This window comes from Pan paniscus, chromosome X (assembly GCF_029289425.2).
Source record: "Pan paniscus chromosome X, NHGRI_mPanPan1-v2.0_pri, whole genome shotgun sequence".
NCBI lineage: Eukaryota > Metazoa > Chordata > Mammalia > Primates > Hominidae > Pan > Pan paniscus.
The window spans coordinates 139,858,096-139,930,184 of NC_073272.2; the positions used below are offsets into that span (position 1 = coordinate 139,858,096).

General features: G+C 40.6%; 1 non-coding gene across 1 annotated transcript; it reads left to right on the forward strand.

Annotated features, from left to right (window-relative positions):
- The first annotated feature begins 42,087 nt into the window (after nucleotides 1–42,087).
- LOC112438566 (U7 small nuclear RNA) lies at nucleotides 42,088–42,148 on the forward strand. Its single transcript, XR_003026972.1, has one exon. It is a non-coding gene; the product is annotated as a U7 small nuclear RNA (small nuclear RNA).
- The last annotated feature ends 29,941 nt before the right edge of the window (nucleotides 42,149–72,089 follow it).

Consider the following 72,089-nt stretch of genomic DNA (forward strand, 5'->3'; position numbering starts at 1 on the left):
ATTTCCCCCAACCCCAGGGCTCTCATTCATTTGTGGAAACATGTCTCAGACTCGGAGCACAGGTTTCAGTATTATTTCAATGAGGAAGCAGCAGAAACAACAGCATTTTCAGTATTAATACTTACTCATTCTACCCATTCATGTTCTCTGACTGTAACAGATTTAAATTAGAAATCAATAACCAAAAGATACTCTCTCTATATATATATGTATATACGTATATATGTATATGTACATACGTATGTATATATGCATATATGCATACGTATGTATATATGCATATATGCATACGTAAGTATATATGCATATATGCATACGTAAGTATATATGCATATATGCATACGTATGTATGCATACGTATGCATATATGCATATATGCTTACGTATGTATATATGCATATATGCACACGTATGTATATATGCATATATGCATACGTATGTATATGTCTCTATGCATACTATGTATATATGTCTATATGCATACGTATGTATATATGTCTATATGCATACGTATGTATACACACATGTATACACACATATATACATACATAAGTATCCACATATGTATACACACATATATACATACATATGTATACACACATATACATACATATGTACACACATATACACACATGTATACACGTATGTAAACACACATACACATGTATACACGTATGTATACACATATACACATACATATGTATACACGTATGTATACACACATACACACATACATATGTATACACGTATGTATACACACATACACACATACCTATGTATACACGTATGTACACACATATATACATACATATGTATACACGTGTGTGCACATATATACATATGTATACACGTGTGTATATACATATATACACGTGTATGTATATACACATATACATATATACACGTGTATGTATATATACACATATACATATATACAAGTGCATGTATATATACACATATACATATATACAAGTGCATGTATATATACATATATATGCAATGCATGTATATATACATATATATGCACATGCATGTATATATACGTATATGCACATGCATGTATATATACGTATATGCACATGTATGTATATATACACATGCACATGTATACACATATATACACATGTACGTATATATACATATATACATATATACACATGTACGTATATATACACATATGTACATATATACACGTACATATACACATATATACATATATACACATGTATGTATATATACACATGTATGTATATGTACACATGTATGTATATACACATATATACACATGTATGTATATACACATATATACACATGTATGTATATACACATATATACACATGTATGTATATACACATATATACACATGTATGTATATACACATATATACACATGTATGTATATACACATATACACACATGTATGTATATATACATATATACATATAATTTCCCACTGTTTGGGGATATATATACACGTATATATATACATGTGTATATATATATACACGTATATATATACATGTGTATATATATATACACGTATATATATACATGTGTATATATATATACACGTATATATATACATGTGTATATACACGTATATACATGTATACGTGTATATACACATATATACATATATAATATGTGTATAGACACATATATACACATATATACATATGTGTGTATATACACATATATACATATGTGTGTATATACACATATATACATATGTGTGTATATACACATATATACATATGTGTGTATATACACATATATACATATGTGTGTATATACACATATATACATATATACATATGTGTGTATATACACGTATATACATATGTGTGTATATACACGTATATACATATATACATGTGTGTATATACACATATATACATATATACATGTGTGTATATACACATATATACATGTATACATGTGTGTATATACACATATATACATGTATACATGTGTGTATATACACATATATACATGTATACATGTGTGTATATACACATATATACATGTATACATATGTGTATGTACACATATATACATGTATACATATGTGTATATACACATATACATGTATACATGTGTATATACACATGTATACATGTATACATATGTGTATATACACATGTATACATGTATACATATGTGTATATACACATATATACATATATGTGTATATACACATATATACATATATGTGTATATACACATATATACATATATGTGTATATACACATATATACATATATGTGTATATACACATATATACATATATGTGTATATACACATATATACATATATGTGTATATACACATATATACATATATGTGTATATACACATATATACATATATGTGTATATACACATATATACATATATGTGTATATACACATATATACATATATACATATGTGTGTATATACATATATACATACACGCATATGTGTGTGTATACACATACACGCATATGTGTGTGTATATACACATGTACGCATATGTGTGTGTATATACACAAGTACGCATATGTGTGTATATACACATGTACGCATATGTGTGTATATACACATGTACGCATATGTGTGTATATACACATGTTCGCATATGTGTGTATACACATGTACGCATATGTGTGTGTATACACATGTACGCATATGTGTGTATACACATATACGCATGTGTGTGTATACACATATACACATATACGCATATGTGTGTGTATACACATATATACACATGTGTATATACATACACATACACACATATACACATATGTGTATATACATACACATACACATACACATGTGTATATACACATACACACATACACATATACAGATGTGTATACACACATATACACATATACACGCACGTGTGTACGCGCACACACACGCACGTGTGCGCACACACACACGCACGTGTGCGCACACACACACGCACGTGTGCGCACACACACACGCACGTGTGTACACACACACACACGCACATATACACATACACATATTTACATGTGTGTGTATACACACACACATATTTACATATGTGTGTACACACCCACATACACACATATTTACATATGTGTGTACACACCCACATACACACATATTTACATGTGTGTACACACCCACATACACACATATTTACATGTGTGTACACACCCACATACACACATATTTACATATGTGTGTACACACCCACATACACACATATTTACATATGTGTGTACACACCCACATACACACATATTTACATGTGTGTGTACACACCCACATGCACACATATTTACATGTGTGTGTACACACCCACATGCACACATATTTACGTGTGTGTACACACCCACATGCACACATATTTACGTGTGTGTGCACACCCACATGCACACATATTTACGTGTGTGTACACACCCACATGCACACAGATTTACATGTGTGTGTACACACACACATGCACACAGATTTACATGTGTGTGTACACACACATATTTACGTGTGTGTACACACACATACACACATATGTACATATGGGTGTATACACACACATACACATATATACATATATGTATTTCCCAAACAGTGGGAAATTATATGTGTATATGTGTATATGTACATATACACGTATGTGTATATATGTGTATATATGTATACATATATATGTATACATATCCCCAAACAGTGGGAAATTAACACAGTCTAAATAACTAGGAATTCAAAGAAAGAAACCACAAAAGAGAAATTAGAAAATATTTTGAACTGAATGGCAATTAGAGTGTTTAAAAAGTTATGGAATGCAACTAAAGAAGGGCTTAGAGGGAAATTGATAGCTTTAAAGGTCTATGTTAAAAAAGAACAAAGCTCTAAAATGAATTATTTAATTTCTGTCCTTAAAAGCTCAAAAAAGAGAGAAAATTAATCCCAGAGTAAGTATAAATTAATAAAGTTAAGAGTGGAAATTAATAAAATAGAAGGCAGACAAATGAAGAACTAACAAGACCAAATATTTGGAAAGGAGGAAGTGAAATAGTCCTTGCCACCAGAAGTATTGTGTACACAGAACATCTAAAGGAATCTGAAACAAAAAACTAAAGGAATCCGAAACAAAAAACTGTTAGAAGTAATAAGCAAATTTACAAAGGGCACTGGATACAAGCTGCATTCATTTTCTGCTACTGCATAACAGTACCACAAACAGCACCTAAAATATAAAGCATGTTTATTATCTCACAATTTCAGTCAGAAGTCTGGGCACAGTGTATCTGGATCTTCCACTCAGGGTCTTACAGGGCTCCAATCAAGGAATTGAACAGGGCTGGGTTTCCATGTGGAGGTCTCAACTAGGCAAGGACCCACTACCCTGAACTCATGATTATTGGTAGCAATCAGTTAGTTTTGACTGAAGGATTTCAGCCAGTATTTTTGCTGGCTGTTGACCAGACCACCTTCAGTTCTTAGAGGCCAACCACAGTTCCTTGCCACATGGGGTTGTCCAGCATGGCTGCTTGCTTCCTCATAGCAGTAAGGTAGAGAGACTACAGCCAGATGAGTGCTACAATCTTATGTAACGTAATCACATAGAATCACATGCATCCTGTCACATTTGTCATATTCTGTTGACTATATGCAAGTCACAAGTCACATCCATATTCAAGGGGAGGTCACACAAGGGCATGAACATCAAGAAGTGAAAATCTTGGGGGGCATCTTAAGGATCAGTCCACCACACAATATCAACAGACAAAATCCATTGTATTTCTATATGCTAAAAATAGAAAATTACAAAGTGATATTTTCAAAATGCCAGTCATAATGGCATCAAAAATTATAAAATACTTAGAAATGAATTTAACAGAGAATGTGGAGACCTCTACAATGAAAACTATAAAACATTACTGAGATTTAAGAAGACCTAAATAAATTGAGAGATATATGCTATACTAATGAATTAGAAAACCTAATATTAAGATTGGTTTCCCTCAAATTTATCTATGAATACAACGCTATCCCACTCAATATCACAGCCAGATTGGTAGTTGTAGACAAGCTGATTTTAAAATATATGTGGAAATTTAAAGGATCTAGGACAGTCCCCCTAAAATTGAAAAAGAACTGTTTGCATTTCCACATATGTTTTAGAACAGCTAAAATGAACTTAAACTAGAAGAAAAAATTTAGAAGGTCCATAGTATCTGATTTCAAAAAATCATGTTGAAAATACTGGATATCTATATAGAAAAGTGTACTTTAATCTTTAACTCAAACCACACAAGAATTAATTTGAAATTGGTTAGGGACTTAAACTTAGAAGGTAACACCATATAACTTTTGGAAGAAACTTTGTGATATCTTGGGGTAAACAAAATCTCTTAGAACGCAAAAAGTATTAGCCATGACAAAATTGAAAAAGTAGAATATACCAAATTGAAAACATTTGCTTTTAAAAAGATAATGAATAAGCAAGCCACAGACAAGGAGACAATATTCACATAAAATAATTAATATAACAACATGCACATATATCTGCCAAAATACTTGTAATCAGAATATATAAAGAATCCCTAAAATCACCAATAAATAGATAAACAATCCTCTAAAATGGCCTAAGACATGAACAGACAATTTATAAAAGAAGATATAGGAATGGCCAATAAGCACATCAAAAGGTACTCAACATCATTAGCCATTAAGGAAACGCAAATCAAGCCACAATGAGATAATACTTTTTACCAGTGGTCCCCAACCATTTTGGCACCAGGGGCCAGTTTTGTGGAAGACAATTTTTCTACGGACCAGTGCAGGGATGGTTTTGGGATGATTCAAGGGCATTACATTTATTGTGCACTTTATTTCTATTATTATTACATTGTAATATATAATGAAATAATTATACAACTCACCGTAATGTAGAATCAGTGGGAGCCCTGAGCTTGTTTTCCCACAACTAGACAGTCCTATCAGGGGGTTATGAGAGACAGTGACAGATCATCAGGCATTAGTTTCTCATAAGGAGTGTGCAGCCTAGATCCCTCACATGTGCAGTTCACAATAGGGTTCATCCTCCTATGAGAATCTAATGCCACTGCTGATCTGACAGGAGGTGGAGCTCAGGAGGTAATGCAAGTGATGGGGAGTGGCTGTAAATTTAGATGAAGTTTCGCTCTTTTACCTGCTGCTCACCTGCTGTGAGATCTGGTTCCATGGCCCAGGGGTTGGAGACCCCTGCTTTATACCCACCAAAATGACAGTACATAATGTTGAAGAGGATGCGGAGCAACTGGGACTCTCATATATTGCTGGTGGGAAAGTAAAATGTTACAACCATTTTGGAAATCTGTTTGGCATTTTCTTATAAGGTTAAATATACACTGGCCTTATAACACAGATATCATATTCCTAGATATTTACCCAAAAGAAATGAAAACGTGCCCACAAAAAGATTTGTGTATGAATTTCTATAGTGGGTGTATGCATTATAGTTAAAAACACACCCTAAATGCCCATCAACAGTAAAATGGATTAACAAATTGTGGTATATTTATACAATGTAATACTAGAGAACAATAAAAATAAATGAACTACTGATACATCAAATTAGGTGGAAAAATTTCAAAAATATTATAATGAATAAAATCCGATACAAAAAAAGTACAAACAGCATGATTCCATTTATATCACCCTCAAAAAGGGTGAAATGATTCTATGGTGAGAAAAACCAGAACAATGGTTATGGTTGCCTTTGGGGAAAGACACGACATTCTTTGCTGGGAAAGGACACTGAAGGAACTTTCTGAAGTAAAAAATATTCTGGTTTCTTTTGGGGGGAGGAGTTGTTTTGTTGTTTTTTTGTTTTTTTATAAAACAGGGTCTGGCTCTGTCTCCTAGGCTGGAGTGTAGTGGCGTGATCTTGGCTCACTGCAACTTCTGCCACCTGGGCTCAAGCAATCCTCCAACCTCAGCCTCCTGAGTAGTTGGGACTACAGGCACATGCCAACACGCACTACTAATTTTTTTTTTTATTTTTTGTAGATACAGGGTTTTGTCATGTTGCCCAGGCTAGTCTCAAACTCCCGGGCTCAAGCGATTCACCAGCTACCAGTCTCGACCTCCCAAAGTGCTGGGATTACAGGCATGAACCACCTGGCAATGTTCTGTATCTTAACTGGGGTGGTGGTGACACGGATGTATACATTTGTTGAATCTCATCAAACTGCGTGCTACATATATATATATATTTTTTACACAGATATATATATATTTACACAAATATACATATATTTACACAAATGTATATATTGACACAAATTACATTTCATTAAAAATTATTTTTAATGGTATTGCCTAGCTTGATCACCCACCTTATTTGGTACATGTGGTAGCAGACAATGACTATTAGTTGCTTTAAAAAATAATCTGTCCATTTCTAAATCAATCAGTCAATCACACAGCACAGAGCTTCTTGTTCTGTGACCCTTAGAAGTTTTATCCAGAGCTCAGAGGCAGGCTAGAGACATGCCTATGGATGAGCCCCAGCTGCTGCTCCTGCAGCCATCTGCTCCTCAGCTGGCCCAGGCCTACCTTGGCCTGCCTGCCTGTCTAACTACTCAAAGCTTCTTCCCTGGTTCCTGCTGAGCTTCTTCTCCTAGAAGCAGCCCCTGCTCCTTCTCCTTGTTTCACAGAATCAGAGGGAAAATGCTGGTATGGTCGTGGTGGTGGGATGGGTTCACCTCTCTTTCACTTGGCTCAGAAAGAAAATGGAACTGGACCTGATCTTTTTCACTAGGAGACCAGGAGGCTCACTGTTATCATTGCCATTTGCTTGGCTTTCTCTTAGATTCTGGAACATACCAGACTTTTTATTTTTATTTTATTTTATTTTATTTTATTTTATTTTATTTTTACCTTGGAGCTTGTGTACTTGCTGTCTCCCTTGTTCAGAAAATTTCTATCCCCAGACCTCAGGTCTTCACATGGCTGGCTCCCTCTTTTCCTTCAGGTTTTCTTCAGGAAGGCTTGGTCTTTACAGCTTCCCCCATGATTCTGTTTCATGATACTACTTAATTCTTTTATGATGACCACCATTTGTAATTTTATTTTTATTTTAGTGGTTATTTGTTTAAAAATCTTTCTCTCCCACTAAACTATAAAGTTTCTTGAAGGTAGGGATTCTAATTTTTTGTTGTTTGGTTGGTTGATTGGTTGATTAGTTGGTTTTTTCTCTCCTGTGCCTCCCATGCCTAACATAGTACCTCACAAATATCTGTTGAATGAAGGAACTGCTATTCTGAAAGTAAGGTACATCTGTGTTCTGGACCACATTTTTTTCCCTCCTTTTTTGGGTCCTTATCTCTCTAATTACGTTTTTAATCCATGGTATTTTTGCTCTCTCCTTGGCCACAGTTTTCTTCCCTTTTACCCTCAAAAACAATCTTGACCATCTTATCTTAAAAAGCAGATGACCTTTTGTGTGAGTCGATTTTTTCTTTTCACCTAACTTTGCCCCTTCACTGCTAAACTCCACACATGCTGTATTTACTGGCTGCTTCCTCTTCCTATCCATCCACCTTAACCTTCAAGCCTGTCTACTACCTATTCTACTCTATGGGCCACTGTTCAGAAGCTTCAAGCCTTACCCAGTTTATGCCCTGTTCTTGTTCTTACCTTCCACCACATCTCTATCATTTGAAGAGGATTATTGCCCACTCCTTGAAATTCTCTTTTTTGACTTCTGTCTCTGCTTCTAGTTTTTTTCTCCCTCTCTAGTAATTCCTTTTTGGTCTCTTACATGGATTTAAGCTTTCTCTTCCTACACATAAATGTCCCCTGGAGGACCTCTTTAGGCTTTTTTTCTCTTTTCTTTTATCCTATGCTTATTTCTTATCTCTCTCTATTCAAATTATACTCAACCTTCAAGGTTCTGCTCAAAGTTTTCTTCCTCCATGAAGCACCCCCTAAGTAGATAGTCAGTCCTCTCTGTTATCTCTCCATTTGCTGAACACTTCTGACATTTAGCATGGTCAGTACTTCTAATCTAGCACCTGCTACAACAGACATGTTTTCTGAATTAGAAATCAAGACTCCTTATCTGACAAAGACTATTCTTTTATGTATGAATTTAATGATATAGAAAGCTTGACAATGATATAAAATTAAATTTTATTCAGTTAGAGATTTAGTAAATTGCAATTGCTCAAAATAATAAAGTTACATAAAAGCAGGAAAGTTCTGGATATACAAGTTGTCACTTCAATCAGAGTTATTATCTATGAGTGTTCTTTTTATTTAACATATTATGTCTATGTCCCTGACTATAAGGTAATATCTTGACTGTGGAACATAGAAGACTAAGAGGAAGTGTTCCATAAACTTTGATTGAATTGAGACACTTTTTACTGCTTGTTTCATAAACTGGCTATACAAAATAGTGACATATAGGTTATTGAAAAGATTTCTAGACCAAAAATAATTTCAAAGTATGAGATTCCTGTAGTCTAGAGCAACATACCATTCACAATTCTGTAAGAAGTGTAAAACAGTTAAGATCATAGGCTTGGTCTAAGACTTGGGTTTAAAGCTCAGCTGTGCCATTTATTACCTGTGTGACATTGCATTATTTAAACTCTCTGTAGGTTCATTTCCTCACCTATAAAATGGGATAATACTTTTATGTAAGCACTCAATAAATGTTACCTATTATGATTAAGCTGCATGTTGTACTTGAAAATTTGCCTTTGCAATTGTGTACTTTCTGGTTAGCATCTTCAAATCCTGGAACAAAAAGTGCATCTTTTTGAAGAGTGACAGTCATGTTACCTTATTTCATGTAATTAAAATTGTTAAATTTGTAAAGTCTTTCTAAAGCAATTCACCAAACTCTGGAAACCAACTGAGGGCAAACTTTTTTTTCACCCTATGGCTTCTAAATATTTGAGTTTTATTTTCCTTTACAAGAAACATCTCATGGCTGCTGAAGTCAAAGACTTAAAAAGTGACTTGGATATAAATGTTTGTTACAGCTGGGATACCCCTACAACTATAGTATTTCAAATCAAATGTCTGTGGGTGAAAGAGGTGACAGTGATTGCCAGACTGTCTTATAATAAAGTGGTCATTGTATTTGTATTAGTGACTTGATATTCCTTGGTAATGTCACAACCTTTATTGTTGATTCAGTCAACTATAGTCAAACAGGTGAAAGTTAGAAGATTTTTCTCTCTCTCTGTCTCTTTCTCCCCCCACCCCTGCCATTGAAATCAACCACCCAGTCTTCAGATTTTCACCTATCGATGTATTATATCATCATTTTCATGTGAGAATATCTATTTTCTTTCCAAAAGCAATACATTACAGACCTTCAGTAGCAGTTAATATCAATCAAATATTGGTTTCCACTATTTCTATGGTAAGGGCTTAAACTAGAAAGGTATGTGGCATTACAAGAGTTAGCTTCTGAAGGACTATACTGGGCAACTGAAACAATGATATATCGCTTTTTTTATATACTTTAAGTTTTAGGGTACATGTGCACAATGTGCAGGTTAGTTACATATGTATACATGTGCCATGCTGGTGCACTGCACCCACTAACTTGTCATCTAGCATTAGATATATCTCCCAATGCTATCCCTCCCCCCTCCCCCCACCCCGCAACAGGCCCCAGAGTGTGATGTTCCCCTTCCTGTGTCCATGTGTTCTCATTGTTCAATTCCCACCTATGAGTGAGAATATGCGGTGTTTGGTTTTTTGTTCTTGCGATAGTTTACTGAGAATGATGATTTCCAATTTCATCCATGTCCCTACAAAGGACATGAACTCATCATTTTTTATGGCTGCATAGTATTCCATGTTGTGTATGTGCCACATTTTCTTAATCCAGTCTATCATTGTTGGACATTTGGGTTGGTTCCAAGTCTTTGCTATTGTGAATAATGCCGCAATAAATATACGTGTGCATGTGTCTTTATAGCAGCATGATTTATAGTCCTTTGGGTATATACCCAGTAATGGGATGACTGGGTCAAATGGTATTTCTAGTTCTACATCCCTGAGGAATCGCCACACTGACTTCCACAATGGTTGAACTAGTTTACAGTCCCACCAACAGTCTAAAAGTGTTCCTATTTCTCCACATCCTCTCCAGCACCTGTTGTTTCCTGACTTTTTAATGATCACCATTCTAATTGGTGTGAGATGGTATCTCATTGTGGTTTTGATTTGCATTTCTCTGATGGCCAGTGATGGTGAGCATTTTTTCATGTGTTTTTTGGCTGCATAAATGTCTTCTTTTGAGAAGTGTCTGTTCATGTCCTTCACCCACTTTTTGATGGGGTTGTTTGTTTTTTTCTTGTAAATTTGTTTGAGTTCATTGTAGATTCTGGATATTAGCCCTTTGTCAGATGAGTAGGTTGCGAAAATTTTCTCCCATTTTGTAGGCTGCCTGTTCACTCTGATGGTAATTTCTTTTGCTGTGAAGAAGCTCTTTAGTTTAATTAGATCCCATTTGTCAATTTTGGCTTTTGTTGTCATTGCTTTTGGTGTTTTAGACATGAAGTCCTTGCCCATGCCTATGTCCTGAATGGTAAAGCCTGGGTTTTCTTCTAGGGTTTTTATGGTTTTAGGTCTAACGTTTAAGTCTTTAATCCATCTTGAATTGATTTTTGTATAAGGTGTAAGGAAGGGATCCAGTTTCAGCTTTCTACATATGGCTAGCCAGTTTTCCCAGCACCATTTATTAAATAGGGAATCCTTTCCCCATTGCTTGTTTTTCTCAGGTTTGTCAAAGATTAGATAGTTGTAGATATGCGACATTATTCCTGAGGTCTCTGTCTGTTCCATTGATCTATATCTCTGTTTTGGTACCAGTACCATGCTGTTTTGGTTACTGTAGCCTTGTAGTATAGTTTGAAGTCAGGTAGTGTGATGCCTCCAGCTTTGTTCTTTTGACTTAGGATTGACTTGGCGATGCGGGCTCTTTTTTGGTTCCATATGAACTTTAAAGTAGTTTTTTCCAATTCTGTGAAGAAAGTCATTGGGGTTCAGCTTCCCTCTAAGCCCCTAACATGTTTGTTCTAGTTTATTTCTGGTGACTTCAGTGCTTTTAAAAAGCAATATATAAGCTATATATAAGCTATATACTGATAACATTGATGTCTCCTTTGAAATAAGGTGCTACGGTATGAATGTGTCCCCCAAAATGTATGTGTTGGAAACACAATTCCTCTGCCCTCATGAATAGGTTAATGGATTAATGAGGGCTCTGCCTTCATGAATGGATTAGTGTTCTCCCACAGGAGTGGGTTTCTAACTATGAGAGTGGCTTTGTTATAAAAGCAAGTTTTCTCTGGCTCTTGTGCTCTTGCATTCTTACCATGTAATCCCCTCTGCCATGTTATGACACAGCAAGAAGGCCATCAGTGGATATTGGTACCATGCTCTTGGACTTCCCATTTCCAGAACCATGAGTTAATAAACCTCTATTTTTATAAATTACCAAGTCCATGATATTCTGTCTTAGCAACAGAAAATGAACTATGACATAAGAATATTATTTTCATTATTTAGTGGATTTTAAAGGTGGCAGCATGTGGGTCCAATGCTTTGTAGTGGCTTTGTTTCCACCAGAGTTCTCTGTGCATTGCAGAGAATATATAGGGAAACTCAGGATAACTTTCACCAACATTTCCAATCTCCCCAACCAACTCCAACCATATCAATTTTGAAAGGGTTCAGCTTCCCTCTAAGCCCCTAACATGTTTGTTCTAGTTTATTTCTGGTTTTCTCTGGGTTTTCCAAGATTTAAATATCTATGCTCTCTAATGACCAAGGTCTGCAGTCATCTTCTATTCTAGGCCTTCATGACTAGATTGTTCTTTGTTTTTGAGAATTTAAAATACAGCACTAGGATTCAAACCTTGTCAGTAGTCCACCTGTTTTAGGTCCTGTGATATATCTAGGTCCTGTTAATATATCATAAATCTTGCGGTACTCCACAAAATATTTTCATTTGGTGGTGTCTGCTATAGGTAAGAATCTGAATAATTAAATCCTGATCAAGTGGATTAAAGAGGAATTGGAACAATAATAAGAAAGGATAGAAAGTACTGGAACCTGATATTCTCCTAAAAATGACAGAAAATAGAGATTTTCACCTCTCTTGCCCTTTAAGCATCAGCCTTCATAGCAACATGCACCAATAATGGGATGCTAAAGATGAAAGCCATTGTCATGAAATGCCTGTAGTTGGCTAATGGCCACTGCTTGAGAGGGTCTGAATGGCTCAAGCTTCTGATTAACATGATAGGAAAACGTATCCTACTCATTATAGATTTCATCAAATAGTTATCCAGTTAGGAAGCTCAGAATGTCAGTCACGTATCACTGTTTTTCTCTGAATAGCCTTAATTATAACATCCAGTTTCACTCCTCACAAAGCAGATCACAAGAGCAAAGGCTGTCTTACACCAGGCTCAAGCCTGTCCAAATTGTCATGTTGGAAATTCCCTCTTTGGAGACTTTGGCAAATGGAAGGTTTCCAACCAGTTAGAAAGGAAAGAAGGAACTCCTGCACCATGAGATATCACAACCTTAGACAATGATGATAACTGTAGTCTGTAAAATGTGGTCACATGTGAGTTGTCCAGACCCAGAGTCAACATTTCTGTGCTGAGTGAAACCAGACTTTCTGTTGAAGGGCAGCCCCTGAGAAGGATTCCAGCTGCAGTTTTCCTTGTAGAGGTCTCCACCCTCTAGCATGAAGGCTATCAGGTGTTGGCTCTACAGTTGGACAATCACTTGTCTCAAAATTCTTCAACTTGGCAAGAGATATTAGTGACCTTCTGCTGACCCTACACCTACCCTTCAAACTTTAGCTTAGTGCTTCTGACTTGGCATAATGACTAGGAATGTTGAGAAAGAGACATTGAATCTACATGAAGGTAGTGTCCACAGAGAATAAACTCATTGTCACAAGGGAGCTTGGCCCAAGGAAAATCATTTGGTCTCTCAGGAGTGAGAACTAGAATATACCTGAATTTCTCCTCCTTACCAGATGTTGCAGGCGTCAGTTCATACTCACTAAGTTTATCTTCTACTTACGACTTAGGATAAATGCCAGTTTAATGCACATACATTTTCAACAGTATTATAAGTTTGTCTTGCTCTTCAATGGGACCCACAGAAACCTAAGTTCACCAAAACCATTTGAGGTGCTGAGTGGTGTCCTGATAAACACTTAATTGCTCTGACTCTGAAGTGTAGAAAATAGTCACTAATTTGGAAAAAGAAGTGTGAAGAAGAAAGAAGGTTGTCCTACCCAAATGTATAAAAGGTTTGAGTTATAAAGAAATTTAATGACACTGGAGAACATGTGAGCTTGGATAAAAGGTGAGAGAAACAGTGATATTGTTTACATGGGGATATTGTTTAGGTGATTAATAGTGTGGGCTCTGGCACCTGAAATCCTGGGTTGAAATCCTGGCTCTACCACTGACTAGCTGTGTGATCTTGGACTAGTAACTTGCAGTCTAATCATAAAAATTCAGGGATATAACTCTCCATACTTTACACTCAATTTTGCTGTGAACCTATGTAGTAGTAGGGTTCTCCAGAGACTCAGAACCAGTGGGAGATAGATAGATAGATAGATAGATAGATAGATAGATAGATAGATAGATAATAGATAGATAGATACATAGATACAAAGATAGATAGATACATAGATACATAGACAGATACATAGATAGACAGATAATAAGGAATTGGCTTATGGGATTATGGAGGTCAAGAAGTCCCAATATCTGCAGTCCAAAGCCTTGGGACTCAGAAGAGCCGATGGTGTAAATTCCTGTTCGAGTCCCAGCTTGAAGACGATCAGGCAGAGAGAGCAGATTCTCTCTTGCTCAGTCTTTTTGTTCTATTCAGGCCTTCAACAGTTTAGATGAAGCCCACCTACATGGGGGAGGGCAATCTGCTTTATTCAGTCTACCAATGTAAATGTTAATCTCTTCCAGAAACACCCTCACAGACACACCCAGAATATTGTTTAACCAAATATCAGGACAAACTTTGGCCCAGTCAAGATGACACATAAGATTAATCATCACAACGTAAAACTGCTTGAAAAAATTAAGTCTGTCTTTTTAAAAAGCAGGGATAACTGTAGTACTTGCCCCAAAGGATTGTTGTAGAGAGCACTCATGCCAGTTATTAGGTTGCTGCCTCTCAGTCCAAAACCCATCTGTCTATACTCAGTTTTGTGATGCTGAGACAGATACTATACAAACCATATTTCTTTTCTGCCAGTCGGCTCCTTGTTAGGAAGTGCCAAAGGGTACATTAGAGGAAGACTCTTGAGGCTGGAGGAGGAAGAAGGGACTTTCTCCTTGCTATGTGCTTCCCGTTGGTTTCATTTTCCTATAAATATCTTCCTTAACAACACTTCTTCACTCCAATAGTTGCAGTTTCTTCCAAAAGCAGCACATTCTGAATTGAGATTTTCATTTTTCTAGAACTTACACACTCACCTTATCATGCCCCTTTCATAGAAACAGCACCAGCCAACTGATATAGTTTGGCTTTGTGTCCACACCCAAATCTCATCTTGAATTGTAACCCAATAATCCCCATGTGTTGAGGGAGGAACCCAGTGAGAGGTGATTGGATCATGAGAATGGATTCCCCCATGCTGTTCTCATGATAGTGAGTTAGTTCTCATGAGATCTGATGGCTTTATTAGGGGCTCTTCCTCCTTCGTTCCTTCTCTCTCCTGCTGCCTTGTGAAGAATGTGACTGCTTCCCTTTCCACCATGACTGTAAGTTTCCTGAGGTCTCCCCAGCCGTGTAGAACTATGAGTCAATTAAACCTCATTCCTTTATATAACACCCTGTCTTGGTTAGTATCTTTATAGCAGTGTGAAAATGGACTAATATACCAACGCTGCCCCTCCCTAAAGGTCTGAGGTTCATGGAGCCACTCCTCCAAGCTTAGAGTCAGCAGTACCAGCTGAGCAGTGCCCTCTTCAGAGGTCTGAGCTTCAGCTCTGATGAAAGTCTCTTTCAAGGTTTTAAGCTTTAACACTTCTGACCTCTTCCCTTTGTTTTCCCAGGGATGGTAGCTACATCCTGCAGTTGTTAATTCTGTGATGCTTTAAAGTTCTCTTTTTACCTTTTCAGTTGTTGCTGTAACGACTTTATGCCTAGGTAACAATTCTTTGTACTAAATTTTCTGTTCAAATAACTGGTGTGGTTTATGTCTCTGACTGGACCTTGTCTGATATATTATATAGCTAATATTTATTGAGTACCTGCTATGTGCTAGACCTTATTATAAGCATTTTGTGTATTTTGCCTAACTTAATCTCAATCTTAACCACTATGCTAAGGTACATGAAGTGAATATCATGATGGCTGGCCCACAGTAAATGCGCCTTTAGGGTAAGACACTATTTTAGTTTGGCTCCTCCAAAAACAGAATTGAAACAAAGATTACTAGATTGTAGGTTATTTGGGGGCTAGCCTAAGTGGTAAAGTGGGAAAAGTGAGGCAGGAAGAGATAAAAACCAATAGCATGTACATTAATGAGCAGGTTACTGCTATGGACAAATGGGGCTCAATCCTACTGAGAAACCTTCTTTGAGAAGACTGGTAGAACATACTTCAGAACTATCCCACTGGAACACAGGGAGGCTAGGTCGTTTATCTACTCTCTACCACCACTGGGAGCATTAACCCTTACATTTTTAGGTTAGCCAAGTAGATATTAGGTAGGGCATTAATAGCATCTGTTAAAGGTATTATCCTTGTGGGTGTGGACTACAGACTGGCCAGATGGAAGCCATGAAAAATGTTTTCCTAATACAGATCACAAAACTGACACCGAGGTGAGGGAGAACCTATAAATAGCGCCTGGAACATAATAGGCATTCAGTAAATATTTGTTCAAGTGAACTATAGAAGACAGGAATCATCTAGGAATACTATTGGCTAACAACAAAATACCAGATAAATATTCTCTTGAGTAAAATGTAATCTTCCTTGGGAAGAAGGACTTAATTCTAACCAAGGAAACATTAAATGGCAATTAGAATATGCAGGAACTTTGAAGGAATGCCACCATGTTACCCTGGAACTCAATATAGGAAAGAGTGAGTCATGCTGCCAGGGTAATCTCTGTTACTTGCCAAGTACTGTCCCTGCTCAAGGTAATACAACTAGTAAGTGATGAGTACAGAGATTTTTAAAGCCCGAGGTTTTTGAAACTCACTAAAATCAACAACAACAACAACAAAAACATTATTTGAGAAGGTGAGAGGTTGGTTTTCTAAACAGGAATATGAGATTTTTTTAAATGGGAGAGACTTAAAATATTTATATGCTGTGCATGGAAAGGTTGAAGATACAAGAATGAAAAAATAATATCATGGAACAGAGAAGAGATGCTGGGTACAAGGGAAGAAATAAGACTTCAGGAGTAATAGGATACACTTCTTTCATGAGACAAGAAGGAATGGTGTAGTTGAACAGAAATACAATGTATGGTGTATTTATTTCTCAGGAAGAAAGAGGATAGGCAGTTGAGGAAATTCTTCCTGATTGCTCCAAATGTCTTTGTAAGGTAAAAAGTGAGTTAATATGAGAATGACAGTAGAGGTAATGAGGTAGTAATCTCAAAGAAAGTGATGACAGGTTGAATTATCTTTTGTGTGAACTGGGAACGATCTTAGGGATGCATAGAAGGATTGTTTGACAATATTTAGGACATGCTTGAAATTGAAGAATGTGAATTTACAGCAGTTCCAACCTGCAAGTGGTTGTATGGTTTTCTGCAGGAATATAGTTGAAGAAGGCAAAGAGTTTTGCCAAGCAGATTCAATGAATGAGAGGACATGAAAGTTGAAGTTTTCAGTAAGAGGATAGTCAAAGGTTAAAATACTAAGGGAGAAAAGATAGGACAGACAGTAAGTAATTGGAGAAGCAAAAGGGACTGATGGTTTTAATGAAGCTAAAAACTGCTGACAATAATGGAATGAGAGAATTGGAAGGAAAATCATGTTCAGAGAATAGTTTGTGGAGTTCAGAATTCACGAGATAGAGTAATTCTCCAAGATGATAAGATTCAGGGTGTGGCCATGAGTGCATAGCTCAGGTGGAGGGGAGGAAAGGCCACTGTAAATGAAGTCAGAAGAATGAGAAGCCGAGGTACTGGGTGGATTGTCACCATGGGCATTGAAGTCCCCTATCATAAGGGCAAAGTGTGAGGTGGAGAGGAAGCCATAGAGTCAGGGATCACAGTCTCCAATGAATCTTGGGAAGTGAGCAAGAGATTGATTGATGAGAGTGGCAGGGTAGAAGAGACATGTTTTGGAAACAGCAATTAACAGTTAAAAAAAATTTCTCCCTCTAGGCCCTCTGCTAAAAAGGCTGGGAAAGTAATCCCATTGGAGAGGCCTCAGAGGAAGCAGCATCCTCAGAGCTTTCATTGTGAGTCCCCAGGCCTATAAAGCAAAATCCCAACTCTTTAGCATGAACCAACCACATTGCCTTTTACAATCTGGTCCTAAACCCACTTTTTCAGGCCACTTCTTCCACCCACACCATGGATACCTCAGGACATGTTTTAACTGACAAAATTAGAATTTAACATTTAAGTTAGAATTTAACATTTAAATAGTATCTAATCCAACTCTTTTGAGATAGGAGGGTTTTTTGGTTTGGTTTTCTGGTTTTTAACTGCTGCATGTCTATGTGGGATGATACTTAAGTGAATTTAGCAATATTCAATGGGATATTATTGTTTTTGAAAGGTGACAACAAAAGCAAATACCTCTGTATTTAAAAATATAACCCTTAAGGTAACTCAAAAGTTGGACATGCTTACAAATGAGCCCTTCTCACCGCCCCTGAATCCCTGTTGAAGCTGCAATTACTTGGCTTCAATGTATCAGTCAATCAATCATAAGCAATAACTGAGCATCTATTAAAAGCAAAGAATTGTGTTTAGGTGCTGTGGGAGTTACAGAAACATAGTAAGATACAACCCATGCTTTCATAGAGCATTCAGTGTCCTTGGAAAGAGAAGATAAACATTTGAAACAACTCATAGGACAAAATGTAATTCAGTGTCAAGGCTTGAGCTGCAGGAATTAAGAGGAAAGAAAAATCATTTGATTAGGGCATTCAAGAAAAGCTTCAAGGATAAGGCAGAACTTGACATAAGCCTATAGATTCTATACTACATATAATAATAATAATAATAATATAATAATCACCACAACAATAGTAGTAACAATAGCTATCTCTTATTGAGTGTTTTTAATATTCCAGGTACTATGCTGAGTAATCATTTAAATTCCTTTTTCTCAAGCATTTCTCACAATGCTCTAAGGTGGCTACTACTCTTATCTCCATATTAGAGCTGAGGAACCTGAAGATCAAGGAGTTTTAGTGACATGCTCAAGGTAACAAAACTAGTAAGTGGTGTACCCAGGCTTTTGTTGGGCCCTGGAACCTGTGCTTCTCACACTGCACAGTGTCCTGCTTTTCGAGAGCTTCCCAGTCATACCTGATTAAGCAACTGAGAGAAAGAACAACAATAATAGTCATCATTTATTGAATGCCTAGATTATCTCTAATCCTCCATTAAGGTAGGTATATTAGTTTGCTAGGGCTGCCACAAGAAAGTATCACAAACTAGATGACTTAAACAACATGAATGAATCGTCTCAACTCACAAAATGGGAGAAAATATTTGCAAACTATACCACTGACAAGGAATTAATAACCAGAATATATAAAGAGCTCAAACAACTCAATAGGAAAAAAATCCAATAATCTGATTTTAAAATGGGCAAAAGCTCTCAATAGACATTTTTTGAAAGAAGACATGTAAATGGTAAACAGACATATGAAAAAGTGTTCAACATCACTGATCATCAGGGAAATGCAAATCAAAACTACAATGACATATCTTCTCACCCCAGTTAAAATAGCTTACATCCAAAAGATAGGCCATAACAAATGTTGGAGAGGATGTGGAGAAATGGGAACCCTTGTACACTGTTGGTGAGAATGTAAATTAGTACAGCCACTATGGAGAACAGTATGGAGGTTCCTGAAAAAAACTAAAAATAGAGCTACCATACCATCCAGCAATCCCAGTGCTGAGTGTATACTCAAAAGGAAGGAAATCAGTATACTGAAGACGTAATTACACTCCCATGTTTATTGCAGCACTATTCACAATGGGTAAGATATGGAAGCGACCTAAGTGTCCATCAACAGATGAATGGATAAAGAAAATGTGATACGTAAACACAATGGAGTACTATTCAGCTTTATGAAATCCTGTCACTTGCAACAACGTGGATGGAACAGGAGATCACTATGTTAAGTGAAATCAGCCAGACATATTAAGACAGATATCTCATGTTCTTACTTATTTGTGGGATCTAAAAATCAAAACACTTGAGCCCATGGAGATAGACAGTAGAAGGATGTTTACCAGGGGCTGGGGAGGGTAATGGGGAGTAGAGATGAAGTGGGAATGGTTAATGGGTACCAGAATATAGTTAGGTAGAATGAATAACTAGTATTTGATAGTGTAACAGGGTGATGACAGTCAACAATGTTTTATCGTAAATTTTTAAATAACTACAAGGGTATAATTGAAATGTTTGAAACATAAAGAAATGATAAATTCTTGAGATAGGTAATGCATACCCCATTTACCCTGATGCAATTATTGTACATTGCATGCTTGTATCAAAATGTCTCATGTACCCCATAAATATATACATCTACTATGTACCCATAAAATTGAAAATTAAAACATTTTTTAAAACTATAAAAGAAATTTATTGTGTCACAGTTCTGGTGGCTAGAAGTGCAAGATCAAGGTGTTGGCAAGATTGATTCCTACGGAGGGCTATGAGGGAGACTCTGTTCCACTTTTCTCTTCTAGCTTCTTGTGGTTTGCTGCAATCTTTATCATTCCTGGCTTATAGATGCATCACACTCATCTCTATCTTCGTCTCCAAATGGTGTGCTCTGTGTGTGTATGTCTGTCCTTCAATTTTCCCTTTTCATAAGGACACCAGTTGTATTAATCAGAGTTCTACAGAGAAACAGAACCAATATGACATATATAGATGTGTAGATATTTGAGAGAAGATTTATTAGGGAAATTGGCTCATGTGATTATGGAGGCTGAGAAGCCCCATGATATGCCATCTGTAAGCTGAAGAACCATGAAAGCTGGTAGCTTGGCTCAGTCCAATTCTAAAGGCTGACAACCTGAGGGGTGGCTGGTGCAAGTCCTGGAGTCTGAAGCCCAGAGAACCTTGAGTTCTGATGTCCAAAGGAAGGAGAAAATGGGTGTCCCAACTCCAGAAGAAAGAGAGATCACATTTTCCTTTCTTCTACCTTTTGTTCTATCCAGACCCTTAGCTGGTTAGATGGTGCCTGCCCACATTTGGCGAGGCCAGACCTTCCTTAATGAGTCCACTGATTCAAATACTAACCTGTTTTTGAAACACTGTCACAAACATGAATGAAAAAATACATACTCAGGAATAATGCTTTACCAGCTATCTGTGTATCCTTTAATCCAATCAAGTTGACGCCCAAAACTAATCATCACACCAGTCATATTAGATGAAGGTCCACTCTAAGGACTTTATTTTAACTTGATCATTTACAAAGATCCTATTTCCAAATCACATCACATTCACAGGTACTGGGGGTTAAGACCTCAACAGAAAATTTGGGGAAATAAAATTTAACCCATAATAGTAGGCATCATTATCCTCATTTTACAGATGCCAAAAAGTTAAATAACTTGTCTAAGCCCATACAGCTCCTATTGCTAGAGCTAGGGATTCAGAACTGAGTCATACTAGCTCCAAAATGTTTGTCCTCTGCCTCCCCCTGACGTAAAACTGATCAGGTAGCTTTTTTGCTTAAAATCTTTCCCCTCCAATGCCAAGCCTGACTTCTAAGTAGCCCCAGGCACGGGTTCTGGGCTTGGCTTGCATGCTCTATTCTGCAAAACCCATTCCTACCCAGCTTGTGGTAATAGCTGGGCTTCTGCTCCCTTCCAAGAGCACTTCCATCTCTACATTAGACCCAAGTTTAGTAATAATGTCAGTCAGTGTACTTTCACAGACACTGCCTTATTTAATTCCTAACCTTGTGAGATGATTTTGAAGTGTCTACATTTGCCAGATTAGGAAACTGAGACTCAAAATTACTAAATAACTTGCCCAATTTTACAGAGGTCTTAAATCGCATTGCTGTGATTTGAACTCAAGCCTGTCATGCTCTAAGCAAAGTCAATGCTCCCTCTACCACACCACCCTGGACTCTGGAGTCCGCACCAAACTGGGCTAGTGCTCCTGGCATTTGAGGCCTGGGGAGAGGTTCCCTAGGACTTGACATTAGGCTCTAACCCAGAGCCTGGGGCCCTGCTGCCTGCTGTCAGCCTACCCTGATGTCCATGCTCTGCCCATTGGAGTGCCCATCTAGAGTTGAACATGTTCCCTTTGCCCTTACTCTCCCAGAGAACAGTAGTAGTTCCATAGCACAGTCCCTCCCAGGCAATTTCATTCCATTGCTATGAACTGGTTCCTGCTGGCTGTATCCCAGCATATAACACAGCTGAGCGAATGCCTAGTCTATGACCCTGTTGAGTGAATGGAGCTGTTGCTGCTACCCTCGCTGTTACCCCTGGGCACCTCTGCCCAGGCAGAAAGCACAGGAAGCTGCGGCAGTGTCAGTCTCAGCATGCTGCCTGAAAAGACGCCCTCTCTCTTGCCCTCCCCTCACCACCCCAGAACTGAGTGCCAGATCCAAGCCAATGGCGTATTTTCTGGGATAGCATTCTAAAACAAGTACAGTATCAGCAGAGCATTCTAAAACAACTACAGTATCAGCAGGAAGGAGACAAGTTTAGGGAACTAGGGTAGGTGGAGGATGAGCCCCCAGAGTTCCTGGGCACTAGGCATCAAATAGGAGACAGGAGAAAAGAGAGATAAAGTGAGGAGAGCAACATAAAACCAGAAGAGATGAAGGAAGGTGGAGAAAGGGCTTGAAAGTTCTGCTTGAAGTCTGACTCCCAGTAACTCTGAGTTCTTTAAGGGTTTTCATGTGATCTCACTAAATGGTGTGGATCTACCTGAGCAACAGGACCACCTGGTTCCCCAGAACTTCCCAAGGCTCCAAGCATGTTCCTCACTGCCATATGGGCTGTGGCCTCCCCAAGCATGTTCTTCTCTAGGTGCTGCCTCCAGATAACAGTTTCTAACATCTGGCCTCAGTGTGAGATACCAAGGCCCTTTCACAACAGGCACATAATTTTTTCTGTAAAGACATCATGGGTCTAAAGAGCTTGGGATACTTGGATCTACCACTGGACATTCCCCTGGCATGGATTCTGGCAGGAAAGACTCAGGCTGGGCGATAGTCCAGGGCAGACAGTGCTGGCTGGAGTCCCAGTTCCCTGACCTGGCCCACTGCCCTCTTTGGCTATCAGACAACGTTCACAGAGTCTGCAGACATCTGTGTGCCCATAGGAACAGCTAGGGAGCTGCAGGATCTGGAGACACAAGAGGTTCCCCTTTGTCTCCTTCTGTCCTCACTAATGGCCCTTCCCAGCACAGCAGCTGGGTGTTTGGGAAGGGAGTTGGGGGAGGGATTGGCCTCTGACCAGAGGAATACAAGGCTGCCCTTAAAGAGGTGGCCCAGCTGTTGTGAGTGAACACACAGGTGCACATTGGTGGCTTTGACCCTCATGCACACTCTGGTCCCTGGCCAAGGTAAGGGCTGTAAAATGTAGCCAGGCCAGGGTAGCCCTACCCACATTTTTGGAGGACATGCCAATTTGGCTCCCAACCCTGTGTCACTGCTAGGATGTGATCCCCAGAAGGCACAGTAATTCCCACCACATCCACTGAACTCTTGGCATGATCCAGTGAAGCTTACACATGGTATCCATCTGTCGGCATTGTCACATAACATGCCCATCCACATGGGCAGTTCTCCTTCAGTGTCTTTGGACTTCTCCATGATACTCATTTCATTTGATTACCACTTCCCTTGGGCAGCTCAGTCAGTCACACCACCCCACCCCTCATTCTCCCGACTCTTCTTTCCATTGTCTGCACCCCACTCTATCACCGTGTTTCCCAATACACACACACACACACACACACTCATAGTTTGCTACAAGGCCAGTATAAGTGGATTATTTTGTGCCATACATTCTAGGGGCTATTTCTGTTTTTCAATGCCCCATGATTGAGCATGGGCATGTCCCGGTAGTTCTGTGCCTCCCCGCTCCAAGTTTTGTGGCAGATTAAGAATAAGATATCCACCCCTTTCCAACCAGTCATGGATTCAGCCCCACAGTAAAGGAAACAACCTTCAGAGGTGACCCAGTGTGGATGGCAGGGCATCTTGGTTTGGTATTGACAGAGGAGGAAACTGACCTAAGAGAGGGGTTAAGTGACTTTCTCACACAATTAGTGAAAGAAGCAGAGATTGAGCCCCGATCTGATGCTTTTTTTCCCTCTACTTTTAAACCACATTATTTCTCCAGAGACAAAGCCAACAAAAGTGTGATCCAAACACCAGTGCCAGTCTGAGAACTGTTCGTTAGTGGTCCGTGACGAAATAAGGAGCTTGCGCCAGAATGTAAATCAATTCACTACTTGCTTCATCAACAATCTTGCTGTGAAAATAAAATGTCAGCTGAACTAAACAGCATGCTTAGTGATTGCTGATTTACATTGGCACAAACTCTCTAGCTCAATGCCGTCCCTGTGTCCAGCAGCCCTGGTGCTGATGACTGTCCAACATGAGGTGGGATCTACTGCAGAACTGTGCCTCACCTTTTGTGTAAGAGGAATGGGTTGTGATAGAGGCTGGAGTCACGGGTCACATGGTTATGTTTAATCACAGCCCCTCAGGACTGAAAATAGCTCTGCACAGCCAAAACTAGTTCCTGTCTGCCCGAACCCAACCCTATAGATAGGGGCTACTCAAAGACCCAGACTGCAAGCAGTTTGTTGCCTTTGTGCATGAAAGTTTCGGTGCCTATCATGTGGCTGTTCCAGTCGTGGGTCTGTTGACCCTCAAGTCCGTTTCTAGCTTTTTGCCTGCTCTGCTTTGTATGGTAGGGGGTCTAACCCCTTCAGGCTCTTTCCCAGGCTGACTTCCCGCTGGGTCTAGCCAATAGGAGGCACTCACTGGAGGAAGAAGGGGGAAAAGAAAAAAGAAGCCAGATAATTTCTTTCCCCTGCTTCTCTGTGCCCCAGAGTGACCAACTTGTCCCAGTTTGTCCAGGACTCTTCTGGTTTCAGCACTGAGAGGCCAATGTCCCAGGAAGCCTTGAAAGTATCTCTGCTTCAAGCAGTTTCTCCTTCAAGGCTGAATCTCTTCTGTGGCTCCAGCCCCTGCTGGTGGCCCCTCCTTCTCTGTCCCAGAGATTGCCACTGTGATTCTAGCTTTCACTGGGTGATCCCAGCCCCTGGCTCTGTACCACTGTCCCCTCCCTTTGTCCCTCCAGCCTATGGGTGTTAGCAGCTTCCTGCTACTATTAATGTCCAGGTTGCCTCTTCAATCCATTTTGGTTTCTTAGGTCTTCCCTGAACTGTGTCACCAATTTCAGGCATTAAATTCTCACTGTTTTTTACACTTGAAGTGGTTTCTGTTTTACTGCTTAGATTCTGACAATAATACTTACTTTATAGTGTTATCATGAGGATTAAATTAGTTAAATAAACCACTTACAGCATTGCTTGGAACATGGTAATTGCTTGTTAAATGTGAACTGCTGTTATTATTAGTGTAGTGCGAAATAACATTTACCACACGCTTGCCACGTGCCAGGCTAATCACTTTACACCCATGATCGTATTTAAGCCTTACAACCCTTCTACCTGGATGAACGTTGTTCTTGAGCTCATTGTTTAGGCAACCTGTTTGCATTTCACACCCAGAAATTCCCAGGCTCTTCTGAACCACTCCCCTTAGTGAATTCAACCATGTTTCTTATTTACTGAGCATTCTCTCAGGCTTTCAGGACACAAATAGGAATGAAATGGTAACAGGGGATACAGTCTAGTGGGAGAGACTGGTATGTCAGCCAGTTGATTCATCCAAGCAGAGGGCAGTGCAACCCAGAGATAGCAGCAGTGTGACAAAGTAAGGAAGAGCCTGAGCTCTGGGGTTGGGCTGCCTGGGTTTTGACCTAGGCTCTGCATCTACAAATTAATACATCTACATCCACCTATCATAAGGTAGGGAAGTCATTTTTAAACTCTATGTGCCTCAGTCTCCTCACTTGGCAAAAGTACTCTTTTTAGCATACCTATCCCAAAGGGGTTATTTTAAGGATCAATGAGTTAATATTTTTCAAGTGTTTAGAATATGCACTAAATGCAATATCTTTCTTAAGTGAAAATAAAATTAATAAGCTGAACCAATTTTAGGGGAACCCAGAGGATGGTGTCACTTGATTCTGCCTACAAGCATTCAGGAAGGCTTCACAAAGGAGGTGACATTGGAGTGGGATCTTAAAGAAGCAGTGGAAGTTTTCCAGATAAAGAAGAAAGCATCTCAAATCATCGGAAAGGCATGTGCAAAAAAGGCACAGAGTCATGAAAAAGGCTGGTATGACTGGGGAGTAATGAGAAATGAGTAGCTGGAATTTGGTGGCAGGATATGAGGCTCAACATTTAGTTTTGGATATGTTGGACAAGATCTTGAGTGTCATGCTAAGGAATTCAGATTTAATTCAGAGGAAAGGAAGGGAGAGCCAACAAAGGACTTTAAGTTTGAGAGAGTAAAATAATCAGCTTTGTTTTGTGGGCATTTCATTCTCATGACAGTGTAAATTTAAAGCTGAAAAACCTGCTCAGGTGTAATAAAAAATATAGTAAAATCAAGTAACCCCAATTGGAACAACCTAAATGTCTATCAACAATAGGATGGATACATTGTGTGTTATATTTGCACAGTGGAACACTATGCAACAGCACTGATAATGAATTACTGCTACGTGCAAAGGACATGGATGAATCTCTCAAGCCTAGTATTGAGCAAAAAAACAAAAACAAAAACAAACAACCCCCCCCACACACACAGACACACAAAAGGGTGCATCCTGTATTATTCCATTTATATAAAGTTCAAAAACAGGCAACACTAATCTATGCCATTAGAAGTCAATGGTTATCTCTGAGTGAGGAATAGTGATAGAAAGGGGACCCAAGTAGGGTTTCTGGGCTGCTAGTAATGTTCTCTGTCTTGAATTTGCCCTGGGTGCTGGTTTCATAGGTGTGCTCACTTTATGATCAAATTCAAGACACAGAACACTTGCACTGTAAACCAAAAACAACATGCTTTTTAGTGACATATAGTGTACATATGCAGACAAATCACTTACTGTTTCAAAGTACAAGTGGAGAATATTCAACCCTGCAGAGATCCAACCGACCTTTGACCACAGTGGGATATGAGGATCCATGAACACAGATGCCTATTACAAAGCAGCTGCCCCAAAAGAGAGAGTTTTTCTTTTAGGTATTTCCAGGTGACCCCAATATTATGCTTCTAGATGAACTCAGCTACAATTGGTTGGTCTGCATCATCACCTGTGTTTCTGAAGTTCAAATTTCAAGGACTTTAAACATTGCCTCTAAGGAGAGACAAAGGGGACCAGGATTTGGGAAGGAAGTCAAGGGAAACTCTAGTCTTATCTATAATGGTTTAAGTCCTTACAAGGAGAAGTGTGTTTTAGTCAGGTGTTTATTGTATAGTTAACACTAAACTTGAAAAAAACCTATAGCTCTACCTAGTCATTACATGATAATGAAAAGTAGCAGATATTACTTAATCAGGATTGAAAATTACTGGACCTGGCTTATCGTTATGTTAAATTAATGGCTTGCCTGTATACGTTCTTTTTTGATTGACCTTCATGTGAGAAAGGTTGATGGTGTTGGGGACAATTTGCAGATGAGAAAACTGAAGATTTGAGACATTATGTGCGTGGCTCCTGGGCAACCATTTATTAATAGTAGAAAACAACTATCATCACCCTAGTCCAAGCCACCATTATCTCATGCTTGGACAACTACATAGTTTACTAGTTGTTTCCCTAGATTTACTATGTTTCCTAATATGTTTTCTACACTGAAGCTAGAGTGATGTTTTAAGAATGCCATGTTACCCTTTGACTTTTTAATTTTTTATTCTTTTGTAGAGACAGAGTCTTGCTATCTTGCCCAGGCTGCTCTTAAACTCCTGGCCTCAAATGATCCTCCCACCTTGGCCTGCCAAAGCACTGGGATTACAGGCACCTTTTATTTACTAAACTCTTCAATGGCTTCCTAGTGATCTTAGGGTAAGGACTCAAAACATCAGCAGGACTTTGTAGGCCCATGATGGGTAGGCCCCACATGTGTATCTCTCCAGCCCCATCTCACACCATGTTCCTCCTTGTTCTTTATGCTCCAGCCACATTGAATTTTCAGTCCCAGAAACTTGCTATACCCCTTCCAACCACAGGGTCTTGGCATATGCTGCTCCCTTTGATGTGGATGTTCTAAAATTTATTAGTTTGGCATCAGTCATTTTCCGTTCCTCCAGCAAACACCTGTTAACAGGTGGACCTACCTAAGTTAGGAGCCCAATTCTCCTTGTTTCCCTTTGTGTTACTGCAGTTTGAAGCTATTTTAGTCTTTTCAAGGAAAAAATGATCCCAAAGGGACTTAAAATAACAAAGCAAGTGATTGTCAATTATGTTACTTTGAAAGGCAAATTTTGGAAAACAAAAAGCCACCCTTTGAAGAACTGTAAACATTAAAACACAATTAATAACAATAGAAGGCAATATCATCTAATGGTTTAGAAAACAGGCACTGGGGCCAGTGCAGCGGCTCACGCCTGTAATCCCAGCACTCTGGGAGGCCGAGGCAGGCAGATCACGGGGTCAAGAGATCGAGACCATCCTGGCCAACATGGTGAAACCCCATCTCTACTAAAAATATAAAAATTAGCTGGGTGTGGTGACGCGCGCCTGTAGTCCCAGCTACTCGGGAGGCTGAGGCAGGAGAATCGCTTGAATTCGGGAGGCGGAGGTTGCAGTGAGCAGAGATTGTGCCATTGCACTCCAGCCTGGGTGACAGGGTGAGACTCCGTCAAAAAAAAAAAAGAACACACATTGGCTTCAGACAAGCCTTGGCTCTGTGAAATCCTCTCTGACTGTGTGACCTTGGGCAAGTTACTTCAGCTTGCTGAGTTTCCACCACTGTAAAATGGAGACAATAGCAGAACTCACCCAAGAGGATGGTTTTGAGGATCCAATGACAGGATATATTTGATCACTTAGCTAAGTGCCTGGCACACTATAAATCTTCAACAAAGTGAGGTTACTCTAATAATTATTATATGAGAACACCTAAAAGTTTCTTCCACTCAGGCTATGAAGGCAACTGATAAAAGCAGGACAGAAAATGACATGTTCAGGAATAGCAAAAAATAAAAACAAAAACAAAAAAACTTCTTATAAAGGGCCAAAAGATGTCAGTTAACGAGCCAGGCACTGTGGCTCACACCTGTAAATACCAACATTTTGCGATGCTGAGGTGAGATCACTTGAGCCCAGGAGTTCAAAACCAAACTGGGCAACATAGTGAGACGTCGTCTCTACAAAAATTTAAAAATTAGCTGGATGTAGTGGTGCACCCCTGATCCCAGCTACTCGGGAGGCTGGGGTGGGAGGATTGCTTGGGCCCAGGAGGTCGAGGCTGCAGTGAGCCGTGATCGCCCCACTGCACTCCAGCCTGGGTGACAGAGAAAGACCCGTTCTATTTATATAAAAGAAAAAAAGAAAGGACGTCAACGGATTTCACTGTTTAAATAAAGAGGACATTCATTCGACTGAGGAGTGGTTAGGAGCAAGCTTTCTTAGCCTCTCAGATCCTTAGCTTCCTTTTCAATACAAGAGGCTCTAATCCCAACGTCACAGGTTGTTGTAAATTAAGTTTGCACCTCGTCATGCTTGTAAAGCACTTAGCATGACACCTGGCACATAGTAAGCGCTCAATAAACAGTAGCTGCTGTTCCCACCGATGTTGCTGCTTTTATTCTTCTTGAGCCAGAGCCTTTGCAGCCCTTAGTGTCCAGTAAAGGCTGCTGTGGTTAAAGCTCCGGGTGCATCATCGAAACCGGTTCTCAGGCTTCTAAATTCTGTGTCAAGTGAACTTCTAGGCCATTTAAAACACAAAGGCAAGGCGAGGGGGCCCCAAAAGTGCCCCAGATTTTCAAAGGGAACGCCGGCGCCTAGAAAGTTGTGATGCCCCGGGCATTCAGGGTAGCGCGGTGGGGAAGCCCGCGCCTCTCGGCTCAGACTCAGGCCGGCCGTCTCGGGGGGCGCGGCCCAGACCACCGACGCGCCTGGCGGGGGCACGAGCCGCTGGGCGTCCACTCTGCCTGGCCCCGGAGGTGTTCCCAGGTACCCGAGCCTCGCGGCGTTTTCAAGTGCTGGCTGTGAAGCTTGAAAAGGACCCGCCGCTGGGCCGGGCGTTTTGTGTTTGCCAAACAAAGCATGAAGGCAGAGTGAGTAAAGGGGGCGGACCCGGCGCGGCACAAAGGCCGGGGGCGGGCCCGGGCTGGGGAAATACAGTTCAGTGGGCCTGAATTGATACGCTCAGCCCCTAAAGCCCCGGGCTGGGCGATCACAGGGCATGAAGGCCCAGCAAAGAGCACTCTGCTGCATTGATCCAATCCCGAGCGAGCAAGCGAGAGGCTTCGAAAGGGGAGGCGGGCAAGGACCGGAGGGGGGCATACAGGGGTCTGTAGGAGCCGCTGGCCGCAGTTAGGCACTTTTCTTAGAAATGAAGGAATCTCCTGGACTGGGCGAGGGCCCTCCAGATGGAGCCTGTCCTCGAACCCAAGGGGCCAGGGTAGGAATGTCTCCTCCATTTCTATGGGAAGCAAGCACGCTGCGGGGTCACCCACGACAAAGATGTTCTCTCTTCCTGTTCTGGAAAAAATGCAGGGCGGGGGGTGGGGGGGGCGGCTGAACGTTCTCTAGGGCCCTCCCCCCCACCCCCCGTATTCTGTGAGTCTGGAGATGCACAGATGACTCTGGTCCTGCACCAGGCACACACCTGGCACCTACACAGTGTCTGCCATTGTTTATTATTGGAGGGAGGGACAAATTGGATAGATGGTGGGAAGGACACATGCATAGATGTGTGGTTCAACCAGATGGGTTCTGATCCCTTAGTTATTTTCTAATTCACATTTTTGACTGGGTGGTTTTGTCTCATATGAACATGGTTATGGAAGTTTTGTTTTTTCTTTGTACCTTCCTGTGTTTTCCAGATCAATGAACATGTTCACAAATTTTATAATAAGAAAAAAATCGATAAGCATTGTTTAAAATAGAAATAAAACAGACAAAAGGAAGAAGTGTCAGAGATCATGACCATGTAATAATAATGATGCTATCGTACACATTACCCGTAACCAACTATTCTTCAATGCTTATATCGCACACATTGCTTTTCACAGTCACCCCATACTTAATACAGGACCCAGCACACGATACTTAATAAATGGCTGGATTTGCTCCTGCATAGTGGCAGGCTGGTGGAATCCAATGCCTTTGAACAAATGAAGTAGCTGAGGTTCTAAGAAGCTAAGTGTTGCAGCCAGGAATGAATCTGCCAAATGCAAATCCAGGCCTCCTTCCCCAATGCCCCATAGAATCCTGAAGGGCTTCTCCAAATACAGGCTATTTTATTTCACTCTTCTGTGTTCATTTCTGGACTATGAGGCCCCAGATTTCCTTTCTGAAGACAAGGTTTGTTTGTTTTTGTCGTAATGACACACTCGGCATCATTAAGTGTCCGTGAAGAGGAATCTTTTAGTTGCATTAGAAACGTGGTTTGTGACCACTGAGAGCCTTGGGAAACGAAGCTCTCCTAGCAGGAAGAGGCAGGCTGCTAATGAAACGGCTTTCTGGGGGCGGAGTTTCTGCATTCTCTTAGGGCAGACTTGAGCATTATTGCCAAGGAAAAGCTTAGGCCATGTCTGAACTACACACACTGTGATTTGTGAGTATAAACAGTTCGGATCTGAGCAAAGCAGTTCTTACCCAGAAAGACTTTCTCATTCCTAGCTTCTTTCCTTGGTTTGTAAATTGTAACTGATACAAAATACTTTAAACTCGGCCTTGATTTGAAGTTTACTGAGGGAATCAGGCCAACTAATTGAACAAGAATATACTTTTTGAAGTTAAGTCAGCATTGTTTAAGCAGTTTTATTTGAGATCCTTCAAACAGGTTTGCACCATAATTTATTGCAATTCCTTTTTTAAAAATTTATATTGATATCAATTTTCTTGCTTGAAAGTATTATTTTCCTGTATTATATTGTCAGTCAGAACATTCATCATAGAAATAGATATCAATCTACTACTTTATTTTTTAATTTGACTCTTACACGTGGTTTTGTGAAATTCTTAAACCTCACATGAAATATTTTGCTTAAAATTGCATCATGCAGATCCATACTGATTTAGCCCATCTGTTTTGATGAAAAATTTCTTGGCTCTAGTAGGAAAGAGGGCATGGATATTTCCTTGCAATATCTTCCCCTCACTTAAAACCCTACGAATGAAATAAGATCTCAGGATTGCATGAGATAATTTACATACTAATTAGGTTGCATGGTGTAGTTAGAGAGAGAGAGAGAGAGAGAGAGAGAGGCTCTGGATGCTAACATGGCTTCAAACTAGTGTGATTGTAAGTTGCTTATCCTCCCTATGTCTCAGTTCACTCATCAGTCAATCACTGAGGGCCATTAAGAGGATAAAATGAGATATGATTGAAAAGAGCCTGGCATAGTAAGTGCTCAAGAATTTGTTTTCATGTTTTTCCCTATTCACAACAGCCTTTAACATCCTCCTTTGTAAAAAAGAATTGATTTCCTCACCTGTAAAATTGGGATAGTGACGCAATAAGAGTAACATAGTGCAGGATATTGAGGAAGAGCATAGATTCTGAACTCAGACTGAGTTCACATCTCAGCCACATTACTAGTTCTGTGACTTTGGGCAATTAAATCAATCTTCTTGCTCCTCATTGTCCTCCTGTGTAAAAAGGGAGCGGTCAGGGGCTCGTTGTAGTACCCATGACCCGGGGTAGTTGCCAGTATTCAGTGAATTAATGCACTCAGTATAGATCTACCTAAACTTCTTCTGCATGGCTTACTTTTGCAGCCTGTGAAAACCTGCAGATCCCTTTTCAGAATAACATTTTTAAATACATAAATGCAATACTTTGGATTACAAAGGGAAAACTAGTTATAATGAAATCAAGTTATTGACATATTTTTGAAACAAATTTGTGATATACATGCTTCCTCAGTAGCATATTGAATAAATAACAAGATTTAGCACTCTGTCTAATATCTACCAATATTTCAAAGCAATAAGGAAAGTAAGTGGTATTGTGAGATAACTACAACAACTGTAATGTACTGGAAAAGTAGCTGTGATATTTCTACTGGTAATAAAGTCACAGGTATTGCAAATATGACTTTGGTTTGTTGCCTACATTCATAATGGAAGGAAAGGCTTGCTTTCATTTAGAGGTTAGTGGAAGTTAATTTTCTAATTTTGTTGTAATTTTTCCCATCTAAGTTTATGGACACCAGATTAAGAACAAAACTCTGATTAGTACAATGCATGCTAGCTATTATTACATCAGAGACGTCATGTGGATTGGGTAAAATAATGAATGTGATGGCCATTGCAAACATCAGGCATTTAATACATGGAAGATATTTCAGTTGTTTGCAACTGTTATATTTCATGAAAGCAGTCATAGACAATATATTTTTAAAATAGGCATAGCTGTATTTTAATAAAATTTTATTTACAAAACTAAGCAGCTGGCAGGCTTGTTTGGCCCATGGACCATAGTTTGCTGGACCTTGTATTAAAGCATTCTTTCTTTTTTTTTTTGTTATACTTTAAGTTCTGGGATACATGTGCAGAACATGCAGGTTTGTTGCATAGGTATATATGTGCTGTGGTGGTTTGCTGCACCTATCAACCCGTCATCTAGGTTTTAAGCCCCACGTGCATTAGGTATTTGTCCTAATGCTCTCCCTCCCCTTTCCCCACACCACCACAGACCCCGGTGTATGATGTTCCCCTCCCTGTGTCCATGTGTTCTCATTGTTCATCTCCCACTTATGAGTGAGAACATGCGGTGTAAAACATTGTTTCTTGAGGAATATTGTATGCAACTTGAAACATTTCAACTTATCATACCTTGTCAAATACTTGACACAGGACTCAACTGGGAAATGCTGTGAACATCCTTTATAAAAACCAGAAAAATTGGTTTTTCTAATGATAAATGATAGGCAAATGATAGCTAATCAAATTAAATTGAATTTACTTGGTCTGTTACCTACTATAATGTCTAGAACTGCCTTGTCTATGAAAACACAGAGAAACGTAAAGCCAGTAACAATGATAATATTCTGAGTAATTAGAACCAGCAGCACGTTAATATGTGGGAAAAGTAAATGACATGGAAACCATGCATGACAATATTACCTTGTACCTGGAGCTTTCTCCAAAGGGTTGTAACTACCCTGCAGCTGTTGCTTGCTTGCTACACTGTAGGTTTTCAGTATATACTTGTCAGTTGATTGACTCTCCTGATGAGTCTCCAAGGAAGAAGAGAAGCAGGCATATATTCATTTGGAAATCTTGGTATTTCTACTGTGTAGACAGCGTTCTAGTATTTCTAGGACTGGAGGAAGGAAGGCAAAACAAGGTGAGATAGTTTAGGGTTCAACAGAATGGAAAAGGTAAGGTACTGGGATGGCTGCTGTTCAGATACAAACATTTCATGGTGGCCGGGGGCGGTGGCTCATGCCTGTAATCCCAGCATTTTGGGAGGCCGAGGGAGGCAGATCACCAGAGGTTGGGAGTTCAAGCCCAGCCTGGCCAACATGGAGAAACCCCATCTCTGCTAAAAATACAAAATTAGCTAGACATGGTAGTGAATGCCTGTAATCCCAGCTACTCAGGAGGCTGAGGCAGGAGAATCGCTTGAACCCAGGAGGCAGAGGTTGCCGTGAGCCAATATCACACCATTGCACTGCAGCCTGGGCAACAAGAGCAAAACTCCATCTCAAAAAAAAAAAAGAAAAAGAAACATTTCATGGCAACAAACATTATTGAGCAACTACTGAGTGCTGGGTGCTAGGATGAGATCGAAGGGGGAAAAATTACCAGTGGATTTTGCTTCTCCTACAAAAAGTTAAGTCATGTATCTATAACAGAGAAAGTGGCTGTGTTAAGGAAAGTGAGAGAACAGCTCAGAACTAGAGATGTTAAACATTCCAGCCAGCTGTGGAAGTCGAGTATCTGGAACTAATATCTTTCGGTGTCTTTGTTTCTGGCCCCAATGCCATCCATTTCCTTTTTTCCTGTTTTATTTAGCACTTGCCTTCAACTGGCGGAAAAAAAAAAAAAAAAAAAAAGCTTCTTGTGCAAAAGTCACTGAGACATTGTAAACGAAAGGGCCCACATCATTTGTGTGCATGGTTGGACCCAAAACTGGCTTAGACACAAACACAGCAGATTATAGGCAGCCCCCACTGTATAACTTTTGGAAGATCCCATTCATGGGGTAAAAAGAACATTCCAAGGCTTCAGTCCAGGTCCCAACACTAGAAGCTGCCTTTAGCCATAGAAGTCATCACCAATGATTTCTGCTTTCTCTACTTGTTGGGGTGGGAATATTCCTACTGCATCTGCCAGGGTAGCATGGCAGAGCTAAGCTACAACCCTGGAAGAATGTTTTTGTAGGTATCATGTTATCTGGAGTCTTGAGTTTTATAGATGCCAAGTCCTACCTGTTCTATTTTCTTAAGCTGTTGGGCCTGCCCCTATACCACACAGCTGGCACCCCTAAGGAAGTACGCGAGGGAGTTCATCTCAGTCAACCAGGCACCATTCAGATCTTTGGTCCTGAGCCATTTTTTGCTCTGCACTAATTTCCAGTATTTCTGACTTCTACCCTCATTTTTCATTGGCAGTCTCACCTTTATCCTACATTCCTCATGTTCAGTATTGCTTCCCCAGAAAACATCATTGGCTCCCTTTTTTTACTAGTATCTAAACTCCCTTATCCTGTGGAGATGGGGCTTGATGAGGCTCTCATAGTGCCAAGAGTTGTTTGTGAGAGTATCCTGTGTATAGCTACAAAGGATGCTCAAATTGAGATGGTGTGCAGAGAGGAGAGGCAAGTGGGAACTCAAGGTCAATAAAGCAGAGAAAGGCATGAAAATGTGTCAGGAAGCTGGGTAGGCCATGAGGGGCAGTTATTGAAAGTCAAGCTATGCAGTTAGGGAATAGAGGCACAGTGAAATGAGAGTAAACATTAGCATATTGAAAGGTCAAGCGAGCAAGAGGACAAGTCTAGCTGGATATCTGAAATGAGCATTATGATTATTATTATTATCGAGACAGGGTCTCACTCTGTCACCAAGGCTGGAATACAGTGGTGCTATCACAGCTCACTGCAGCCTCTATTTCCTGGGCTCAAGTGATCCTCCCATCTCAGTTCCTCGAGTAGCTAGGACCACAAGCAGGCACCACCATGCCAGGCTAATTTTTTTATTATTATTATTTTTGTAGTGATGGGGTCTTGCCATGTTGCCCAGGTTAGTCTTGAATTCCTGGGCTCAAGTGACCCTCTTATCTTGGCCTCCCAAAGTGCTGGATTTATAGGTATAAGCACCACACCAAGCCCACTCAGGCATATTATTCATGGCCAATCTAATACCTCCTCCATCTATGGCATGGTACACAGGAGGACCTGATGGATTTAGACTGCCAAATGGCAAACACCACTGTATGAGGTAGGCTAGCCTACATTGTGCTAACTACCCACAATTTTAGTAATACACATTTCTATTTCGTTCTTGCTACATGTCTTACATGGGTTGCCATCTAGAAAGAGGTTGCTTACATTAATGGCTTACCAGTCATTAAATGCTCTGGCCTAGGAGTAACTCACATCACTTCTGCTCATGGTCCATTGGCCTGAGCTAATCCTATGGTCCTGCCCGTCAATACTCCATGAGCGCTAATTTAGCCACAGGCAGCACTCAGATGATATCCATGGCTACACCAGGGCCTTGACATTGACATAGTCCCTCCATGAATGGCACTTTGTCCAGGTTCACTCCAGCTCCACACTTGGGTCTTGGACAGTAAAACTTCCAATACAACAGCCCATCTGCTGGCCACATATAACATTACTCTATGGGAAAACAAACTCTGGATTTTAACAAGCCATCTCACAAATAGACCTTGAAAGCTTGCCTATTAGTAAGTTGGAAACGGCCTTAGTGATCCTAAGCCTAGGATGATCATGTGGCAAAATTGTGCCACATGGGAGCAATGACAATTTGTAATAACCTCTTTCTCCCATGGTCCCTCTCCCAGTGAATGGCACCACCATGTACCCAGTTGTATAAGCCAGAACTCTCTCCTGCCTTCTTTGCCACCAATCTCTCCCTCATCCACTATGCTGCAATCCCAATGGACTTTCTTTTTTTTTTTTTTTTTTTTTTTTTGAGACAGAGTCTCACTCTGTCACGCAGGCTGGAGTGCAGTGGCGCGATCTCGGCTCACTGCAACCTCTGCCTCCTGGATTTAAGCTATTCTTCAGCCTCAGCCTCCTGAGTAGCTGGAATTACAGCTGCGTGCCACCATGCCCAGTTAATTTTTGTATTTGTTAGTAGAGATGGGGTTTTGCCATGTTGGCCAGGCTGGTCTCGAACTCCTGACCTCAGCCGATCCACCCGCCTTGGCCTCCCAGAGTGCTGGGATTACAGGCGTAAGCCACCGCGCCCAGCCCCGGTGGACTTTCTTCTGTTGCTTATATACTCCAAGCTTGTTCTTGTTTCCAGTCTTTGTATTTGCTGTTCTTTCTGCCTGGCATACATTTCCAAACTGCCTTTAATATTAATTTAGCTATCCCTTACCTTTAGGAATGTAGATGAACTCACCATCATTGGTTAGTGACTCAGGGCCAATCACTAGAATGGAAGCTCTCTGAAAGCAGGGACTACTGTGTACCCTTTGGAATTTAGTAAGGGCTCAATAAATGCATGCTGACTGGATGAATGCCATAGTGAGTCACCAGTGAAGGCAGTACGGAGTGCCTCTTTTCACTCTCATACTCTTGGGTGTCATGTATGACCTGTTTCACTTTACTGCCAGTTGGGGCAGTGCAAGGGTACAAGTGACTTCACAGAGTTTCCTTCCATGCTTTTGCCCCACTCCTTTGGGTGGAGATTTCAGACTCAGGAGCAGCTTCAGTGTTTTGTTTGTTTGTTTTGATTTGTTGTTGTTGTTGTTGTTGTTTGTTTTTTTGGTGTGTTTTTGTTTTGCCTCGTTTTGTTTTGTTTGTTTGTTTGTTTGTTATGCCTATGTCTGGTTGGCTAATAAGGTACCAGTGCTCTGGAAATGACAGACTGAAAACCTGTTCTATTATTTCTTCTGTGAAATTTTCTTTTGATATAATCATTTTGGGATCATGCACATTGTTTCAAGTACACATCTTCTAGTAGGTTGAGTTCAATGTCTGTCTCTTCCCCTTCCCTCATCCCCCACCTCACACCCACCAGACTGTAAACTACATAAAGGCAGGAATTGTGTCTATTTTTGTTTATCACTCTATTCCCAGCATCCAAAAGTAAGGCTGGCACAGAACTAGTAAGCATTCAACCAATATTTGTTGAATTGATTAATGAGTCCAGAGGTGGGTTACCCCTCACTCCTAGTTTATAAACCATGTTATATACAGAAGAGAAATCCTCTTTATTTGAGCTATGATCACTGGACACCAGACTTATTTAGTTAAGGTTGATCAAGCTGTACTGAAAGGACTTCACGTGGCAAGACAGGCTGAGCTCACTTTGGTTATCCCATATGGGCCACTGGGAAGTGTCACTGGGATCTTAGAGAACAAGAATCCCAAATAACTTTAAACACATTAAGATTTATATATGGCCGAGGTGGTGGCTCATGTCTGTAATCCCAGCACTTTGGGAGGCCAAGGTGAGCAGATTGCCTGAGCTCAGGAGTTCGAGACCAGCCCGGGCAACATGGTGAAACCCTGTATTTACTAAAAATACAAAAAATTAGGTAGGTGTGGTAGTGCAGGCCTATAGACCCAGCTACTCAGGAACCTAAGAGGCTGAGGTGGGAGGATTGCTTGAGCCTGTGAGGCAGAGGTTGCAGTGAGCCAAGATTTTGCCACTGCACTCCAACAGGAGTGAGACCCTGTCTCAAAAAAAAAAAAAAAAAAAGTTAGATACCTCCTCCTATGATAATGATAGTGATTGCAAAAGTAATAATAACAATAACATTAAGTATCATTTATTGAGTGCTTATCATTTAAGGTGCCAAACTCCTTGCTAAGAGCTTTGCATGCATTGCCTCATTTAATCTTAAGAACAGTATGAGTTCCTTCCTCTCCATGGCCTCAGTTTCTCCTGCAAGTAAGCAAGACACAACCCAATGGCAGAGGGCAGAGAGCTGAGAAGGCAATAGCCAAGAGCTGCAGCAGAAAGATTCTCTGCTCCCCAGGAGCTGGTGACCGATTCCTTTGTCTGGCTTTGTTAATGAATTCCTTAATGCTGAAAGTATTAAAAATACATTGTCAATCTATTCAGTGCTGCCAAAAGGAAATACGTCCATTTCCCACTTACCATATTGGAGTTACTTCAAACATAATTCCTATATATTCCACTGGGAAACTATTTATTGAATAAATTCAGAAATTAACAGTTGGGCTATTTATGCCTCCCTGGCAGGAGATAATTGTACATTGACAGGTAGATGATTTCTAGAGGCCTATGGACCTAGTGGGCAGATTTTAAGTAAATGGCCAACCTTCCCTTCCCTCCCCCCTCAGGCTCTTTCTGGAGAGAAAGGTGTGCTAGATGTGTCATGGAAACTTCCCTCTTGAACCTGCCTGTGTTTGCCCACCTGAGCCTCAGAGGTGTTTACCATATTGTGAGAGCTGTTACTGTGCTGTACACAAATGGAGCCCTCTTGTCTTCCACTTTCAGCATTTGATGAATTTGTTTTTGAGGCACCATCCTTCAGTACATTTCATTTGATTACTTTTCCCTTTGATTTACCTTTTTTCCAAAGCTTTCTCATTAGTCCTCATAGGAACCAAGACAAGGTGTACAATTTGGCAGCGAGGAAATTGGGATTTAATAAGTCCCCTGCACAATCCAGCATGTCTACAAATAATTTGTAGGATTAGGCTCCCCAGCCTCATTTGGAACTGGATGCAGCTGACCTGAATAATGAAAGTTATGAATCCCCTCCGAGCATTGCTTCATTAGAATCCCCTTACAAAATAAGAAATAAGACTCATCTCATCAGCTCGATTTTATGGCATCTGATTAGACCACTATTTTCTCAGCAGGTCCCTTTTCTTTAAACTGTTGACTATGGATGGCCTGCTGAATAGAATGAACTTTGGACCACTAAATTGCAGCATTATGGTTATTTTGTGTAATTTATGAAAAGCGGGAGAAGCCATGATCACTTACTTCTTGTTGCTAATGATATCACCATTTATCTGAACAGGTGTGGGTTTGGAATATTCCTCCCACTCCCGATACTCAACCTGGAACACTGCCCAAGTAGAGACCCCAAAAATGATATGTGGAGGTACTGACTCTACAGATGGCAAATTAAAAATTAATGGCACCTGCACAAGTCTTCATGAATGTCTACTATCAGCAGCCTTTCAGGAAGCTATGCATTTTAACTATGTTTACCTAATAAGTCCCTCTATTTGTTGTTTGACTTACAATTCAACAAATTTGGTGAAAGCCTAAGTGGGCTGTCAGTGTAACAACCTCTGTTAGTACATCATCATCTCCCTATTTTGAGATATAAGGCAAGGTGTTGAAATTATGTAGTAATTATTTCAAGCATTATGATTAAAGTGGTACAACATGCCAATCTTTTCTGGTTAGTGGGAAATCCACAGTCACAACCACATTGCAAATGTAAAAGCTATCCTAAAACAAAGGCTACCTGAATCAGTGATCTTCCAAAATAGTGACTTATAAAGGCTGCAGATTATCTCTAGATGATGGCTAGATTTGGTTTTCTCAAGCATCCAGGAGCCAAGAGACCAGTGCGGTGAAGTGGTGAGCAAAGACATGCACTTCAGAGTAAGCCAGAGCTGGCATTGCATACTAGTTCTATCAGTTGATGGCTTTGCAACCTTGGGTAAGTTTTTACTCTTCTTGAGTCTTGGTCACCAATTTGGAAAACAGGGATGCAAATGCCTCCCTCATTGGGCCATTTTAAGGGTTAAAGAAGAGAGCACATGTGAAGTGCCCTAGCACAGTGCCTGATTCACAGTAGACACTCAACAAATGTTAATGAATGTTTCCTCTAGGGGAGCAAAGCCCAGCTTTAGGGGTCAAACTTACCTGACAGACTTTCTGGTCATCACAGGACATCTCAGGACATTTCCCAAACAAAAATAGTTTTACTCAATCCTCATTTTAGAAATTAGTATTAGAATGCCTAGGGAATGGATGATAGGGCAGGTGCATGACAAACTCAGCCTGAAGTCCAAACTACAAAGGGGTTTCTTTTCTGGATGAGGCTAGGCTCAAAGCTTTTTTTGTTTATGATCTACACTGAGACATTGGACCAGCACCTTTTGTTCAAGGTGACAGTAACATAAGCCTGCTCAAATAAGTAACATTTCCCTTTGCCACTGGCTCATTTGAGTGGAATGACAAAGTTTGCTTGCATTTGTGTGGACAGACCCACACAACCCTGGCACTGATAAATATTCAGTATGTCTTTATGTTTTCACACTAAGCAGCACTGAAAAGTGGTCAACTTTTTGTTTGTTTTTTGTTTTAGAGAGACACCTGTAATCCTGCTGATGCTCATGTGCTGAAAACTATGACCGTACTCAATAAAGAAGGAGACACAGTGTTACAGCTCTTTTGGAATTAGTCTAGCAGATTTCTCAGTTTTCACTGGAAACCCTTAAAAAGGTAGAGGAGAGAGAGGTGCATGGAAGAGTGAGCACAAGAAAGGAGGCATCTTACAGTTTATAAACATCTGAACACTGGAGCTCTATCAAGATTCTGTTTCAATCTCTATTTGACCACATACGTGCTCTTTCAAAGTTCTGTGTTTGAAGTTATGTTAGTAACAACTGATGCCCATCCTGCAATGACTAATCCAATTCTCAGTGCAGCTCTCTGAAATAGTTTTGCTTTCTCTCTCTAGGTCTGTTCTATACTCCTAACTCTCCAGGAGTTTACAAGGAATAAAATCTCTTCCAAAAGCTTTCTGTTGCAACAACTGGACCATACTGAAAGCTGAGGCCCACAATTGCAATCTAGGTTAGCAGGTAATCATTGTTGGTGAGGTCCTCCCTTTCCCCAGGCTCGTGTTTGTATTGGGGAGCAGGAAATTTTTGCTAGAGCAGCACTGCCATCTCTCTACACTCCACCTGATTGGTGGGATGGACCAGAGAAATGGACATTCCCAACACAGTCCCTCCTTTCACATCTGCTCACCTGCCCAGAGGATACTTTCCACCATGCATACTGGGCTCTGCACCAAGGATTCAGCAGTGATGAAGAGGAAACTTGAACCCTTCTCTCCAGGAGCTGACACCATTTAGTGAGGAGCCAGACAAATAAATAAAGAAGGAAATGCCATTAAACGTACAGGATGACTATCACAGTGGTAAGAGGAATGAGGGAACACTCTGGGAGCATAAAGGAGGTGCATCTAACCAATTATCAAATGCATCATCATGTATCAAGTCAGAAAGATTAGATTTCATAAACCTTGCCTCTAAGCACCAACCTGATGGTCACTCTGACAACACATATATTGAGCATCCTCTCTAGGTCAGACCTGGGCTAGGAGCTGGGGGGATATAAGGAAGACTAAGACATAGCCCATGGTCTTAAGGAGCTCACAGTCTAATGGAGAAAACCTCCAAATAAACTAACACTTTCAGCATAGTGCAGAGATGGGGTCATGCAAAAAGAACTATAGAAAAACAGAGGTGGGGCCCCTAACACAGTGTGCAGGTCAGAGAAGGCTACTCCGAGGAGATTAGTCCTGAGCTGGTTCTGAAGGGATGAATAGAGCTTAGCTGCTTGAAAAATATGGACAAGGTCAGTCCAGACAGAGGGAACTTCATGGTCAAGAGTATGGAGATGAGCCTGAGCATGGAGGTTGGGGAATGAGGCTTGAGCAATAAGCAGGGGTCAGAGAATGAAGGACCTTATATGCCATTCTGGGTATAACTGGAAAACTTGGACTTGATCCTGTGTAAAATCAAATCAGATGTTGTGAGCCAGTGGGGGGCAATTCCAAAGACAGAGGTATAAGCCAGAGGGTGCCGGGCTATTACGGTCTAAGGGAGAAATGATGACGGCCTGAGCTAGGCCAGTAAGAGCAGCGAAAGAGAGCAGAGAGACACAGAGCTGTTTGGGAGGTAGATGGATGAGTGATTGATCGGCTGTGTGGCTAAGGCAGAGGAAGGAGTTTATGATGACTTCCAGTTTTCCAGTTTGTGTCCTGCCAGAATTGGAGATACAGAAGGAGCAGGGGTAGCAGAGGCAGGAAGGGAAGAATGAGCTCGATTTTGGACATGTCAAATTTGGGGTCCTTCTGGGTCATCCTGGTATGAGTGGCTCCCAAAGAAAGTGATTTTGCAGAAGAAGTGATGCTTGCTACTTGCTCTCCTTTACTGATATAAATTTGAAGAGGGGACATATAATCTGGCAATTTCAAATAGACATAGAAAAGACATCAAAGCAGCCAGGAACCAAGCATTAAGAACTCTCTCATATAGAGAGTGAGCAAATAAACCTCATCAGACCAGCAGACTCTCCCAACATACCCTGCATTTCCCTGTTTGATGTTCCTGCTATTCCAGTGCTGATGTCTAAGTAACTGTACCACGAAGTACGCTGGGAAGGAGAACAAATGGCCAAAATTGTCTCAAGATCCCCTTTTCTTTTGACATGCACTATGACTTGTGGCAAATGGAAAATAAATAAACCCAAACATAAAAGAAGAATTGCAGGCCCATGTTCTTCTCAAGTGACTTTTAAGGGGAAGCAAATGGAAATGTTCACTTTGCTCTTATTTGTATCACTTTTTAAAATAACTTTATTGCTGTAGAATTCACATACTATACAATAAAATCCTCTGATGTCACTCCTAAGATGGTATGGCTGTGAGCATGAGCACAGTCACCCTGAGATGATAGTGGTTTCAGCATGGCTCTGTTTGTCTTTTTCCTTGATACCTCTGTTAAGTTGTCTGCCTCCTTCTATTAAACTACACGAATTTCTGGCCGATTGCTCAATAATTTTTCAATAATTTTGGGGGTATACATTGCTTCACAGTTTGATCCAATTACATTTAAGCAGGGGTAGCTTTATGTCGTGATTCTTTGAGGTTTGCTCTAACCCCAAGAAAACTCCTCTTAGCTGGGCCTTTCCCTGGTTCTCTCTGATAAACAAGATTGTCTGTGGTTAGGCTTTTTGCTCTGATAGATCTATCAGCCTCCCTTAATTGCTCACCATTAGAATCTCCACCATTTTCTAGAGTATCCTTAGGCTTGAACTGCCACATACTCCTTCAAAGTCAGTTCCTTTGAGGAGAACTTCAGCTACATCTGTTCTTATGGACTGACTCTCCCCCTGGGCAAAATCTCTGAGCCACTGCTTTGAGCATTGGGAATCTCTTGCCTTGCTGGGTTGCTTCTCCCAGTATGAAACCTCTGCTCTGCAAACTAGCTGGAGTGAGAGTCATCAAGGCCCTAGTATTCTTGGCCTGTTGCACCTGGCCTATAGAGACAAGCCTAGTATATACACAAGGTCTGGGTGGAGGTAGGGAACACCCTACCTCTCAGCTGCACTCATCAGGAATTCAGCCTCTATCATTTGGAGTTGGAGAGAATGAGAAATGCTGGCAGCCAGATCCTCCTCCTGGGATGCCATATTTCTTGACTGGGATATGAGGGGAGAAAAAGCCCCATCTTCTTGACCACACTCACCCAGAGTGGAACTTCCACTAAGTTGAGCTTAGTGAGGGGCAGGTAAAAGGGAGCCACTCATGACTGAAATACCACAGACTCTTGCTGCTCTTGCTGAGATTTAGTAGGTTTTCTTGAATAAATGTTTTACTTAATGGATGCCCTTAAGGTAATTTTTAGAGACTTTGAATGACTGATTTTTTAAGAACAATTTTCACCAATTATGATGGTTTCATTGAGAAGTATGTCCACAGTGCTATTCACACTGCCATTCTAGAAGTGAAACTCTTTATTACTTTTTAATCCATTATTTGTTTGTGTTTATGTAAACAAACTATTGACTTCTGAAATATATATGGAGTATGGTTTGGGAAATAAGACCAAAAGGATATCTTGCTCTTCAGCTGGAAAAGTTCAAAAAAAGTGATGAAGAGAATAATGGAGAAAGCACACGAGCTACATGGCTTTTTCATGGTAAATGGAAAATACAAAGTGTGATCTCATAGATGACCGGGTTCCAAGCTGCATGATCCCCTTTATGCACAGAAGCATAAGGAATAAATGGATTCTAAAGTAATTTGGAATAATTTTGCACATTTAAAACTATAACCTTACCTAATGCTAGATGACGAGTTAGTGGGTGCAGCGCACCAGCATGGCACATGTATACATATGTAACTAACCTGCACATTGTGCACATGTACCCTAAAACTTAAAGTATAATAATAATAAAAAAAGAACAATGACAACAACAATAAAGAAAATACTATAACCTTGCCAGAGATACTAGCGATGTAATTTTCACAAATGTAGTAAAAATCAATCAAGTCCAATCACTTGAACAGGATACTTGTAGTCCATTCTAACTCAACTTGTGCCCAAAGAGGAAAACAAGTAGAAGGAAAAGTATGGCCTTGTTACTTACTGATTTATGATTATTGTCAAATTATTCAATTACTTTGTACCTCAGTTACCTCATTTATTTGTTGTCTGCATCAATTGAGAGAAATTACATGAAAATGCTGAGGAGTATTATATGAGAAATAAGGCCTTTAAAGCTAGGACAAGTTTCACATATCTTGAAATGACCTTATTTTATGAAGATGGAATACTTCTTCCTAAGAGGGGAAAATAAAGGAAAGCTGCTTTTTGCCTGTGAACTGAGTTTAACTCTATGAAAAAACTTCAAGAAATAACAAGGAATGTAATAATAGTACTTTCAATCGAAGCTTGGTTAATGTCAAAACTAAGATGTATTTCTTCTAAAACTCAACCAAAAGTCAATGCTGCATGGTTTAGCAATGAAGTACATGGGCTTGAGCCTGACTGCTTGGGCTTGGCTACTGGTTCAGCCACTTTCTAGCCAAGAGACCTTGGGCAAATTACATAACCTCTACACACCCCAGTACAATGAGTTTAATACCTTATGGGTTGTTGTGAGGCTTTAATGAATTAAAAGATGTAAAGATGCATGAGCAATGCCTGGCACAGAGTAAGGAAGTGTGAGTGATGATGATGACGGTAGTTGGGAGATTTGTCCTTGTTGAAAGCTGTTATCCTGCCCCAAATGAATCCTGTCAGATTTCCTAAAAATCTGCTGTCTTTCCTCCGAGAGGCATTATAGAAAGACAGTGGAGGAGATGTCTCCAATGCAAAGTCATGGATCATCAAGATGGCCAATGTGAGAAAAGTCAAATCCGTTGTTCTGGGCATCAAGTTCCTAGAAATGTTGGAACTGACAGCATGTCTGATTCAGTGATGCCATTCAAGACATTTAGCCAAGGGTGATGCTCTAGGATGGAATTAAGAGGAAAATGACAAATAAACTATGGCAACTAATCAATACATAGCCCAGTATGAAGCTAATGGTCCATTTCAAGAGCAGGAGCTGGCCTTTGCAGAGCCCGCCTTTTTTTGTGGTCAGAATTGAGTCTTGTTATAATCATGTTGAGAATTGCAGAGATTGGTACCCTGAAATCATTGACATTGCACTGTGAATATTTCTTTTCCCTTGTGTCCCTTAATAGTTAGAAAATCATATATATATAACTGTATACAGTTATTACAGTGATCCTATTTTAATAATGTAGTATAATGAGATTCATTTGAAATTATACTGAAACTTTAAAATTGGGGAAGAGAGATAGACGACATTATCAGAGCTATATGTGGATTCCAGATTAAATAAAAGCAGAAATATATATCTTTTATCTTCAGATTCATCTGTCTTATAATAATTGTTACTTTAGTTCCAATGTGCTTGTTAAGTCCAGCACCTCAGCCTAGTCTCCTTTTACAACCATTAACATCCTCTTGGCATGAAGTCCTGACATTTCCATCTTTTACTTTAAAACTGATTTAGTGCTGTCAGTAATCTCCCGAAAGGATTGAGATCTGTGAGCTACCCAGAATGAGTGACTGTAGGTCAGGCCACTGATCCCATCAAGAGGCATCTGTGAGCTAAACATTAGGGGGTTTTGAGCACAGAACTAGGGGATCGAGGCAGTAGTTCAGGGTCTGCCAAACCACGGGCCAAATCTAGGCCATTGCCTGGTTTTTATAAATAAAGTTTTATTGAAACACAGCTATGCCCATTTATTACCTATTTCCCATGATTGCTTTCACACTGCAATGGCAGTGTTGAGTAGTTGCAAAAGAGACCATGTGGTCTACAAAGCCTAAAATATTTGTTTTCTACTCCCCTAATAGGAAAATTTGGCCAACCCATGCACTAGATGGTTGTCTGTAATTTAAAATGTTCTAACATATTTAAAGTTGCTGAACAGGAATCTAAAATAAGCTTAGCTATATTTGTTGCCTTGATTTGTTTGCTTATAGTCAACTGTAAGCAGATGTGGCATAAACTAATAATTGGGCATTTCTTGAAAGCAGCCAAAAGTGCTTGCTTCCCTGTGAGCCTTTACTAATGCAGTCCCCTCTGCCTGGAATGTCCAACCCCACCCCACCCTCTCTCTTTTTTTCCTGTCTATTTCCTGTCAGTTTTCAGAATTCTACCTAATTCAAGCCCTGTTTGTTAAGCCTTCCCTCACCCCAGACCCCAGGCAAAAGGAACATTTCTCTCCTCTAGTTTCCAGAGCTCATGTTAAAGTCCTCTACCATGGCAGGCTCACATGAATTGTTGGTCCATCTACTCCACTATGAACTCTGCAGGGGCAGTAGCAATGTTGCATTTATTTCCATAACCTAGCCTTATAAGACTCAGTCATTTGTTAAATCTAGGCTCGTCTTTTCCCTAAGTGATTTCCCTAAGCTTGTCCCCACATTGCACACCTCATTACTTGCCTCTTGGCTTCTACTCTTACCCTCTCTAGTCTGCAGTGAGAGTGAACTTCTCACAGGATAAATCAGGTCATTTCACTCCTCTGTTCAAAGCCCTACTCTAGCTTATACTTGGAATAAAATCAAAAGGTCTACTATAGCCTGCAGGGCCCTGCATGACCTGATTCCTTGCCTGTCTCTCCACCATCATATACCTCTTACTGCTCTTTCCCATGCAAGCTGGATTCCAGGGACACTGACTTCTTTGCAGTTCCTCAAACACTCCAAGCATGCTTCTGCCTCAGGATCTTTGCACTTACTATTCCATCTTCTTGGAATACTCTTCCCCAGGTAGTTACATAGCTTGCCCCCTTACTTCATTCAACTTACCGCTCTGATATCACCTCCTCAAAGAGACCTTCATTCTTGGAAGAAACAAAATAGCCCTTTTTGTCACTGTCTGTTCTCTTAAATTTATATTGCTTCATAGCCCTTATTACTTCCCATTAAATTTATTTGTTTACCTGCCTTCCTCAGCAGAATACAAACTCTATGAGGTTAAGAACACTGTCTTGTTTGCTGTTCTCTCTCTCTCTCTAGCGTTTGAAACAGGGCCTGGCGTCTAGTAGATGCCCAATTACCATCTGTTGAATACAAATGAATGGAAGTCTGTTGATTCTGGCATAAGCACCGCACTGTTTTCATCATTTAAGTGTTATAATGTGTACTAATATTACTTTGTAATGAATATGAAAGTCTGTTTAGAAAGGCATGGGTTTTAAGAGGAGACAGATATTGGTTCAAATTCTGGCTCTATCAGGTGGTAGTTGCATGGCCTCGGTCAAGTGGTTTGACCTCTCTGGGCCTTAATTTCCTTGGAGTTAATCAGGGGATAATCATCCCCTCCACACAGGGTTATTATAAGGAATAAATGAGATAATACATGTATTGTGAAATTGTTTTTAGAGACAGGGTCTCGCTCTGTTGCCCGGGCTGGAGCACAGTGATGGCTCACTGCAGCCTCAAACTCCTGGGCTCAAGCATTCCTCCTACCTCAGCCTCCTGAGTAGCTGAGACTGCAGGTACCTTCCACCATGCCCAGCTAATTTATTTTACTTTATTTTTTTTTGTAGAGATGGGGTCTCGCTTTCTGGTTCAGGCTGTTCTCAAACTCCTGACTTCTAAAACTCCTCCTGCCTCAACCTCCCAAAGTGCTGGGATTACAGTGATAAGCCACCATGCCCAACCATATTTTGAAATGTTTTTTAGGCAAATTATAACATATTATAAATAGTATAACCTCATTTGTTAAATTATGTGTTTCTGTTTTTAAAAATGTCTGCAAGGGTATATAGCCCAAAATGTTGACAATGGTCATCAGTGGTAAGCTTGGGAGTGATTTTTATTATCTTCTTTACACTTCTGTAATTTTGTATTTGTTTTTCTTTTTACAACAAAGTACATGCTTCAATTGGCAGTGGCAAGAAGCCACTTTTATTTTGAGAAAATAAAATGCAAATAAGAGTGTACCCTTTCCACCACACTGTGTTACCCATCTACTATGGCACTCAGGCACTGAAAATCTTGATAAGTAGGTTGGCAGGGGAGGGTGGCCAGGAAAGAGGGCCAGCAATAACTAGGAATAGAATTGGGGAATAACTCAGTTCGTTATCTTTTCTACACCATTCTCCTTGCTTAGTCAGGTTGGTAAGAGGGACACTGAGCCTCAGTTTCCTTGTCAGTATCCATACTTCTGAATAGTGTGGAGATGAAATGAGGTAATTTTCCCATAGCCAAGAGAGTGTATAGGGGTTAAGAGCACAGCTCTGGAGTAGTTAGCATGAGTTTGGATCCTAAATTCCTCATTAGTAACTGATGACCTTATACTTTTTGAACCTGTTTCCTCATCTCCAAAATAAGGGGAATAATTTGGACCTGGAAAATTTCCTGTGAGGACTCAAGGAGCACATGGCCTGCTGAAATCCATGAACTACTAGACTGCCTCTATTCACCTGATGTCCTGCTTTCACCCAGCCTCTTCACCGCAGCCTTTATGATGGAGAATAGAGGAGGAGGAGGGACACAGAGCCTCTTCTAACTCCAGCCACATTTACCTGGGCCTTGTTTCTAGGCAGTGGAAAGCCAGGAAGGAGAGTCAAGAAAGGTACAGATGAGTCATCAATTCCCTTTGTGCTGCTAGAACAAGTGTCAGAGGGAAGCCATGTACCTGTCTGCCCATTGACACTCAGACAACCATTGTACTATAAGAAGCACTTGGCTGCCTGACAAAGAATGGAAAATAAACATGGCAAGGCCAAGATGTCCAAGATGAGTCAACTGGGCAGTGGTGGCAGGAGAGCAACAATGAAGAGTCCTAGCGTTTTGCACAGCTTGGTAAGCATCTGGCCCCAGAGCTTATTAGGATGAGTACTGTGTCCCCGCAAACACCAGCACTCCAGCCCAGTGGATGCCTAGAACTATTCATCAAGATGAAGTGGGTTTTATTATTATGGATATTGTTAGCCACAAAACACAAAAGATGCAGAGGAGGAATGATTACTATGTTCCTCTTTTATGATATTCAATGGTTTGAGTCATGATAAGGAGGTCATCAGGATGAGAGTGGGTATCTCCCACCCCTTTCCTTTCTTTTGTAACAGAATATTGAATTGAACCCTGCAGTATGCTGGGCCCCAGGGATGCAGAGATGACGCACTGCATGCCCTGCCTTGGAGAAGAAGTCAAGTGGTGAAACCAGGCAAGTGCCATGCCATTAGAGTGCCCTGTGGTCAAGATGTACTCCAAAAGGATCTGAGACTAAATATCAGTGTGTGAGCAGCTCTACTTCCTACTGGAGGCACAAGCTGGTTCCTAAAGGATGACAAGGCACTTGCCCAGGGCAAAGGCCTTGAAATAGGTGGCCAGCAAGTGACAACTGGGTCATGGCAACCCAAATGTGTCCAGATGCCAGGAGAGGCTTAGTCAAATACAAGTCGGCATACAAATTAAGTGTCCTCTTTGAAGCTTAGAGCAGTTGAGCAGTTAGGGTAAATCTTCTTAACTTGCGGCATGCAAGGCCCTACAGATCCCCTCTCCTCGCATCTGGCTCCAGTCACCCTTTCCAACCTCATTGCCATTACTGGCTCCTATCCTACCCTCTACCCACTTCACTAAACACACCCTGTATTTTCCTGCCTTTGTGCCTTTCCAGGTACAGTCTGATCACCCAGAGTCCTCTTCTCCATCTCTGCCTCTGGTAGAGTCCAGTCAATCAATTAAGGTCGAATTACTCCTCCAATAGACCCGACCCTTGGGGCATATCCACCATCTCTACCCACATGCCACCAGAAAGAATCAATCTCTCCTTCCCTTTTGTGCCCAGAACACTTAGTACCTCTGTTAAGAACTTGACACAACCTGCCTTGTGTAGCCAAATGGTTAAGAACACAAGCTGTGGTTTCAAGAGAGCAGACTTAGAAACACCACCTGTGTGACCTCGGGTAAATTTACTAACCATTCGAGCCCTCAGTGTCATGATCTGTATAATGAGAATGATAATAGTGTCTACTTACTAGAGTTATTTTTAGGATTATATGAGATAATGCATCTAAAGCATAGTGCCTGACACATAATAAGCATTCAATAAATTGTAGCTCATTTTGTTATATGGCCATGTTGTCCCCAACTTAAATTGTGAGCCACTAGAGATCAGGGACTATTGTTAATAGAATTATATTGTTACTGACTCTCTTTTCAGTTTGGTGACCAGTATATAGTAGGTGCTTGATAAAGATTGATAAGATCCTCTTGAATCATTGCCTTGAAGATACTGGGGTATTTCTGGAGTACTTCAAAGTTTGGGTTTATGATCTAGGATGTACCATAACCCTAAAAGCATAAGACCCATATAGCCTTCTGAATAGCCTTCTGAATTAGGGGAAACCCTTGAGAGTTGAGCTGGTATGGGCATATATTTGATAGGGCTTTTTTTCTCAGGCCATGTCAGACCAGTGAAATACTTGGGGCATGCTATAGTCTGAATATTTGTGTCTCCCCAGATTCATAGGTTGATATCCTAACCCCCAAGATGATGGTATTAGGAAGTGGAGCCTTTGGGAGATGATTGGGTTATAAGGGTAGAACCCTCATGAATGAGATTAGTGCCTTTATAAAGGAGGACCAAGATAGATTCCTTGCTCCTACTGCCATGTGAGGTTAGTGTGAAAAGACAGCTATCTATGAGTTAGAAAATGGACCCTCACCAGACACTAAATCTGCTGGCTTCTTGATCTTCAACTTGCCAGCCTCCAGAACTGTAAGCAATAAATTTCTGTTGTTTATAAGCTACCCAGTCTATGGTATTTTATCAGCCTGAAGGGACTAAGACAGGGTATGCAAGTCTATGATTCTCTAGAGCAGTCATGTGAAGTGCCTATGAGAAGGTTTTAAAGGAACACTCTAGACACCTAGAGAAAGAAAAGAGCCACTGAGATCTGCTGGGAGCAGCTGAAGGAACCACTGGGGAGAGAGCAGCAAAGGAAGAGCAGCCCCATCCTTCTGCCAAGAAGGTGATCTTGTTGAGGAGTTGGGTCGGGGCTGGTGCTGGTGTTATTTTAAATACGAGCTGAGTTTCTCAATGGGTCTGTACTGGGAGAAGCAGAGACAAACAGGGGAGGGAACAGCCACTGCCATGTGTTGTGGCTAGTCACATTATTATTATGACTATTATTATTATTATTATTATTTGAGACAGAGTTTCTCTCTTTTTGCCCCAGCTGGAGTGCAATGGTGCGATCTTGGCTCACTGCAACCTCCACCTCCTGGGTTCAAGTGATTCTCCTGCCTCAGCCTCCCAAGTAGCTGGGATTACAGGTACATGCCATTACGCCCGTCTAATTTTGTATTTTTAGTAAAGACAGAGTTTCACCATATTGGCCAGGATGGTCTCAAACTCCTGACTTCAGGCGATCCACCCACCTCAACCTTCCAAAGTGCTGGGATTCCAGGCATGAGCCCTGGCCCCAGCTCATGATGATGATGATGATGATGATTATTATTATTATTATTATTATTACATATTTTTTGAGACAGAGTCTCGCTCTGTCACCAGGCTGGAGTGCAGTGGTGCGATCTCGGCCCACTGCAGCCTCTGCCTCCCCAGTTCAAGCAATACTCCTGCCTCAGCCTCCTGAGTAGCTGGGACTACAGGCATGCACCACCACGCCCAGCTAATTTTTGTATTTTTAGTTGAGACAGGGTTTCACCATGTTGGCCAGGCTGGTCTCAATCTCTTGACCTCGTGATCCACACACCTCAGCCTCCCAAAGTACTGGGATTACAAGTGTGAGCCACTGCACCTAGCCTCATTTTTTATTAGATTTGAACTACCCTGGCATAGACTTTATGTACTGTTCTTAGCTCTGATGCCATCTTACTTCCCCATCCTGGTTTTATCTCTGCCTCTGCTTTGCCGTCTGGTTATTTTCCCTCTCCTGTTGAAGGTGATATATTTCTTCAAACCACCACAAATCAACTTGGGAATGAGGTAAGGCATAAATAAATCATCTTTTTAAAAAAACATACATTCTCATTTGATACTCAAAACAATCCTGTGACAGATACGCTGATCCTCTGAGAGTATGAGATTTGTGCAAAATCAAAAAGATTGTAAATATCTTCTAGGTCCAAGTTTGGTACACTTTCCACTAACAACCAACCAACCTGTTGAGCCCTGACTATGTGCCAGACACTGGGTGAGGGGTTGAAGATTGAAAATTGACTTGGTGCCAAGCACATTATCTCAGTTCTGTGAGGACAGTGTTGACATCAACCCTGAATTACAGGTGAGGAATTTGAGGCTAACCACAGTTAGGTGACTTGATGTGGTCGTACAGCAAAGCAAGTAACAGGTTCTGTCCCAGCCAGTGCTCCTTTCGCTCCCACCTAACAAAGGTAGGGAGCTCACTGATGAGAGTGTTAGTTAGAGGCTGCATCCTGCCATTCACTCAGTCTGCTGGTTTTCTAGTCCCATAGGTCTGTAATCAAAACACTAAGAAGTACTAACATTCCTGGACCACCCGTCAGGTGCCAGGCATCATGCTAAATACTTAACTTTCATTATCTTGTCATCCTCTGAGGCAGGTACTATTTTATTCCCTTTTCTCACTTCATTCCCTCTCCCTGTGTACTCTCATCCACAGCCACAACTACAGTTAGTACCTATGCTCAAATGAATGACAAATGTTTATATCTAGACCAGACTTTTCTGAGCATTTCACACCACTATTTCCAATTGCTTACTTAATTTTTGTTCTTGAATTTATTTGTTCATCTATTCAACAAATATTCATTGATCACCTACTATATAAAAAGCATGATTCTAGATGTTGAAGATTATAGCAGCATAAAAATAGACAAGAATCCCTTTCTCTTGGAGCTTACATTCTGGTGGGGGAATCACAGTAAGGAAGAAAAAAATGGAAAATATCTAGATAATATGAAGAACTAAGGTGAAAAATAAAGCAGAGAAGAGGATATGAAATGTTGGAGTGGTGTTGAAATTGTAGATAGGATAGAGAGAGAAGGCCTCGCTGTTGTTGTAGTATTTGAATAAGGGAGGTGGAAGAGGTGAGAGAGGTAAGGGAAACCTCTAAAACATCTCAAACTAAATAGGACCAAAATCCAACCCATGATTTTCTCCTTAGAACTTAATCCTTTTTCGGTGATCTCAATCTCAAGAAATGATCCCACCATCTGAGTTAGTTGAGGCAGAAACCTAGAAGCCATCCTCACTCTAAGCTCTTTCTCCCTTCCTCATACCCCTGCCAACATATCCAATCCATCAACAAGTTTTGTTGATTCTAGGCCATAACTATTTCTCTTGAGATAACACACTTTTCCCCCATCTCCATTATTACCATTGTGATCCAAGCCCATGTCATCTTTCACAGCAGCCAGAGTTAAACTTTTCCAAACTAAAATCTGGTAATGTTATCACCTCACTTAAGACTTACAATGGCATAACATTGCTCTTACTGGTAGGATGAAGACCAAACTGTTTCATGACCTGTACATAGTCTGACTCTAACCTCCTTCTCCAGTCTCCTTTCATACCAGTATTGCCCCCACTTCAAATACACATACCCACCCCCCGCCCCACACACACTCTAGTCAAACTAGCTTTATTTTAGAATCTTAAATCAGTCATGTTCTTGCCAATATACATCCTGTTTACGTGCTGTTCCCTCTTTCTGGAACGCCCTTCTTCACTTGTCTCAAGCCTGTCACTCTCACCTAGTTATCACCCCATTCAGAGAGCAGCCTTCCCTGACCTTCCTGACTCGGTCATGTTCTCCTGCTACAGGGTGTCATGACCCTGTGGATTTCCCCCTCCACACTTTCACAGATGCAATTTTACATCAAGTTTTGTGACTATTTGTTTAATGTCTACCTTCCCCACTGAACTGTAACTCCATGAGGACAGGGATCTATATGCTTATGATTGAAACCCCAGTGCCTAGAATAGTGCTTGGCACTTAAATAGGTGCTCAACAAAGATTTGTTGAGTGAATGAATGAAAAAAATAAATGGGCCACAATTTCACAGATAAAACTGTGACTCAGAGAGGTAAAACACATTGCTCAAGGCCACATAATTGGTTAGTGACAGAGCAGGGACTTGAAATGAAATCTGTTGATTTCATTTCCCATGTTCTTTCTCCTGCCTTTTACATTTTATACTTTTAATTTCAGAAGTTTCATGTGAATACAGTCATGCAGTCCCCCAGGCTTTGTCCTTCCTAAGAAATACCACTGTTAACATTTTGGTATCTATGTTTCCAAGGCTCATTCTCTGTTTTAAAATATATATATATGTACACACACATACTCATGGATAAACATATTTTATTGGGTTTTGTATTTTAACATCAATGGAATCATACTAGGTGCATTCTTCTGATAGAATAATCTTTTATTAACATAACATTGTGCCTTTAGAGATCTTTTGTCAGTACATAAGCCTGGCACACTCCTTTGCATATGTGAAGAAATGCTGAAACATTAAATAAATGATACATAAAATGCATGTGTCATTAAGTAATTCGTTTGTTATCAAAAGAGAGTAAGGTAACAACATTTTGGTATAGTTCCTTTATTATTTGTCACTGTGCTACATTTTAGAAATCCACAGATGAGGAAGACAGTTCTTGCCTGTATTCTGCCAGCATAGATAAAGCTAGGAGGAATGAGACAGCATGGTATACTTAGGGCAACAGAAGTAGCTCTGTGTTACCATAGCCTATAGTGCAAGGACAAATGTGAGAGACAAGGCTACGGACATAGGCAGGGTGTAGATTATGTAGAGCTTTATTTATAATGCTAAAGCACTGTGGCCCTTATCCTGATGGCACAGGGTACCATATAAGGATTACTGGTTAGGAATGCTTTAGCTGCAAGTAGCAGAAAATCTATTAATAACATATATTTTTTCTTAAATGTAATCAGTCTAAAGACAGGCAGTTGCTAGTTTTGCTTCAGAGGCTCAACAATGCTCTTAGAGCTGTGTTGGAAAGCCCATACAATTATGACACAGTTATAAGAAGTGCATTCAGAAAGGATCATGGTTTGAACTGGTTGAACTCATAGGACTGTATCTGCTGCCAGCTTCATCTTTTGGCCAGCCTCACCTGGCATTTGTATGTATGCCCTATCTGGGAGATTTAACATACTGCCAGGAAATGCCACTAGCCACCAAAAATGGAGGAATATAGTGGGGTCACAATCTCCATCTAGGCCTCAGGAAAAATAAAGTATTCATTATTTAACCTATGGATGATACCTTCCTAAACTACAAATATAAAAACAAATGTGGTCCAAAACATATTAAGAAGAAAGAGGAGGAGGAGGAGGAGGACAATAACAGCAATGACAGCAAGAACAAGGACAAGACATTGACAACTGGGAGTTCAGGCTCTGCCAAGATCTTCTTGATGCGAGGTGGTAGGAGACAGCTACTTCTTCCCACTCTTTCCTTATGTCTTCTGTCAGTTCAAAGAAGCCCAGGTAATCATGAATCTGGACCTCCTCAGAGCATGAATCCTAGACTGAGTCCACAAGGGAAGTACCTGAAAAATGACTTTTTAGATGTGATTGGGGTAATTAGAATAATTGACAATGTCTCTTGACCTCTGTGAATAACTTAATTATATAATCATATATTCTTTGCCTGGCCACCCAAGAGCAAACTGGGACGGCCCCATATCTGTCCAACCCACAAGAAACAGGAGGTTGAATTGTTGGACCAAGCAGCATTTGAACCAGAATGTGGATGACGCAGACAAGGTATTCAAAGTCCTAAACTCTTTTCATCCCCAACTTCTACCTTTCTGTATTAAGGACACATAGAGATTTTTTTTAGTTGCCCTTGTATCAAAATCCAGAGGACAGGAAGGTAGTAGAGGCCATTTTTGTATTGAGAAATTAACTGCCTTTAAAACTATGGGGTTTTGTAAAGGACAAGCCCATCTCAGCCCTCTGCCCCATCTGCACATCTACCCCATTCATGTGTGACTAACAATTAGGACTTCTCAAAGTGATCTGTCCTATTTATATTAACCACCATTACTCTTTATTTTGGATGAACTGCCAAACCTTATGACTACCTGGAGGCTCTCGCTCACTATTTAGATAATGGCTTTCAAACAAAAGACTCTCCGGAAGAAGTCTAAGTATCTATAATTTAAATAAGTGCCCCTGATTATTCTCATACGTAGTCATTGGAAACTACTGGCCTAGAGGTCATTAAGGAAAACCAAAAGACATCCTGTGGTACAAGGAAAGCTTCTCCCAGAAGGGATGACTCGCCAGGAAAACATCCAGGCATGAGACCAACTTGGTTCTATACCCACTTCTCTATCTACTCATTCATTCATGCAGCTGATCATCTAGCTAGAAACTATGATTTACAGAGTAGTTTAGCATAAGATTGAGTTCTGATGCAGGCTAATGAAGGAACTAACATATCTTAAGGAGGGGCATGATGTCATCAGATTCATTAAGTCACTCTCATTTCTTCTACTACCCCAAGCTCAAGGTTTTTCCTGGGTTTTCTCAGGGTCTTCAAGATGGTAAAACTTCTGTCGTCTTCCCTTAACTAAATGCATGTATAATATCAATGCATTTTCAAATATTTATTGAGCATTTACTATGTGTGAGGTATTTTGCCTGTTTCCAGATATGTAGCAATGAACATGCTAGGCAAGAATGTTGATACCATAGAGACTTCCCTATTCCTTGCTTCCTACCCTGTGTTGCAGGCTTGAGGAAGGATCCTACAACCACAGCAGAATTTCAGGAGTAGAAGTCAGCCCTGGTACTTGGTACAGTCAATTTGCGGGTGATCAGAGGCGTACTTCTAGAAACCAACCTCTGACCTCACATGTTCTAGGATGATTTTTTTTTAAGATGATATGGATAGCATGGCAGAGACTACTTGTTCCCCAATATTTCTTCACTCCTTCTTCCATAATAACAGAATCTTGAGCAAGTCACATGGCCACTCAGAATGGAGATTATATTTCCAGTCTCCATTGCAGAGTCAGGTTTAGCCATAAGACTAAGTTTTAGCCAGTGGGGTGTGAGCAGTAGTGGTGTGTGTGGTATGTGAGTTGTTACCTCTAATGGAAAAGACATTCCTTATCCTTCCCTTTTTCCCCTCCTCACTGGCTGGGTGTCATGGTAAGTCATCATTGACCATACAGGTAGAGTAAGATTTTAGGGATGGCAGAGTATGGTGGTAGAAGGAACTTGGGTTCCTGAATACTTCATTGAGCAGTGTTGCTGTACCGGCCCTGCACTACCTACCTCCTGATGGTTACATGAGAGAGAAAGCAACATTCATGTAGTTGAAGCCACTCTTATCTTGGATTTCTGTTACAGCAACAGAACCTATGTCCTAACTAATACTGTGTTCAATGAGAAACTCACTAATTACCAGAATGAGAATAGATTTAACAGGCTCATATAGGCAAAACCCATACAATATTGGGTTGAGGAATGTGGAAAAAGTGTGGAAGTAGAGATAGTAATTGTAGGCAACTCTTTTAAGGTCATCTGTAAAAAGAGGGACACTAAGGCATTAGCTATAGTGGATGTTGGGTGAAGAGAAGGCTATGGTTTTGGTGGAATGGTGATAAGAGAAATATGATCATGTTTCCAATATTATTGGAAGGCTCCAATAGAGAACAAGAAGTTAAAATACAGAAGAGGTGGCAAACATGGTGGCTCACGCCTGTAATCCCAGTACTTTGGGAGGCCAAGGCAGACAGATCACTTGAGGTCAGGGATTCGAGACCAGCCTCGCCAACATGACAAAACCCCAGCTCTACTAAAAATACAAAAGTTAGCTGGGCATGGTGGCGGGCACCTGTAATCTCAGCTACCAGTGAGGCTGAGGCAGGAGAATCAGTTACAGTAGGTAGTACAGGTTACAGTAGGTAGTGCAGGTTATAGTGAGCCGAGATTACGCCTCTGCACTCCAGCTTGGGCGACAGAGGGAGACTCAGTCTCAAAAAAAAAAAAAAAATACAGAAATGGTGAGAGGAATCGATGGAAGCAACCCCTAATGGCTGGGCACACAGTAGCTGACACCTGTAATCCCAGCACTTTGAGAGACCCAGATGGGAGGATCACTTGAGCCCAGAAGTTCTAGATCAGCCTGGGCAACATAATGAGACCCCATCTCTACAAAAAAGGAAAAAGAAAAATTAACTGGATGTGGTGGCGCACACCTGTAACCCCACGGAAGGCTGAGGTGGAAGGACCACTTGAGTCTAGGAGGTCAAGGCTGCAGTGAGCCATGATCATGCCACTGCACTCCAGCCTGAGCAACAGAGTGAGACCCTGTGTCCACCTCCCCCGACACCCGGCTCAAAAAAAAAAAGGAAAGAAACCCCTAAGGAGTCAGCAAGGATGAGATCCAAAACCCAGGGTGGAAAAAGGAAAGCTGGTTCTTCTGAGAAAGAAACAACAAGGAAAAGATGACTGTAGAAACAAGCGATGGCCAGGAATCTAAGGGAATTCCTCTGTGAAGGAGGAGGCAAAGCCATCTGCTGAGAGTGTAAGTAGGACATGGCTGTCAGTTCAGGGGCTTGCATTTGAGTACTGAGGTTTTGAGTTGTTGGGTAAGACAAGAAGGTGACTAAAAACAAAGAGGATTTCAGGCTGGAATTGTGGGCCCGGGTGGTTTTGCTCTCTATGAGTCCACACAGTTGTATGATATTTATCTGGAAAAGATTAATTATAGAAAAAACAAAAATTTAAAGAGCGTAGACTATACAGGAGCAGAAGGCTTAAAAACCTAAGGGAGACCTTAACATAATGTGATAACATCACAGATGTTAAAAAACGGATAAAGGGTTAGAAAAGTGAAAGGAACTTCTCTCTAAAGATGCGACAGGCATTTATTCTCCCAGGCCAGGTGGAGTGCTGGGCTCTAACCAATACCATCTCATGTAACCCTCACCACAACACATGGAGATAGGGATGACTAGCTTCATTTTTCACATACGAGATGGAGTCAGGTCAGGTCATATCAATGGTGAACTACAAAGTGTAGAAGTAAGCCCCATTTTTTTCCTGATTTTAAAGTGCATGCTCCAGCCACCTCCACTCTGCTGCCTTGAATAGACCTTCCCTGGATACCAGAAAACGATGATCTATTTGAGAGGCAATTTTGCAGCAGGGAAAGTTACTGTTTTTTTATCTGCAATTTCTCATTAGTCTGGGTTTTGAAAGCCTACTTGAACCGTCTCTACTTGTTTGTGGGCTTTTTTCATTCGCATGCACTCTGACCTAAGTCGCGACGGATAACTTGTTGCCAGGATATCTCTGTAATAGCCAGAATGAAAAGTAAACAATAGCAAAACATCACATTAATCTAGCTCTTTGTGATGGCTGCATTTCTTTTTGTTAAACGCATTATTTCTGAATCTTTCTTGGGGGTGGGTCCAGGGAAGGGAGAGAGCTATTAACAACCTACTATTCTTTATTTAAAACCTCTTTATATAATATTCAACTATTGCTCTACAGACATTTAACACCCAGTCTACATCCCTTTTGGTTAAAATGCTGATGACTACATGACCAGATAAATTACAATCTTAAATAAAAGTGGGTAGGCATAGTAAACTGAAAACTGACAAGGACCTTTACAACTCTAACTTTCCAAATAATGAGAAAATTATAGGAAATAAATCTTTTTTTCTGTTGTCCCAGGTTTATTAAAAATATTGCACCATAGCAAAAAGATTCAAACAGCTCCACGTGGTATTTTAAAATTCATCCTAACTGTAGGCTGATTGACTTGCAGTTTCGGCAGACTGCCAAAGTCCAAAACCCTCAGCATTTCCTCAGTGTCCAGATCCTCTTCAATGATCTCCTGATCCAGAGTTGTGATAATTCGGAAACATAATTATCTCTCCTTTCTCTGCCCTCCTCCTGCAACTCGATGGAGATAACCCTCACTGGACCTCTCTAAATCTCTTTCATCAGATGTGTGACATAGCCTGCCATCTTGTTGTGGAGCTTCTTGTTGGGAATAATGGCAATTTCCTCGCACATGCCTTTGCTCATGTGGAAGTAGTTGCCCAGCAGGTATAGTACTTTTCAATGATGATCCAGGCTGCCTTCTTCATACTTTTGGTGCGAACGTGGTCCAGCTTGGCGGGTCCTTGCTAAAAGAGACAAATCTTTTTTTCTGAAACCGCCCATTTAGAAACATCTAGCTCTCTGACACTTTCTCACACGATCCTACAATGAATTTGTGGGGTAGGTACTACAATTATCCCCATTGGACAGATGAGGAAACTGAAGCCCAGAGAGTTGAAGTGACCAGTGACTAATGTAAGGACACACAATGAGTGGTAGAGGCATGATTTGAACCTAAGTATGTACAGTTCACATACAGGTGATTGTTTTACTCCAGCTTTAAGAATGGGTCAGAGGCCAGGCATGGTGGTTCAAGCCTGTAATCCCAACACTTTGGGAGGCAGATGTGGGAGGATTGCTTGAGGCCAGGAATTTGAGACCAGTGTAGGCAACATGGCAAGACCTTGTCACTGCAGAAAATTTAAAAATTAGCCAGTCGTGGTAGCATGCACCTGTAGTCCTAGCTACTTGGGAGGCTGAGGCAGGAGGATCACTTGAGCTTAGGAGTTGGAGTCCAGCCTGGGCAATATGATGAGACTCTGTCTCTACAAAAAATTTAAAAATTAGCCAGGTGTGGTGGTGTGTGCCTACAGTCCCAGCTATGCAAGAGGATTGCTTGAGCCCAGGAGATTGAGGCTGCAGTGAGCTGTAGTTATACCATTGCACCCCAGCCTGGGGGACAGAGCAAGACCCTGTCTAAAAAAGGATAGGTTGGCTTTCAATGTGTGGATTTTAACTTTATTTATTTGTTGAGAGACAGGATCTGGCTCCGTCACCTAGACTGGAGTATATTGGCACGATCATGGCTCACTGCAGCCTCAACCTCCTGGGCTCAAGTGACCCTCCTGCTTCAGCCTCTCAAGCAGCTGGGACAACAGGCATGCCACCATGCCTGGCTAATTTTTTATTTTTTAGTAGAGATGAGGTCTCACTATGTTGCCCAGGATGGTCTCAACCTCTTGGGCTCAAGCTACACTCTCGTCTTGACCTCCCAAAGTGTTGGGATGACGGGCATAATCCACCATGCCTGGCCTCAACATGGATTTCAGTCTTGGTAGAAGTAGACAGAAAAACTGCAAGGACATAGTAGAATTGAACATAACTATTAATGTGCTTGACCTATTGACCTTTATAGAACCTTCAATAGAATACACGTTCTTTTTGAGCACATTCAAACTATGAACCAGAATAGACCATATTCTAGATGATAAAACAAATCTCAATATATTTGGAAGAATTCAAGTAATACCAAGTCTGTTATATGACCATAAAGGAATTAAATTAGCAATCAATAATAGAAAAATCTCCTGAAATCCCCAAATATTTATACACTAAATAACATACTTCTAAATAAACCATGAGTGTCTAAGAAGAACTCAAAAGTGAAATTGGAAAGTAATTTGAACTGAATGCAAAGGAAAACACAAAATTTGTTGGAAACTGCTAAAGCAGTGATGAAGGGGGAATTTGTACCACTAAACACCTATGCTAGTAAAGAGGAAAGGTTTCAAATCAATGGCCTCAGCATCTACCTGCAGAAACTAGGGGAAAAAAGAGCAAATAACCTCAAACTGAGCAGAAGAAAGGAATGGAAATGAATGAAATAGAAAACAGAAAAACAATTGAGAAAATCAATGAAACTAAAAGCTGTTTAAATAAGAATAATAAAATTGATAAATCTCTAGGCAGACTGATGAGGGAAAAAAAGAGAATACACAAATTATCAGTATCAGAAATGAAGAAAAACAACATCATGAAAGATCCTACAGACATTAAAATTTTCAGAGCCTACTATGAACAAATTTATGCCAATAATTCAATAGCTTAGATGAATGGACATTTTTTTTTTTAATTTGTGATGCAGTCTCACTTTGTTGCCCGGCCTGGAGTGTAGTGGCCTGATCTCAGCTCACTGCAATCTCTGCCTCCTGGGTTCAAGCAGTTCTCCTGCCTCAGCCTCCCGAGTAGCTGGGACTATAGGGAAGTGCCACCATGCCTGGCTAATTTTTATATTTTTAGTAGAGATAGTATTTTGCCATGTTGGCCAGGCTGGTCTTGAACTCCTGACCTCAGGTGATCTGACCACTTCGGCCTTCCAAAGTGCTGGGATTACAGGTATGAGCCACCATGCCTGGTTGACAAATTCTTGAAAGACATAAACTACCAAAGTTCCCACAGGAAGAAATAGATAACTTGAATAGTTCTATATCTATTAATGAAATTGAGTTTCTAGATAAAAACCTACCCACAAAGACAATTCCGGGCCCAGGTGCTTTCACAGGTGAAATTTATCAGACATTTAAGAAAGAAATGATAGCAGTTCTATACAAAGTCTTCTAGAAAATTGAAGAGGCACCTGTAATCCCAGCACTTTGGGAGGCCGAGATGGGCGGATCACCTGAGGTCAGGAGTTCAAGACCAGCCTGACCAACATGAAGAAACCTGTCTCTACTAAAAATACAAAATTAGCCAGGCGTGGTGGCCTGTGCCTGTAATCCCAACTACTCAGGAGGCTGAGGCAGGAGAATCACTTGAACCTGGGAGGCAGAGGTTGCGGTGAGCCAAGATCACGCCATTGCATTCCAGTCTGGGCAACAAGAGCAAAACTCCATCTAAAAAAAAAGAAAGAAAGAAAAGAAAATTAAAGAGGAGAGGATACCTCCCAACTCAATCTATGAGGCCAGCATTACCCTGTATTAGTTTTCTAGGGCTGCCATAACAAAGTACCACAGACTGGGTGGCTTACACAACAGAAATTTATTGTCTCACAGTTCTGGAAGCTAGAAGTTCACGATTAAGGTGTCAGAGACATTTGAATCAGAGCAATTTTATTTTGAATAGGGGCTGGATAAAATGAAGATGAGACTTGCTAGGCTGCATTCCCAGGAGGTTAGGCATTTATAGTCACAGGATGAGATAGAAGGTCAGCGCAAGATACAGGTCACAAAGACCCTGCTTATAAAATAGGATGCTGTAAAGAAGCCGGCCAAAACCCGCTAACATTGTTAGGCTTTGTGTCCTCACCCAAATCTCATCTTGAATTGTAATCCCCAGGTGTTGAGGGAGGGACCTTGTGGGAGTTGGTTGGATTATTGGGGTGGTTTTCCCCATGCTGTTTTCATGATAGTGAGTTCTCAAGAGATCTGATGATTTTATAAATGGCAGTTTCCCTTGGACTTTTCTTCTGTCTTCTGCTGCCATATGAAGAAGGTCCTTGCTTCTTCCTCTGCTTCTGTCATCACTGTGAGTTTCCTGAGGCCTCCATGGCTGCACAGAACTGAGTCAATTAAACCTCCTTCCTACATAAATTACCCAGTCTCAAGTAGCATCTTTATAGCAGTGTAAAAATGGACTAATACAATAAATTGGTACCCAAGTAGTGAGGCACTGCTGTAAAGATACTTGAAAATGTGAAAGTGACCTTGGAACTGGGTAACAGGCACAGGGTGGAATAGTTTGGAGGGCTCAGAAGAAGACAGGAATATGTTGGACAGTTTGGATCTTCCTAGAGACTTGTTAAATGATTTTGACCAAAATGCTGATAGTGATATGAACAATGAAGTCCAGGCTGAGGAGGTCTCAGATGGAAATGAGGAACTTCCTGGGAAATGGAGCAAAGGTCACTCCTGCTATGCTTTATCAAGGAGACTGGTGGCATTTTGCACCTGTCCTAGAGATCTGTGGAGCTTTGAACTTGAGAGAGATGATCTGAAATTGGAACTTATGTTTAAAAGGGAAGCAGAGCATAAAAGTTTGGAAAATTTACAGCCTGGCAATGCAGTAGAAAAGAAAAACCCATTTTCCAGGAGAAATTCAAGCTGGCTGCAGATATTTGCATAAGTAACAAGGCCAAGACAATGGGGAAAATGTCTCCAGGGCATGTCAGAGACCTTCATGGCCGCCCTTCCCATAACAGGCCAGGAGGCCTAGGAGGCAAAATGTTTTCCTGGACCAGATCCAGGGCCCCCCTGCTGTGTGGAGCCTTGGGACTTGGTGTGCTGTGTCCCAGCCACTGCAGCCATGGCTAAAAAGGGCCAAGGTACAGTTCAGGCCATTGCTTCAGAGGGTGCAGGCCCCAAGCCTTGGCAGTTTCCATGTGGTGTTGGTCCTGCAGGCAGGCAAAAGTCAAGATTTGAGGTTTGGGAACCTCCACCTAGATTTCAGAGGATGTATGGAAACTACTGGATATCTAAGTGGAAGTCTGCTGCAGTGGTGGAACCCTCATGGAGAACCTCTGCTAGGGCAGTGCAGAAGGGAAATGTGGGGTCAGAGCCTCCACATAGAGTCCCCACTGGGGCAATGCCTAGTGAAGCTGTAAGAAGAGGCCACAGTCCTCCAGACCCCAGAATGGTAGTTCCACCGACAGCTTTTACTGTGTGCCTGGAAAAGCCACAGACACTGAATGCCAGCCTATGAAAGCGGCCAGAAGTGGGACTATACCCTGCAAAGCCACAGGGGCAGAGCTGCCCAAGGCCATGGGAGCCCATCTCTTGCATCAGTGTGACCCGGATTTGAGACATGGAGTCAAAGAAGATCATTTTGGAACTTTAAGATTTAATGACTGCCCCATTGAATTTCAGACATGGATGGAGCCTGTAGCCCCTTTGTTTGGGCCAATTTCCCCCATTTGGAATGGGTGTTTTAACCAATGCCTGTACCCCCATTGTATCTAGGAAGTAACTAACTTGCTTTTGATTTTACAGGCTCCTAGGCAGAAGGGACTTGCTTGTCTCAGATAAGACTTTGGACTGTGGACTTTTGGGTTAATGCTGGAATGAATTAAGGCTTTGGGGGACTGTTGGGAAGGTGTGATTGGTTTTGAAATGTGAGGACATGAGACTTGGGAGAGGCCAGGGGTGGAATGATATGGTTCAGCTTTGTATCCCCACTGAAATCTCATCTTGAATTGTAATCCCCAGGTGTTGAGGATGAGACCTGGTAGGAAGTGACTGGATCATGGGGCGGTTTCCCCCATGCTGTTTTCATGATAATGAGGGAGTTCTCATGAGATCTGATTGTTTTATAAATGGCAGTTTCCCCTGGGCTTTTCTTCTCTTTCCTGCCACCATGTGAGGAAGATTCTTGTTTTCCCTTCCCCTTCTGCCATGATTGTGAGTTTCCTGAGGCCTCTGCAGCCATGTGGAACTGTGAGTCAATTAAATCTCTTTCCTTTATTAATTACCCAGTCTCGGGTATTTCTTTATAGCAGTGTAAGAATGGACTAATACACCCACCAAAACCAAGATGGCAAATAAAAGTGACCTCTGATCATCCTCACTTTTTATTATACACTAATTATAATGCATTAGCCAACTAAAAGATAGTCCCACCAGTGCCATGACAGTTTACAGATACCATGGCAATGTGTGGAAGTTACCCTACATAGTCTAAAAAAGGGAGGAACCCTCAGTTCTGGGAAATCCATGCCCTTTTCCCAGAAAACTCATGAGTAATGCACCCCTTGTTTAGCATATGATCAAGAAATAACTATTAGTGTACTCAGGTGAGTAGCCCATAACGCTGCTCTGTCTATGGAGTAGCCATTCTTTTGTTTCTTTACTTTCTTAGTAAACTTGCTTTCACTTTATTCTATAGATTCACCCTAAATTCTTTCTTGCATGGTCTGTTAACAAAGGTATCAATCAGCAAGTTTGGTTCCTTCTAAGGGCTGTGAGGGAGAATCTGCTGCATGCTTCTTCCCTAGCTTCTGTGGTTCGCTGGCAATCTTTGGCTTGTAGACACATCACTCCTAGTTCTCCTTGTATCTTCACATAATGTTCTCCTTGCTTGTGTGTGTGTGTGTGCATGCGTGTGTGTGTGTCTAAATCCTCCCCCTTTTTTAAAATGAAGAGTCACATTACATTAAGGTCCCATCCTTCTCCAGTATGACCTTATAATAACATAACTGATTATATCCACAAGGACCCTTTTTGCAAATAAGGTCACATTCTGAAGTACTGGAGGTTAGGCCTTCGTTATATAAATCTAGCGTACACAATCAACCCATAATACCCTGAAACAGAAACCAGCCAAAGGCATTCTAAGGAAAGAAAATTACAGTATAGTATCACTCATAAGCATGGATGCAAAAAATGTAAAGTCATACAAAGCACTAAAAGCCTATGTTAGAAAAGATTTGATTTTCAACAAATGGAATCTGACACTATATTAAAAAAATAATATATCATGACCAATTGAGGTTTATTCCAGAAATGCTGGGTTGGCTTAACATTAAAAAATCAATTAATATTATTAATATAATTCACTATGTTAACAAACTATGTATGTATAAGAACATATATACATATATATGTAAACATATATATGTATACACACTTATAGGTGTCTGTATGTACGATCATTGCAATATATTTGGAATAAATATTAGATAAAAACTAACATCCATTCTTCATTTTAGAAACTCAACAAACTAGGAAAAAAATGGGAACTTCCCCAACCTGATAAAAGGCAAATATAGAAAACTTACAGCTAACATGATGATTAATAGTGAAAGACTAAATCCTTTTCCCTAAAATCAGACTCAGATGGCCGCTCACCATACTTCATTATAAATGAAGTTTCTGGCCAATAGTATCAGATAAGAAAAGGGGGTGGTGCAAAGAGAGGCAAATTGGCATGTCCCTCTTCCCCTCCCTCCACCATCAGGGCCCAGAGGGAAGCTGAGCCTACACCTACATTCAGCATCAATGAGGTGGAATGAAGCAGTGTGAAGTGAGGTTATTAGGTATTCTGATTACTCTTTCCCCAGCTGCTATCAGAGGAGCCCACTAAGAAGCTGAGCCTCCACACCTATCCAGCATCAATGAGGTGGAACAGGGTGTGTTGTGGCAGGGCTAGTAGGCTCTCTGATTTCTGGCCTCCCCTACCAGTGGGGAGCTGAGTTCCAATGCAGGAATGAGGCTGAATGAGGCAGTACTCTGCCTTCTTCAGGAATGTGTTAATGGGGTCAGGAGGAGAACTGAACTTGCAGCTGCAGCACTTCAATCTCTGCCTCCATCATCACATGGTATTCTCCCCTCATGTCTTTATGTCTCTGTGTCTCTTCTCTACTTATAAAGATACCACTCATTTTGAATTAAGGGCTCACCCTACTCCAATATGACCTCATCTTAACTAATTACATCTGCACTAATCCTATTTTCAAATAAAGTCACATTCATAGGTACTGGGGGCTAAGACTTCAACATATATTTTTGTGGGACACAATTCAACTTATTACAATTATGTTTAATGGTTGGAGCAAAAATTATAATATCATCTAGGTGGTTTCAATATAGAGAAAATAATTATGACATTTACATTTTTTAATTGAGAAGGGCAGAGACCTAAATAGAAGTACAGTTTCAATGAGTAGAAAAATATCAAAACAAGTAGACTCAATGTTATATATTTATGTTATAATGCCTAGCTCAACTACTGAAAGAGAACTATACAAAGAGATATATTAGGAAACAAAAAGTCAAAATAGAATTCTTAAAAATGTTCAAGTAACCCACAAGAAGGCAGGCACAATGAAGAAAAGGAACAAACCAACAGAAAACAAATAATAACATGGCAGCTTAAGCACTAACATATCAAAAATTAAGTATAAATGGTTTGAATACACCAATGAAAAGACAGAGATTGAAAGAGTGGATAAGGTAAATTACCCAACTACACACTGTCTGGAAGAAACTCACTTCAAACATAATGACAAAGGTAGATAGAAAGTAAAAGAATGAAAAATATACCATGCACAATCTAATTTTAAAAAGCAGGAGTAGGTATATTAATATTAGATAAAGTAGACTTTGGAGCAAAAGAATTGCTAGGGGCAAATTGGACATTATATAAAAATGAAAGGAACACTCCACAAGAATACGTAGTTATCCTGATATGTGTATACACCAAACAACAGAGCTTCAAAATCTATGAAACGAAAACTGATAGAAATGAAAGAAGAAACACACAAATCCACAGTAACAGTAGGGGACTTCAACACACTACTCTCATCAATCAATATAACTACTAGGCAAAAAATCAGCAAGTATGTAGGAAAACGGAACAACAGGATCAACCAATATGATCTAATTGACATATATAGAAAATACAATACTCAACCCAACAGCTGCAGAGTAAATATTTTTTTTCAAGTGCCCATGGAACATTCACCAAGAAGGACCACATCCTAGTCCATAAAACAAACCTCAGCATTTTTTTTTTTTAAATGAGCATACGAAGTATATTCTCTGACCGCAGTGGAATCAAACTAGAAGTCAACTACAGAAGGTTAACAGGAAATTATTTAAACTCTAGGAAATTAAGCAGCATACTGATAATCCATGGATCAAAGAGGAAACCTCAAAGGAAATTTTAAAAATACATAGAAGTGAATGAAAATGAAAGCACAACCTATTAAGACATATGGGACACAGCTAAGCTAAAGCTGAGAGGAAAATGCGTGGTAATAAATGCTTGCTTACAAATAAGAAAAGGTCTCAAATCAACAATCAAAGTTCCTACCTCAAGAAACTAGAAACTGAAGAACAAAATAAACCCAAAGCCAGCAGAAGGAAAAAATAATAAAGCATAAATCTAGGAAATTGGAGAAAATAGAGAAAATTCATAAAATGAAAAGATGTTTCCCTGAAAAAAAATCAATAAAATTGATGACCTTGTAAAGACTAACAAAATAAAGACTGAAAACACAAATAGTCAAGAATGAAATGAAAAATGTTACTACAGATCATGCAGCCATGGAAAAAATAATAAGGGACTACTATAAACAACTTTACACTCATAAATTTAACGACTTGGAAGAGATGCATCAACTCCTCCAAAACCACAAACTACCAGAATTCAGCCAAGATGAAATAGACCATATGATATTGATATTAGGATAGGCAAATATATCAATAGAACCGAATAGAGAAGTTGGCAAACCTTCTCACAGAGGGCTAGATACTAAATATTCAGTCTCTGTTCAAACTACTCAACTCTACTGCACAAAAAGCAGCCTTAAGCCATATTTGAATCAGCATATATATGTTCCAATAAGACTTTATTTATGAATACTGAAGTCCTAATTGTATGTTTTGTGTGTCACGGAATATATTTCTTTTAATTTTTTGCAATCATTTAAAAATGCAAAAAACATCCTTAGCTTGAGAGTCAATAAAAACAGCACATAATTTGGTTGGAGACAAGTAGGATGATTCACATGGCCACGGAGACTTAAATGTGGCCACTTTACCTTAGAGGGATTTTAGGGAAGTCATCCAAAAAACTAGGTAATGGTGACGGGTGGGAGAGAACAAAACGAACCACTGATGTGGTGGCTATGGGGAACAACTTGGAGGAAGCACCCTCTCTCTGCCATGTGGGTCAACAGAATTGAATATGTGGAGAAGAGGAAGGAGTGGCAGATCTGATTGGGAAGGCTCTTTATGTGGTGTTAAAGAAACCCCCTTTCTCCAATCACAGCATCTTAGCCTCCCCACCACCACCCAAACACCAATGGAGGTGTTGGGGTTGTGTTTTGTGATGTCTCAGACACTCCAGGGCTACCATTGGCTGGAGCAGTGCCTGGATAACCAAACAAAGCTTAAGAGTGTGGCTTGGCTTTGCCCCAGGGAGGCTACATACGGGGAGGGGAAGAGCCCTGGGACAGACCACTGGGAGGTTTCAACTTGGCTGAGATTTACAAGCAAACCACAGCTATTTATCACAGGTAAGGACCAACCAACCACAAGAGTAGAACAATCAGCCACAAGTGCTCAAGATGAAAAGAAAGAGGGGACAACCCCCTGCCAGTGCAAGTGCAGAGACAGTTGCCAGGTCAGATGACCCCACCCATGCTCCTTCTCTTCTTCCCCATACATTCCCCCAAGATCACTACCCTCTCCTGGCCTGGCACAAACCCCTCCTCAGCCT